The sequence below is a fragment of the Oncorhynchus clarkii genome, chromosome 20 (assembly GCF_045791955.1).
Source record: "Oncorhynchus clarkii lewisi isolate Uvic-CL-2024 chromosome 20, UVic_Ocla_1.0, whole genome shotgun sequence".
NCBI classification, from domain to species: domain Eukaryota; kingdom Metazoa; phylum Chordata; class Actinopteri; order Salmoniformes; family Salmonidae; genus Oncorhynchus; species Oncorhynchus clarkii.
The window spans coordinates 77,609,142-77,677,851 of NC_092166.1; the positions used below are offsets into that span (position 1 = coordinate 77,609,142).

General features: G+C 41.6%; 3 protein-coding genes and 1 pseudogene across 4 annotated transcripts; all 4 read left to right on the plus strand.

Annotated features, from left to right (window-relative positions):
• Positions 1-3,713: 3,713 nt before the first annotated feature.
• LOC139376942 (serglycin-like) lies at positions 3,714-9,741 on the plus strand. The gene is made up of 3 exons (XM_071119962.1): positions 3,714-3,997; positions 6,412-6,550; positions 8,255-9,741. Exons 1-3 carry the CDS (start codon positions 3,928-3,930, stop codon positions 8,466-8,468), a joined length of 423 nt encoding a protein of 140 aa, XP_070976063.1. The 5' UTR covers positions 3,714-3,927; the 3' UTR covers positions 8,469-9,741.
• Positions 9,742-23,202: 13,461 nt separating this feature from the next.
• On the plus strand, positions 23,203-31,687 carry LOC139376943 (vacuolar protein sorting-associated protein 26A-like). The gene is made up of 9 exons (XM_071119963.1): positions 23,203-23,316; positions 26,681-26,830; positions 27,508-27,583; positions 28,091-28,247; positions 28,454-28,618; positions 28,793-28,899; positions 29,109-29,177; positions 29,360-29,502; positions 30,461-31,687. The coding sequence occupies exons 1-9, from the start codon at positions 23,314-23,316 to the stop codon at positions 30,572-30,574; spliced, it is 984 nt and encodes a 327-aa protein (XP_070976064.1). The 5' UTR covers positions 23,203-23,313; the 3' UTR covers positions 30,575-31,687.
• Positions 31,688-33,956: 2,269 nt separating this feature from the next.
• LOC139376944 (ATP-dependent RNA helicase SUPV3L1, mitochondrial-like) lies at positions 33,957-41,529 on the plus strand. Of its 2 annotated transcripts, none has more exons than XM_071119964.1 (15): positions 33,957-34,422; positions 35,753-35,830; positions 35,961-36,068; positions 36,193-36,307; positions 36,641-36,809; positions 36,964-37,075; positions 37,253-37,330; positions 37,461-37,552; positions 37,743-37,923; positions 38,133-38,226; positions 38,672-38,891; positions 39,010-39,090; positions 39,216-39,392; positions 40,592-40,740; positions 40,933-41,529. In XM_071119964.1, exons 1-15 carry the CDS (start codon positions 34,137-34,139, stop codon positions 41,339-41,341), a joined length of 2,349 nt encoding a protein of 782 aa, XP_070976065.1. In that variant the 5' UTR covers positions 33,957-34,136; the 3' UTR covers positions 41,342-41,529. The 2 variants fall into 2 exon arrangements, with proteins under 2 accessions (XP_070976065.1, XP_070976066.1); XM_071119965.1 differs by lacking the exon at positions 33,957-34,422 and adding an exon at positions 35,042-35,551.
• A 2,652-nt stretch (positions 41,530-44,181) lies between these two features.
• Positions 44,182-46,689, plus strand: LOC139377169 (hexokinase HKDC1-like; annotated as a pseudogene).
• The last annotated feature ends 22,021 nt before the right edge of the window (positions 46,690-68,710 follow it).

A 68,710-nucleotide genomic window follows, 5' to 3' on the forward strand; every position in this document is an offset into this window, starting at 1 on the left:
TAAAAACATCTGATAAGCTTAATCTATTACCAAATGATTAGTTCCTCACCGACAAGTTACCAGGAAGAATTTTGTTAATCAGCTTCTATCTATTGATAAACAGTGTTTTGTATCTCAATCATTGCTCTGCTACAGGATACAGCAGAAACTTAAATTCATCTTAGTTCCCCTTTGAAAGGTTCACAAATGTCTGATGATCATGTCCATGAATACTTGTTTTTTTTTTATAAAGGAAACATTTTATTGTAACATTCATACAAACATGTAATAAATGACTTACAATAGAAAAATATATAATAGCTCTGTGACTTAGATGTACATAATTGTACATTTTAGGAGCTGGGAGGATTTAATTACAGACCTATATTGTTTACATTTTAAGAGGCATGAATGTGTCTCTGTGTCAAGATTTATTGCCACTTCAGCTCTGTAAATATACTTTGAATGCAAAACCATCCGGATGGGGCTTTTGTGTTGTTACCATGTGAATTCTCCTGAGCAAGTTGCCAACGAGGCTGTGGGAGGCATTTAGCTCCACTTGGTGTGACTTGGCTGTAGGATGAAACCTCAACCTGACAATGGCAGTGTAGTCGCTCTCTTTAAAAGCCCAATGAAGAGGAATGATCTTTTCTCCATTTGTACTAAAGAGAGATGACAGACAAGACAGCTGATGAGCATGCTTGTTATTTTAAAAACATTCAAAATAGTAGCTAATACTTATTTTTTATTAAAGCAAAAACATGTTTCGTTGGTAAGGTGGAGAATCGTTCTTTTTGTGCTTAAAAAAATGCACATTTGATATAATTTACTCAACAAAAACAGTGTCCGCAAAAATAAAATAAACATTAGTTCAGTTGAAAAATTCTTTGTCCTTGCTCTAGAAAAATGTATGATTTAAGGCATTTCATTTAGTAGGTCATCAAACACTTCAGTTTTTGCTCAGCTAGGGCATTTTACTCTGAATGATATTTGAGAAAGAGACAGCCAGCAAAGAATCTAAATGACCTCATTCACGTCTCATCTTTCTACCCTTCTCTAGAAAATCTTCTGTTTACATGCATGAGTGCTCAACATGGAGTGGTTTTCAGTGGACACAGATTGAACCTAGTCCTAGGCCAAAAATTATTTTCGATGGATTTTGTCCATTGAGTTTGCTTTTTAGTCCAGGACTAGGCTTAATCTGTGTCTGGGAAACTGTCTCAATTAGCTAAAACAACAGCATGAGTACAAGTAACAAAAACAGACACTTCCCTATCAGTCATAACATGTATAGTGGTATTAGTAAAGTTAGTCCAATAGTTTTTCAGTATAATTTGTTTTCATGGGATACATGGCTGAAGGGTAGACTGTAATGGAGCCTAAAAGCAAAAAGAGGAGATTCCTCAGAACATCAGGATGGGTCTCCAGTGCAATCTTTTCTGAAAAGGACAGTTTGGCAGAGCCATATGTTTAGACCTATAAGTATGACTGACAGTTGCTCCAACAGGCGACCTAATACAAACAGGTGACTTGCTGCAATGACAGCAACAGGATCAGGACAACTTTAGTAAATTGTGAATAAACTCAAGTTTTTCTTGTATGAATTTATCACTTACACTTTGAACTAAAAACTTCTAACATGTTTAAGCCTTCATACTTTTGAAGCCAGACATGTTATTCTTGAGATCAACACATTTCCCCCTTAAGACAAACTGCATAGGCTATGTATGTTCCCCAGGCCAGGCAACTCTATTGCTGGCTGGCTTCAAAAGTATGAAGGCTTAAACATGTTAGAAGTGTTGATCTCACGAGTAACATGGCTGGCTTCAAAAGTGCGAAGCCAGTGAAGAAACTGAAGTGTCATTTCCTGAGAAAAGATTAGAGCACCCGATAAACCCACTTCCTGTTCCATCTCACATCTACGACTACGCATTGGCTGAAAATAAACATTCATACACATGCACGTCACCTTTTCAAAACAAGATTTTAAAGAGACCAATTAACAAGACAGAGATCAATCATCAGAATCTAGAGTACACTGTAAAAAAAAAATCTACGTGGCCCAACTCAAGATCTTTAAGTAACTAGTTCCACAGACTTTTTGAGTTTACTCAACATTTTGAAGAAGTGGTGGTCCTCTGTAGCTCAGTTGGTAGCACATGGCACTTGCAATACCAGGATAGTGGGTTCAATTACCAGGACCACCTGTGCAGAAAGAATGCATGCATGATTGTAAGTTGCTTTGGATAACAATGTGTGCTAAAGGGCCTGCTATTAATAAACATCCACATTTCAAGCATGAAGGACACCATGTCGCTTGCTAATATCGAGATTCAAGATTCAAACCCACAACCTCTGCCTCCCAAACACACATGACCACCCTCCTGAAGCGTGTTACCCAGTCGCACCACTGAAAAGGTAGCTATTAGACAAAGCAAGTGGAGACACTGCAGGTCTCTGACAAGTAAATTAACTACAATATAGTATAATACAACTTGCCGAAAGGCACACTGGGAAATGTGTTAATAAGACATGTATTTTAAGCCAACACAGTATCTTTAGTTGCAAAGCTCAGCAAACAACATTTTTCAAATTTAACTGACATTGAGCAATACTCTTTCATTAATGTACTTATAATTTCTATTAAGTGCTTACATTGCTTGTCAGATCCATCTAATTCTAATATTCTCACTCTTGTGTATTTTGAGTATGGTTCGAAATGCACTTTTCTTCCAAGTTGTGTGGTGTTTTCTAGCAGTAATTTATTTGGTCGATACCGACTACATCCAAGACAGTGACTAACCCCACAACATTTCACCTGTTACCAAAGGCAAGTCAGTCAACACATTCTTATTTACAATGACGGCCTACCGAAAGGCCTCCTGCGGGGACAGGGGCCTGGGATTAAAAAAACAACATAATTACAGCATAAATATAGGACAAAACACACACAACAAGAGAGACAACACAACACTACATAAAGAAAGACCTAAGACAACATAGCAAGGCAGCAACACACGACAACACAGCATGGTAGCAACACAACATAGTAGCAGCACAAAGCATGATACAAACATTATTGGGCAGAGACAACAGCACAAAGGGCAAGAAGGTAGAGACAACAATACGTCACACAAAGCAGCCACAACTGTCAGCAAGAGTGTCCATGACTGAGTCTGAATGAAGAGATTGAGATAAAACTGTCCAGTTTGGGTGTTTGGCTGCAGCGAACTGAAAAGAGGAGCGACCCAGGGATGTGTGCTATGGGGACCTTTAACCGAATGTGACTGGCAGAACGGGTGTTGTATGTGGAGGATGAGGGCTAGAATTTTCATAATATCTTCAGAATTCTTGAGAAATTAGTCAAAGGTAATCAAATGTGAAATACTGCTCATTCATTTGCTGAAAATTCTCTTCAGCAAATTCATGGGGGGGGGGGGGGGGGGGGGGACTTTGGAGAGATGTTACATGGTAGCATACCATGTAAGTGTTGTAGCATACCAACTAAGTGTTTTAAGTTTTAGATATTATTTGTTCATCTAGGACTTCATCTATTGGATTTAGGCTAATTATTGGGCCAAAGCTTGATTCAAATTAGGCTATGTGTCATTTTCTATCAATATATGATGGTCTATTGCAGTTCTACAGTGTGACTACCAATTTGTATATCCGTAGAATTTCCAGATTAAGCTACTGTGTTTATCTTTTTTTTGTTGTTACAAACTAAACGCGCTGAACGTAGGCATGCTAGATATGGAAGACAAGAACTTTCCATTGCGGATGTTAAACTTCTTGCTAAAACGTCTGGTTTCAGGAAACAATGACGCATAAATGGGCAGGGTTTAGGGGTATTCAACAGTGCGATTAGGTGTACTTTCAGAATATTCACACACAAAGGTTATTCTTAAAAGCATATATTGTCGTCTCCTCATTACAGCATCGAAAATAATGAAGGGACTGAATTCGAAGATCTGTCTGACACTGGCTGTCATCTTCTTTCTCGCAGATAACGGACATGGTAAGTTTTAAAATAAATAGTAGGTTATATCACCTTTTTGCATTAGCCACATGTAGGATACTTGAATATTTAAATATTGGGGAAAGTAATTAGGGATAGTTAAGGATTTTTAATAATAACATTAAAGTTGAGTAATTCGTATTGATACATTTATCCGCGCGTCTGCTATCAAGTTGACGTCTTCTGGCACGCTTGACAAAATAGTCTATAGGTTACTGACTATTTTGTGTGAATTGGTTTGTATTTTCTGACAGGAGGACACGTTTTACTACCAGAATAGAGTACGAGTTAGAAAAAGGTTGAGGCCCCACAGGATAGAACAATGCACATTTTGCTCATAACTTTAAGCTGCCATTTATAAAATGGGTGGTTGCATAAGTGAAAGTGTAATTTGATCATAGTATTGACATAGTCTATTGTAGGCCGACATCATACTGTGAAGACATTTTAAAGCCTTATAATAATAATATAGGCTAAATGTGTAAAAGCAGAGTAGCCACTGTGAGTTTGTGTGAATAAGGTATATCTTTGTTTTCTGTTAAAAAAGCTAAATAAGTAGGCCTATATCCATTCTGCCCAACAAAAACTAAAGCTGTAGGCTACCTATTTTGTTTTTTTTGTTTTTTCTAAAGTGAAAATATTCTCACAGATTGCAAGAACAAGTTTACTAGCAAGAAATGGGAAAGTGTCTCACAGTTGGAGTGCTGGTCAGCTCCTCTCACAGTTGCAGCGCTGGTCAGCTCCTCTCACAGTTGGAGTGCTGGTCAGCTCCTCTCACAGTTGGAGTGCTGCTCAGATCCTCTCACAGTTGGAGTGCTGCTCAGATCCTCTCACAGTTGGAGTTCTGGTCAGCTCCCCTCAGAGGGGTGGTGCTGATCAGGTCCTCTCTGTCCATTATAATCTTAAAGCCAAAACTGAACCCAAATCAACACTCCTACTCCGAGACGCTTGGTACATACGGACCGAGAATAGTTTAGAGTACATGTTTTTGGAAAGTTGTCAAAATATACCCCCAAAACAAGTTATATAATTTTTGTTGGGCAGGATGAATGGTGGCAAGCACACTTGTTCATATCAAAACTCCCAGACTCCTCTTACAGGCTGACTACACCACTCGCATCGCAAAATCTATTTTATTCAATTATTGCACCCATACTGCTCACGTGCGCCAACGAGCGTCTGTGTTGCCAAGGGCTAAAATATAAATCAGCTCTATTTCTGACGCAGATCGCGCTTCAGAGTTTGTTTTGATATTTTAACCTGCGTGTCGTGATCGCGTTTGGTATGGGGGGACAAAATACATTTATGCACAATGGCGCACGCGCGCAGCCGGTTTGGGTTCCGTGTTAGGGATATGGGCTACCTTGACTTGTTCCTAAACCATTCCAAGGCCCTTTGAAGTCTTTTCAGGCCTATTGATTATTCCCAGGCATTATAAAATCAGCATCCAGATACAGATAACTGCCAAAATAAAGGAAACACCAATATAAAGTGTGTTAATAGGGCGTTGGATCATCACGAGCCAGAACAGATTCAATGTATCTTGGTGTAACAGTATAACTTTAATCCGTCCCCTCGCGTGAACCAGGGACCCTCTGCACACATCAACAACAGTCACCCACGAAGCATTGTTACCCATCGCTGCACAAAAGCCGTGGCCCTTGCAGAGCAAGAGGAACCACTACTTCAAGGTCTCAGAACAAGTGACGTCACCGATTGAAACGCTATTAACGCGCACCACCGCTAACGAGCTAGCCATTTCACATCCGTTACACTCACCCCCCTTTTGATCTCCTCCTTTACCGCAGCAACCAGTGATCTGGGTCACGGCACCAATGTAACAGTATAACTTTAAACCGTCCCCTCGCCGGGCGTGAGCCAGGGACCCTCTGCACACATCAACAACAGTCACAGACAAAGCATCGTTACCCATCGCTGCACAAAAGCCACGGCCCTTGCCGAGCAAGGGGAACCACTACTTCAAGGTCTCAGAACAAGTAACGTCACCGATTGAAACACTATTAGCGCGCCCCACCGCTAACTAGCTAGCCATTTCACATCCGTTACACTGGCATAGATTCTACAATTGTCTGGAACTCTTTTGGTGGGATTTGACAGCATTCTTTTATGAGAAAGTCCATAATTTGATGTTTTGTTAATGGTGGTGGAAAACGCTGTCTCAGGCGCCGTTCCAGAATGTATTAATGTTCTATATTATATCATGTTTAATGTTTTGTGTGGACCCCAGGAAGAGTAGCTGCTGCTTTCGCAACAGCTAACAGGGATCCTAATCAAATTCCAATGTTTAAAAGCATATATTTCATATCTCATATTCAATAGGAATATTGTTGACAAATTATCCTTTGTCACAAATGAGTTATGTTTATATATTGTCATTCCTTTATCAAACACAGGGGCTCCAGCAAAAGGCAGATATATGTGGCTTAAATGCAGTCCAGACGCCAAGAATGCCAACTGTGAGACACAGAGGGGTCCCTGGATGGACTTGCCCGGGCCTCCTGACAGACTCCCTTCAATTGCCGTAAAGGATATGTAAGTATATGTCATCATCACAGATCAATTTGTCAGGAGACCAAGGCTCTATGGGCTAATGAATTTCAGAATTGAACAGACTATGACAGGATTGTTCAAACTTTAACTTCTTTGCACCATTGCTTTTGATGAGTGATGTCCCCATAAAGGATTGCAATAACGGACATTGACAAATTGTGTCACAAGCCCCACTTAAGCATAAACATTTCCAAAATCTTTTTTTTTACTTCACAATTTCCTGTAGGAAATGTTATTAATTACAGAATCGACCTGGTAGGTGCGTGGTGTGACTTGAATGGCCTCCAATATTCGGTCTTATTCCCGAGAGTGATGGAAGCATACAGAAAGAGAGCACTTTGATGACTTCTTATTAGTATAAACTACACACTGTGAGCCTACTCTTTGGTTCTAGATTATCCTGCTGAAAGATGAGTGTTAAAACTACGACCTATTTTAAATGATCTGATTATATATGTGTGATTTCCGCACTCATTATATTACGACAGACAGAAGATAACAATATGCACTCAGCTCTGTTAAACACTCTGTTCAACATTTTCACTGTTGAGGAAGCTAAACATTTGCTATCATATGGTCTAAGACACCACTTCCCCTCTAGTGGTCAAAATCCTAAGCAAGACATTGTATCAGTTAGAAAAACACCAAGACCCAAAAAGGTTGAATCTCACAAAACCCTCTTCCTTATACTGTTGTTTGCAGAAAAAGTTATTATCGTTTTAAATGACCATATTACCATGAAGAAATATAAAAACCTGCCTTATACGACAATAAGGTACAATGGCAAAAAGTCAGGAATACACTGTTTAATTATGGATTTTGTGTATTACACTTGTTAAAGTACCATGCAAACAGAATAAAACCTGTGTAGTAGTGCTGTTATTATGTTAGTAACAACATTGTATTTTATGCAATTACAAAGCATTTCCTAAATAATTACTATGTGACAACATATGAATCCAATATAGTGAGTGACTGGAGTAATAAGTGTTTCTTCACAGGTATCAGGGCAACTTTGTAAAGTTTTACAAATGATTCATCTACATGTGGTTATTTTCGCATTCACTTAAATGTGCACTATGTAGAAATTGCTCTGCCATTTCCTGGTTGCTAAAATTCTAATAGTTCGCCTCATTTCAAGTGGTGACAAAACAAGCAGGTAGAGTGTAGAGAATCATTGTTCACTCTAAACCGCTGTGAAATATATTTTCCATAACCAAAAAGATTGTATTTTCAGCTGGTGTACAAAACTGAATGTAAAAGACACAAAAATGAAACTTAAGAGCGGGAAGCATAGAAATAATGCACATAAAACAAATCTAATGCTTCTTAGGCTTGCTTTCAATGAGAATGACAGCTCTATAACACACATTTCTATGTAAATTTGATTGGGTCGCCCAAAAAGTTACATAATGCTGCTTTAAGTTGATAAAATAAAAGATTGGACACTGTTTCAACAATATATTCTCTGGCAAGAACGGTTATAGAGTTATCATACTCTCAGCCTTTCTTGTTAAACGCTTTGTGACTTCAACTTAATACGATCCAAGGCTCTCAGACAAACAAAGCAGGGAGGATGGGTGTGTAGAGACTCCCAGGCCTGCTCGGTAGTGAAAAAACACAGGAAGAGCTCAGAGGATGTAGACTGTAATGGCTAACGTTACTGTGCTTCTGTTTTTCTTCCAGAGTGCCAGAAGAGGCTGGCTCAGAGCCGGAGGAGCAGTCAGGCGAGGGTTCTGCCACAGGAATCCTTTTAACTGAGCAGGGCTCTGGCGACCAGTTGGGCAGCACAGATGTGGATGGGATTGACTACCCTGGCTTTGTCTTCCCACCGAAAATGACCATGGATCAGGCTCTGCCTCCTGCTCAGGAATTGAAAGAGGATCACCTGATCCTGTAGCCTGCCAGAATGCTAAATATTGAAATTGTGATGTCAATCCGGTTGTGTAAAATGCATTTTGCAACCTCTCATGATTCCATGAGCACCTTAAAACGGAATTTCCATTTGAATTATTGTATTTTCTGGTCAATGCTATCCGCATCTTATGAAAGTAGTAATACCATGCTATTTGACCCAGGTATTGATGCTTGGCTGTGTAAGATTGCATTTAGGTAACTGAAGAGTGGGAAATGTAAGTGGTTATAGCATCATTTACACAGTTTAGTTATTTCCCATGGAACCAAAGAGATCAAATTAATCGCTTTTTTGTGTGTTTTTATTTTTAATACCTGCCAAGAATGTAATTAATTAGATTTAACCAGTAGCCTTTATTTTTGAGCTCAGCAAATTATATTTTTCATACGGTTTTAAAACGTGTGCTTTTATTGTTTTCTTTTGCAATTAAATTTATAAGATACTATATGATAGTCTTTCCCTCTTCAAATATTGTCAAACATAATACTTTATTCAGAATATCCACAATTGTCACAATTTGATATTATATCATTCCACACTCATATTTTTTGGGAAGATTTAAATAAACGTGTTTTGATAATCCAATGGTATTTGAACCATAAACTATTTAAGGATTTGGGATTAGGTTTCTTTAGTGGACATGAGTTGGGCTCATGGTCACGTGATCAGGTCCCACTGGGCACACACTGGTTGAATCAATGTTGTATCAATGTAATTTGTCAACGTATTGTGACATGAAATCAAGGTGGAAAATACAATGGATTTGAAAAAAGTAATCAATCAGTACTGCTTTCATGTCATTTCAACCAGCGTTGTAAATATTGAAATAGGGGTAAGACTTCAACTTAAATACATTGACTTAACCTTACTAACAGGTTGTTACATCAATCTACTTTCAACATAATCATCAGAATTATATATACGTTGAAAATTCCACATAGAAACGTTCGTAGCCTAATGCTAAATGACTCCGGAGTGGCGCAGCGTTAAAAGGCACTGCATCTCAGGGCAAGAGGCATCACTACAGTACCTGGTTTGAATCCAGGCTGTATCACATCCGGCTGTGATTGGGAGTCCCATAGGGTGGTGCACAATTGGCCCAGCATCATCGGGGTTTGGCCAGAGTAGGCCGTCATTGTAAATAAGAATGTTTTCTTAACTGACTTGCCTAGTTAAATAAAAGTTAAATGAAAAAATTACTAAAATGTAAAATTCAGTACAAAGGTAACTGCCAAAATAAAGGAAACACTTGAGCAAATTAGTTGGTGGCTTTGTTATTGTGTGGGGTGCATTTTCCTGGCATGGTTTAGGTTCACTTAACCCCTTAGAGGGTGAGGTAAACTCCAATAAATATACAGCCATTGTTTGAGTGATGACCTTGAACCTATGGTGAATCATTTCTATCCTGATGTCCCTATTAAGACACGTTATGTTGGTGTTTCCATTATTTTGGCAGTTACCTATATATTGGGTGGTTGAAATGATGCAGAACTTCCTGTTATTTGACCTTGTTTCAATGTTGATAGCAAAATAGTAAGTTTGAACTGTTTTAGCTATAAACTATTATAACCCCATTCCTGAAAGCTAAGACTCTCTGGAACATAGATGTGCTTTCAGATCCCCTCTATGATGATCACAGGCTGCGCAGGACCAGTTACATGCTGACCACACTGCCCATGTTGCGTGCAAGATCATTGCAAAATAAATGTACACATACAGTTGAAGTCAGAAGTTTACATACACTTAGGTTGGAGTCATTAAAACTCGTTTTTCAACCACTCCACAAATTTCTTGTTAACAAACTATAGTTTTGGCAAGTCGGTTAGGACATCTACTTTGTGCATGACACAAGTAATTTTCTAACAATTGTTTACAGACAGATTTTTTCACTTATAATTCACTGTATCACAATTCCAGTGGGTCAGAAGTTTACATACACTAAGTTGACTGTGCCTTTAAACAGTTTGGATAATTTCAGAAAATTATGTCATGGCTTTAGAAGCTTCTGATAGGCTAATTGACATCATTTGAGTCAATTGGAGGTGTACCTATGGATGTATTTCAAGGCCTACCTTCAAACTCAGTGCCTCTTTGCTTGACATCATGGGAAACAGGTACAAAAGTATCTATATCCATAGTAAAACGAGTCCTATAGGCCGCTCAGCAAGAAAGAAGCCACTGCTCCAAAACCGCCATAAAAAAAGCCAGACTAAGGTTTGCAACTGCACATGGGGACAACGATCGCCATGTCTTTAACCAAAGACTAAAGGAGAGTGTGTGTCCACAGGTATGGAGGAAGCTAAAGTCATTTCACTGCCTAAAAATAGTAAAGCAACATTTGCTGGCTCTAACTGCCGCCCAATCAGTTTGCTGCCTGTTCTAAGTAAACTGATGGAGAGAATTGTGTTTGACCAAATACAATGCTATTTTGTCAGAGAACAAGTTAACTACTGACTTTCAGCACGCATATAGAGAAAGGCACTCAACTAGTACTGCACTGACTCCGATGACTGATGAATGGTCAAAATAAGTGGATAACAAGATGATAGTTGGAGTTGTATTGTTAGATTTCAGTGCAGCCTTTGATGTTAGTGATCATAAATTGTTATTGAAAAAGCTCACTTGCTATAGCTTTGCATCACCCGCCATCACGTTTGGAGAGATATTTATCCAATAGAACCTAGAGAGTGTTCTTCAATGGAATCTTCTTTAACATCACATATGTACAGTGCAGTGTCCTTCAGGGAAGTTGCCTTGGACCGTTACTCTTCTCTATGTTTTACAAATGATTTGCCACTGGTCTTACACAAAGCTAGAATGACTGTATGCGGATGAGTCCACACTCTCCATGTCTTCACCCAAAGCCAGTGAGCTCACTGAAATTCTAAATAAGAAGTTACAGTCAGTATCAGAATGGGTGATTAGTAATACACTGTTGTATTTGGTTCCAAACATCCTCTAAGATCTAAACCTCAACTGGAGTTGTGCATAAAAGGTGTGACAATTGAGTAAGTTGAGGAAGCTAAACTCCTAGGTATGCCACTGGATGGTCAATTATCTGACAAAGTTGTTGTGAAGATGGGGAGGGGTATGTCTGTTATAAAAAAAAACATGTTCTGCATTGTTTTACACAAATCAACTGTACTAGTTGTTAGGTCTCTGGTCTTGTCCCATCTTGATTACTGTCAGGTAATATGGTCAGGTGCCGCAAAAAAAGACCTAGCTGGTTCAAAACAGTGCAGCACACCTTTCTCTTAACTGCACATACAAAACTAATGTCAACAACATGCATGCCAGTCTACTTGAGGGTTGACAAGAGATTAAGTGCTCGTCTAGTTATGAGAAATATACTGTTATGAAAAATTCATTGTTTGCATAATCAAATAACATAGAACTCAAACACCCATACATGCCCCACAAGACATCCCACCAGGGGTCTCTTCACAGTCCCCATGCCCAAAACTAATTCACGGCAACAGACAATATTGTGCAGAGCCATGATCGCATGGTCATCTCCGATTGCTCAAGCAAACAGCAAATTACTGTCAAAAATATATTAAAACGGCATCTCATGGAACAATAGGGACTGTGAAAGGATAAACACATGCACACAGACACACTATCACACACAATCTACAAACACAATATTCCAATAGTGTTTGAGCTGTGACATCCACTCATATTGATCATATCTTCACTATTGCTAGAGCTTTGCTCCAAAGCAATATCAGTTCATATTGGCTGTAGTGACCATAAGATTGTGGCAATAACAAGGAAAGCCAAAGTGCCAAAGGTTGGGCCTAAAGTAATTTATAAGAGATCATACAAAATGTTTTCTTTGGACTCTTTTGTTGAAGAGGTAGTACACACACATTATTGTTTGTATATGTTGTATTTTAAATGTGTGTGACTGTTCTTGTCTATCAGTATATCAGTGTTTTGGTGTGTTTTTTGTTGTTGTTGTGTTGGCACCAGGAAGAATAGCTGCTGCTTCGGCAAAAGCTAATGGGGATCCGAGTAAACCAGTAAAACCCATTTAATGAAGGTGCAATAGAGGGGGTATGGTGATCCATGCATGTGATGAGAAACCTTGCCTGAGACCTAAAGATGTTTTAGTATGACTGATGGGGTTCTCACCCTGGTCACCTGTGCGCCAGACAATGCAACTTTTCAGGTCTCAGACAAGTTAGTCATCATGCGAGCGTGGTCACCAAACCCACTTTGATCTCCTCCTTGAAGAGACCCATCCAAGTCACAGGACCAATGCCTAGGCTTTAGCTCAGCAGGCAAACACAGTCTTAACCCAGCCAGTCACATGTTACACATCATGACTACCCTTGCTGGAGACTTGAAATTAACACGTCTAACACAAACTCACACATGTCAAACTAACAGTTCTTTAGGTTTCAGGCAAGGTTCTCATCGCATTAGCATGGCCCACCAAACCACGCTCTTTTGACGAGTCATTTTGCTGGATCTTGAAGACTTGTATTGGTGTGGCAGATGGGGTTCTGTGAAACTCAATACTCAGCCTAAAGTGTTGCCCCTTGCAATTGAAGAAAGACCTTTTTAATAGTAAGATGGGTTGGAATGCTTCAGAAAAGGCGTTCATGTGTGTTTGAGGCAGAAGTCCTGAGTTCAAGTCTCCATTTGAGCTGAATCAAGGGGTAAACGGTACTAGCTAAGCACGCAGCTAACATCCTCTACAATTGTGCCACTGGACTCCAACCTGCAGTTTGCTGGTTCAACCACAGTGGTCACTGTGAAGTCAGTTTGCTGGTTCAACCACAGTGGTCACTGTGAAGTCAGTTTGCTGGTTCAACCACAGTGGTCACTGTGAAGTCAGTTTGCTGGTTCAACCACAGTGGTCACTGTGAAGTCAGTTTGGGAGGTGAATGTAGCAGATGGGGTTATGTGAAACTCACTCATCAGTCTGAAGTGTCGTCCTTGTACATTAGAAGAAGGCCTTTTTCAATAGCTTGGTGGGTTGGAATGCTTCAGCAGGGAGGTCATGTGTGTTTTCGAGGCAGAGGTCCTGAGATTGAGTCTCGGTATGAGCCGAATCAGGTGGAAACATTGGTTCGAACCCAGTCAATCTCAAAAGCAAGATTAAATGGGCAGTGGAAAGGCTATCCTTAGAATATAATTCTTATTAGGCCAAATTTAATTTTGTGACACTCCCTTCTAACGTATCCTGCGATCATCGTAAAGGAAAACAGAAGGCATATCCATGTTCCAGAGAGTCTTAGCTTTCCAAATCCATAGGATATTAATTCAACATGTCACATTCCCTTCACAAACCGCTAAAAGCTTCTGTTTACCAGAGATAGAATCAAACTGTAACGGTCTTCTTGTGGTGAAGTAGAGGCGGACCAAAAAGCAGCGTGATTATATTGATTAATGTTTAATAAAAAAAAAGGATAAACACAAACACTACAAAACAACAAACGTGCAAAACACAGAGACAGGAACAATCACCCACAAACACACAGTGAAACCAAGGCTACCTAAATATGGTTCCCAATCAGAGACAATGACTAACACCTGCCTCTGATTGAGAACCATATCAGGCCAGACATAGAAATAGACAAACAAGACATCCAACATAGAATGCCCACTCAGATCACACCCTGACCAACCAAAACATAGAAACATACAAAGCAAACTATGGTCAGGGTGTGACACAAACGCTATCCGTTCTCCTCTACCTTTCTGGCTGGCAAAATACCAGGATGTTGTCTCTGGTTTTGAATCTGAATTTAGAGAACTGAAATTGAAATCTAAATCCGAATGCATCTGAGAAGTTGAATATACGAAACTTTGATGAACTTAAAATTATAGTTGGTAAACTTGATAGTTTGTAAACTTGATACACAGACAATGAATGCAATATCTACCATATTGAAACTCAATATATAAATACTGAATTTGAATATTCAATTAAATTTACATTTAATTTGAAAGCTGAATGCAATATTAATTCAATTCAATTTGAAAACCAGTTTAATTTCTGAATTCAATGATTCAATTTGTGCATTACAAATAAAAAATATATTAAATTCAATATCCTAATACAAATTCTAAATTACGGAATTCAAATACAATTTCTGTTTGCACTGAAATTGCTCCATACCTGCCTGCAACTTCAGTATCAGTGTCACTATGCTGCTGAGGGAATTTCCTCGTGATCTAACAGTTCATATGAGGGTTTAATGGCCAAGACGTTAGTTTCTTCCGTGATAGACCAGGGTTCAGATCCTCCCGTGACACTTCAACCACACTGTGTCATTTCCTGAACTGGCGAAAGTCCATTATCACACCCTCATGCTGAATATTTCCCTGAGCTTCCTCTGTAAAGTACCTGATGACCTACAAAACCACCAGTTTTGTTATGCTGAGACCAAGATATCTTTTTTAAGATGATCCCTGAATTACTGAAATGACAGAAATACACACATTAAAATACAAATACAAAATGCAAGCAGAAAGAAAACAAAAAAAGTGAAATATATTAACCTGTTGGCTTGTGCACTTGCCTCTCTTTTTCATAATTTTCCAGATGAAAATACAGGACACAAATAATAGACTGTATTGTTTCTTATTAAACTGGTGGTTTGGATCCTGGATGCTGGATGCTGATTAGACGAGCAGCGTTCCAAGCCAAGTATGTATTGGCCATCATAGACAGAGAGTGAACCGTGCCCAAACAACTTCAGAGCCAGTCAAAATCGCGCACCAATGTGATTATCATGGACATAACCAAGTAAATGCCAATAGAAAAAAAAGCACAAACAAACGAAGCTAGGATACTGTCATTCCAGGTTCAATGTTTGATGTGACTGAGTTAGCTTAAGTATGCTAGTTCGCTAACAAGTGACATGAACGTTGTCCAGCCTGCATAGCAACCATTTATTTTAGAATGGACGACCAGTCCTTTTGAATAGCAACTATAAATAAATGAATGTGTCGCGTCTATTACGTGATAATGCCCTCGAAGCCGGTGTTTTGTCTCGGGACAGCAATCCGTGCCAATATATCTCCCAAACACCGGCTTCGAGGGTATTATAACTTTTATACAAGGGGTTACCAACATATTAAAATAATGATTTACATATTTTGATTAAATGTAATTTTGAGGAATTTATTCATACTATTCCATTCTTCCACAAGATATAGTCCCGACACAATTCTAGGGTTGCTAAAGATGCAACCCAGTCTTCAGTATTTTTGTTCTTTATCCATGGACGTGAAGGCCTTCATAGACTGTTCAATCAATCAATTACATTTATTTATAAAGCCCTTTTTACATCAGCCAATGTCACAGAAGCCCAGCCTAACACGCCAAACAGCAAGCAATGCAGATGTAGCAGCAATGCAGACTGTTCTCTCTGCTACCGCATGGCAAGCCGTACCAGAGCGCAAAGTCTAGGTCCAAAAGGCTCCTTAACAGCTTCTACCCGCAAGCCATCAGACTCCTGAACAGCTAAACAAATGGCTACCCAGACTATTTGCATTGTCCCCCCTCTTTTACGCTGCTGCTACTCTGTTTATTATCTATGCACAGTCACTTTAACTACCTGCATGTACATATTAATCAGCAGCATACCACCCTGCATACCACTGCTGGCTTGCTTCTGAAGCTAAGCAGGGTTGGTCCTGGATGGTAGACCAGATGCTGCTGGAAGTGGTGTTGGAGGGCCAGTAGGAGGCACTCTTTCCTCTGGTCTAAAAAAAATATCCCAATACCCCAGGACAGGGATTGGGGACACTGCCCTGTGTAGGGTGCTGTCTTTCGGATGGGACGTAAAACGGGTGTCCTGACTCTCTGAGGTCATTAAAGATCCCATGGCACTTATCGTAAGAGTAGGGGTGTTAACCCCGGTGTCCTGGCTAAATTCCCAATCTGGCCCTCAAACCATCACGGTCACCTAATAATCCCCAGTTTACAATTGGCTCATTCATCCCCCTCCTCTCCCCTGTAACTATTCCCCAGGTCGTTGCTGCAAATGAGAACGTGTTCTCAGTCAACTTACCTGGTAAAATAACGGATAAATAAATAAAATAAAAAAATCAAATGTATTTATATAGCCCTTCATACATCAGCTGATATCTCAAAGTGTTGTACAGAAACCCAGCCTAAAACTCCAAACAGCAAGCAATGCAGGTGTAGAAGCACGGTGGCTATGAAAAACTCCCTAGAAATGCCAAAACCTAGGAAGAAACCTAAAGAGGAACCAGGCTATGAGGGGTGGCCAGTCCTCTTCTGGCTGTGCCAGGAGGAGATTATAACAGAACATGGCCAAGATGTTCAAATGTTCATAAATGACCAGCATGGTCAAATAATAATAATCACAGTAGTTGTCGAGGGTGCAACGAGTCAGCACCTCAGGAACAAATGTCAGTTGGCTTTTCATAGCCGATCATTAAGAGTATCTCTACCGCTCCTGCTGTCTCTAGAGAGTTGAAAACAGCAGGTCTGGGACAGGTAGCACCGTCCGGTGAACAGGTCAGGGTTCCATAGCCGCAGGAAAAACAGTTGAAACTGGAGCAGCAGCACGGCCAGGTGGACTGGGGACAGCAAGGAGTCATCATGCCAGGTAGTCCTGAGGCATTGTCCTTGGGCTCAGGTCCTCCGAGAGAGAGAAAGAAAGAGAGAAAGAAAGAGAGAATTAGAGAGAGCATACTTAAATTCACACAGGACACTGGATAAGACAGGATAATTACTCCAGATATAACAGACTGACCATAGCCCCCCGACACATAAACTACTGCAGCATAAATACTGGAGGTTGAGACAGGAGGGGTTAGGTGACACTGTGGCCCCATCCGATGATACCCCCGGACAGGCCAAACAGGCAGAATATAACCCCACCCACTTTGCCAAAGCACAGCGCCTACACCACTAGAGGGATATCTTCAACCACCAACTTACCATCCTGAGACAAGGCTGAGTATAGCCCACAAAGATCTCCGCCACGGCACAACCCAAGGGGTAGGGGGGGGCAACCCAGACAGGAAGATCAAGTCAGTGACTCAACCCACTCAAGTGACGCACCCCTCCTAGGGACGGCATGGAAGAGAACCAGTAAGCCAGTGACTCAGCCCCTATAATAGGGTTAGAGGCATAGAATCCCAGTGGAGAGAGGGGAACTGGCCAGGCAGAGACAGCAAGGGCGGTTCGTTGCTCCAGAGCCTATCCGTTCACCTTCACACTCCTGGGCCAGACTACACTCAATCATGTGACCTACTGAAGAGATGAGTCTTCAGTAAAGACTTAAAAGTTGAGACCGAGTCTGCGTCTCTTACATGGGTATGCAGATCATTCCATAAAAACTGAGCTCTCTAGGAGAAAGCCCTGCCTCCAGCTCTTTGCTTAGAAATTCTAGGGACAATTAGGAGGCCTGCGTCTTGTGACCGTAGCGTGCGTGTAGGTATTTACGGCAGGACCAAATCGGAAACATAGGTAGGAGCAAGCCCATGTAATGCTTTGTAGGTTAGCAGTAAAACCTTGAAATCAGCCCTTTCCTTAACAGGAAGCCAGTGTAGGGAGGCTAGCACTGGAGTAATATGATCAATTTTTGTTGGTTCTAGTCAGGATTCTAGCAGCCGTATTTAGCACTAACTGAAGTTTATTTAGTGCTTTATCCGGGTAGCCGGAAAGTAGAGCATTGCAGTAGTCTAACCTAGAAGTAACAAAGTATGGATTCATTTTTCTGCATCATTTTTGGACAGAAAGTTTCAGATTTTTGCAATTTTACGTAGATGGAAAAAAGCTGTCCTTGAAACAGTCTTGATATGTTCGTCAAAAGAGAGATCAGGGTCCAGAGTAACGCCGAGGTCCTTCACAGTTTTATTTGAGATGACTGTACAACCATCAAGATTTATTGTCAGATTCAACAGAAGATCTCTTTGTTTCTTGGGATCTAGAACAAGCATCTCTGTTTTGTCTGAGTTTAAAAGTAGAAAGTTTGCAGCCATCCACTTCCTTATGTCTGAAACACAGGCTTCTAGCAAGGGCAATTTTGGGGCTTCACCATGTTTCATTGAAATGTACCGCTGTGTGTCATCCGTATAGCAGTGAAAGTTAACATTATGTTTTCAAATGACATCCCCAAGAGGTAAAATATATAGTGAAAACAATAGTGGTCCTAAAACGGAACCTTGAGGAACACCAAAGTTTACAGTTGATTTGTCAGAGGACAAACCATCCACAGAGACAAACTGATATCTTTCCGACAGATAAGATCTAAACCAGGCCAGAAGTTGTCCATGTAGACCAATTTGGGTTTCCAATCTCTCCAAAAGAATGTGGTGATCGATGGTATCAAAAGCAGCACTAAGGTCTAGAAGCACGAGGACAGATGCAGAGCCTCGGTCTGACGCCATTAAAATGTAATTTACCACCTTCACAAGTGCAGTCTCAGTGCTATGATGGGGTCTAAAACCAGACTGAAGCATTTCGTATACATTGTTAGTCTTCAGGAAGGCAGTGAGTTGCTGCGCAACAGCGTTTTCTCAAATTTGAGAGGAATGGACGATTCGATATAGGCCGATAGTTTTTAAAACTTTTCTGGGTCAAGGTTGGGCTTTTTCAAGAGAGGCTTTATTACTGCCACTTTTAGTGAGTTTGGTACACATTTGGTGGATAGAGAGACGTTTATTATGTTCAACATAGGAGGGCCAGGCACAGGAAGCAGCTTTTCAGTAGTTTAGTTGGAATAGGATCCAGTATGAAGGTTTAGAGGCCATGATTATTTTCATCATTGTGTCAAGAGATATAGTACTAAAACACTTGAGTGTCTCCCGAGATCCTAAGTCCTGGCAGAGTTGTGCAGACTCAGGACAACTGAGCTTTGGAGGAATACGCAGATTTAAAGAGGAGTCCGTAATTTGCTTTCTAATGATCATGATCTTTACCTCAATTTCCTCGACTAACCTCGACCCCCCCCCCCCCCCCCCCCCCCCCCCACACTGACTCTGTACCCCTGTATATAGCCTCGCTACTGTTATTTTACTGCTGCTCTTTAATTATTTGTTTTTACATTTTTTACTTAACACTTATTGTTCTGCATTGTTGGTTAAGGGCTTGTAAGTAAGCATTTCACTGTAAGGTTGTATTCGGCGCATGTGACAAATAACATTTTATTTTATTTGTTGAGAGGAGCTAGCCAACAACACAGCTAACACAATCACTTCAAACCGAAGCTGAAAAGACTGCAAACTAGCTGCACTTCGTTTCGTTTTACCTTTTTTCAACTGACATTGAGATCCATAAAAATTATGCCAGCTGATACATGATTTCGACTGGCTGAGAAACGCTGTCTGTCTGTCTTGTCCTGACACGTTCATTCCTATGGGACAGCTGGAGATTGAAACAATGTTGTAAATGTCGGGGAGACAGACAGCAAGGTTTATACAAATTTCCGCTGTTGAAAACCAAATGTTAGTCTAAATAAATGTGAGATAATGTCTAGATGCTTTTTATAATGGCGATCAAGTTTATAAATTGTTTGGCTGGGCTGATGAGACAGTGGATTGCCCAGTCAGATGGAACAGAGTAAATAGGCATTTCAATGGCATAGATTTAGCAGGTGGTAATTTGTGGAATAGACACTGGCTGGAATGCGGTTTTAACCAATCAGAGTTCAGGATTAGGCCCACCCGTTGTATAAAGCAACATGACCAAAATACCTAACGACCAGATTTTTGTCTGGACTAGCTATATCTTCTGGTGGAAGAATTCAGTTGTATGAATTGGCTTGTCAACATAATGTTTTAATGAAAATATGTAAAAACAATTATGAAATAAAGAAATAAGGCTCCTGAGGCAGTGCCATATCATGAATTAAAATAAAAAAAGGATTGCGCAACACTTCTCCACCTATTCATATGACTTTTGGTCACATGATAGATCACGGGATTTTAGAGTGTGATGTTTGCAACAAGATTATTTATATTCCAGATTTTTAGGACAAAATAAAAGTCTACTGAGGGTGTGTTCGTAACTTAACTCTGGAGTGCCAGATTGCACTCTGGGCTTTCGTAAATTCAGAGCGTTTTGCTCTTGGAGCATTCAGAACGCACACGGGATGCTCTGGCCAAGGAGTAGGGTTGATCGGAGCATTCTTACCTCACAACAGCAGTCAAGCACCCAAGCTAACTGGCTAAAGTTGGCTAGCTTGCGAGCTACTTCCAAACACAAATTAGAGAACACATCTTTTTACTCAGCGTGGCAGAGCTGGTTAGGCTGTTTTCATGTTATCTATCATCATGGATAAAATAAATACAATTTGTTGCCTGTTTTGCATGTTATTTTGAGCCTAGCGGTTAGAGCATTGGGCTAGTAACTGAAAGGTTGCTAGATCAAATCCCTAAGCTGACAAGGTAAAAATCTGTCGTTCTGCCCCTGAATAAACCCACTCTTCCTAGGCCATCATTGTAAATAAGAATTTGTTCTTAACTGACTTGCCCACTTTAAATAAAGGTTAAATATAAATATATATATATGTGTATATATATATGTGTGTATATATATATATATATATACATTAATACGTGTAATTTATATTTTTGCAAACAATGTAAAAACAATTATTGAGTTAATAAAGCCTCATACAAACATGGTCTCTTTTGTGCTTTATTGAGTGAGGCAGCTCCAAAATACAGGTGTTTCAGCCTAGATCAGTGCTTTCTGTAGTGGTGAGGCAGCCAGCGGAAAATACAGAGCGTGGGCATTGGTCATCTTCTCTAGTTGCGCTGTGATTGGCTCAGTGTTCTGTCACTCATGGGGACACTTTGTCACTGCAGAATCTATAGGGAGAGCTAGGCAGTTCAAGCCCCCTTGGGTGCTGCCTTAGAGTTTCATTAGAAGTGCCCATCCAAAAAGGCTCAAGGTCATTGGCAACAGATAAAATGACGTCAAATCTACCGTAGCTTTGATTGGACTGCAGCTTTGATTGGATCTTAGTTAGGAAGCTGACAAGCAGTCATTATCATGAATCATGTCGACAATCTACTTGCAAATCCTCTTCAATCCCTGTCGTATGAAGAGAAATTATAGATAAAATGTATCGGTGCTCATCGGCCATTGAACATAAACATACACAAGAAGTTGGAAATCGCAAACACAATGAGTGTTTTGGAAGGAATGAGTGGCTAACTGCAAGCGTTTCAAAGCAATCACTATTTTGCTTCCCCTGCCTGATGTTTGTGGAGAGGGTGTGTGATCTAAGTCAGGGTTTAAGGGTCTCTTTATCCAAGCTTAAAATGATAAACATTCACACGCAACACCATGGGCCAGAAAAGGTTGAATACATTGGCCATGCTGTCAATCCAGCATGACTTCTGCTGAGTTCAAAACAACTGGAAACTCTGAACTGGGAAATCCCAGACTTCAGTGAGTTCAAGACAACTGGGAAAAAACTAGCTCCGACTGGGAAAATACATTTTGAACTGTCATCCAACTCAGAATTCCAAGTTGGGAACCTGGGCCTCTTTCTCGAGATCCGACCTTGAGATCACTGACGTCATGATTCGACCTTGTTTCTTTTACGAGTTCCCAGTTGTCTTGAAAGCACCATAAATCCAGAGAATTCCAGACTTTGATGACAAAGTCTCATGACAATGTTGCTGTATTCTGCTGCATAATTGATGTAATATGCCAGGGAGATATGTATACTGTAGCTAAGAAAGTAATACTAAGTGTATGTTGTGGAGTAAGCTGTTAGTTGCCCACGTGCCTTCCCCTAATAATTTGGTCCCTTTCCCACTCATAACTTAGCCTACTGTTCTGACTTGGTGGTGCACATGTAGCCTATAGCCTGTTTTAGAGATATGTCATGATCTAATATTGTAAGAACTTACAGTGTCTGCTTTTAGGCCCCCTTTATTTATCCTATAGTTCTGACTTGGTGTACAGGGAGAATACTGTAAAAACAGCCCATGTTCTGAATTCTGTCACTTTACATTTCAAAAGTGCTGAACAAATAGTTAGTGACTACATCCTTATCTCGCTCATTAATTTCTTAATTTAAATTATGGATGGCCTCATCCTCTTTTATGCCATATTTGTACATCTCAATTGTCAGTAGAACCCACATTAGTTTAAGCAATTCAGCAATATCAGCTATTTTTTTAAGAAGGCTGAATTAACCGTTTTGCTGCCAGACAAGTCTCTGCTGATAGCCAGGTGTAGCGGGGGTAAGGTTTCACTCCATCATACTGAAAAGAAAGCTCTGCTGTTGGGACAGCTTTATGTTGGTCCTAACATACACTGGCACTGAGATGTACATGCTTAAAATCGCCACTGTTGGTGACTAACTGTGCTGCTGGCAACAATTTAATTGCGTTTTGTTGCCGAAGTTTACTGACACTGGTCATATTAAAAGATTGTTGTGGGTTAGTAAATTCATCAGTTATTCTGCGCTCAGGCACACTCAAACGAGAGTGCTCTGAAATTGGAGTGGATAACCAGTGTGAATTTATAAATGCACCCCAAGTAACGCTGTCTTGATGCACAACGTGCTGCTATATCAAAGTCAAAAGATATTACCGATAAACTGCCTCTTCTAAAGAAAGTTACTGTAGACAATAGAGATTTTGCCAAAACCTTCAGAAAAGTACTCAATCATCTGCAAACAGTGAATGTGAAAATTTGCAGCAGCAGTGGACTAAAAAAATTACATCGCTAGACGTTGGACTTTTATTTTGAAAGGTATGTGTTGCCATTGCTTCTGTATTCACAGATATACTGCTTCTCTGTTTTGTGTATCGACACAGGAATTAGCAACACGGAGGCTAGCTAGCTGTCATAGCAGTTTAAACAGCTGAAATGGTGAGTTCAAATGAAAGAAGTAGCAACACATACATAAAGAGATGTGCTAAAGCTGTCATTCTGACCATTTGTTTCGTTTTTTCCCCTAATTCGTTAGCTAGCTTGGCTAACGGATAGCTAGCCTAGCATAACGACGTTAGGTTCGGTATCAACACAGACAGGGGTCGGAGGCCCACTGTGTTCTTCCAGCTGTAGCTAGATAACTAACACGTTTTAGTTGGCGGCAATTTGCTAATGTAGCAGTTATATAATTGATCACTTTGTGGTGATTATCGATGAAAGCTACACAAAATTGCTGGATGTCACGAGACATTTTATTTGTCGATGAGGTTTAATTGCGGTTGCATTATCGCCACCAACTAGACTGGAGTATAACTCAATTATACTTTGTAATTCTACACAAGTTGAAACCCTATTCCACTATTTAACCCCATATTGTTCTGCACTATGCCAATGGCTTGGGAGGACGGGACGCCACCACTTCGCACACCCTGTAACTCTTCTGAAGTCAAATCTAGTACACTCAGGTACTTCTCTGCAGCTGCCACAACATTATTTTCTGTGACTTACGTCCCATTTCTACCGTACAGTTGAAAACCATTGCTATGAACTCCTAAGAAGCCAACTTCACTGAAGCATATACCACTCGTTGGCCAACCCTCTGTGCTGGCACAGATCTATACTGAACAAAAATATAAATGCAACGTGTTGGTGCCATGTTTCATGAGCTGATAAAAAAGATACTCCCAAAATGAATATTTCTCTCATGTGCACAACCCTGTTATAGAGGATTTCTCCTTTGCCAAGATAATCCATCCACCTGAAAGGTGTGACATATCAAGAAGCTGATTAAACAGCATGATCAGTACATAGGTGTGCCTTGTGCTGGGGACAAAAGGCCACTCTAAAGTTGATTTCTCAGGTTTTGAGAGAGCATGCAATTGGCATGCTGACTGCAAGAATGTCCACCAGAGCTGTTGCCAGATAATTTAATGCTCATCTCTCTACCATAAGCTGCCTCCAATGTTGTTTTAGAGAATTTGGCAGTATGTCCAAGTGGCCTCACCACATGTAACCATGCCAGCCCAGGACCTCCACATCCGGCCTTTTCATCTGCGGGATTGTTAGAAACTGGGTTTGCACAACCAAATAATTTCTGCACAAACTGTCAGAAATCGTCTCAGGGAAGCTCATCTGCATGCTTGTCCTCACCAGGACCTGACTGGAGTTCGGCGTCGTAACCGACTCCAGTAGGCAAATGCTCACATTTGATGGCCACTAGCACGCTGGTGAAGTGTGCTCCTAACGGATGAATACCAGGTTTCAACTGTACCAGGCAGATGGCAGACACACCTTACTGTGTAGGTGTAGGTGCAGACCTTACCGTGAAATGCTTACTTACAAGCAAGCCCGTAACCAACAATGCAGTTTTAAGAAAATAGGACTAAGAAAATATTTACAAAATAAAGTTTAAAAAAGTAACACGAAAACAATGCTATATACAGGTTAGTCGAGATCATTTGTATATGTAGGCAGGTGTAAAATGACTATGCATAGATAATAAACAGCGAGTAGCAGCAGTATAAAAACAAGGGGGAAGGGTGTCAATGCAATTAGTCTGTTTTGCCATTTGATTAATTGTTCAGCAGTTCTTTGGCTTAGGGGTAGAAGCTGTTAAGGAGCCTCTTGGCCCCAGTGATGTACTGGGCTGTACTCACTACCTTCTGTAGCGCCTTACGGTTGGATGTCGAGCAGTTGCCATACCGGGCGGTGATGCAACCAGTGAGGATGCTCTCAATGGTGCAGCTGTATAACTTTTTGAGGACCCATGCCAGATCTTTTGGTGTGACTTTCTTGGTGTGTTTGAACCTCTAAAGTTTGATGGTGATGTGGACACCAAGGAACTTAACTCTCGACCCGCTCCACTACAGCCCTGTCGATGTGAATGGGGACGTGTTCGGCCCTCCTTTTCCTGTAGTCCACGATAATCTCCTTTGTCTTGCTCACGTTGAGGGAGAGGTGGTTGTCCTGGCAGTGCGCTGACCTCCTCCCTATAGGCTGTTTCATCGTTGTCGGTGATCAGGCCTACCACCATTGTGTCTTCAGCAAACTTAATGATGGTGTTGGAGTTGTTTGATCATACAGTCGTTGGTGAACAGGGAGTACAGGAGGGGACTAAGCACACACCCCTGAAGGGCCCCCGTGTTGAGGATCAGCGTGGCAGATGTGTTGTTGCCTACCCTTACCACTTGGGGGTGGCCCGTCAGGAAGTCCAGGATCCTGTTGCAGAGGGAGGTGTTTAGTCCCAGAAACCTTAGCTTAATGATGATCTTTATGGGCACTATGGTGTTGAAAGCTGAGATGTAGTCAATGAACAGCATGTTCACATAGGTGTTACTTTTGTCCAGGTGGGAAAGGGCAGTGTGGAGTGCGATTGCGTCAGCTGTGGATCTGTTTGGGCGGTATGCGAATTGTAGTGGCTCTAGGTTTTCCGGGATGATGGTGTTGATGAGCCATGACCAGCCTTTCAAAGCACTTCATGGCTACCGAAGTGAGTGCCACAGGGTGGTAATCATTAAGGAAGGTTACCTTCACTTTCTTGGGCACAATGACTATGATGGTCTGCTTGAAACATGTTGGTATTACAGACTCGGTCAGGGAGAGGTTGAAAATGTCAGTGAAGACATTTACCAGTGTCTTCACAGCGTACATGTCTTCGAGCTGTTTGCTGATGTCAACTGTGAACAGAGAACCCCACCGCCACCATGGGGCAATGGCATGGGAAGGCATAAGCTACGGACAACTAACACATCCATTTTATCGTCTGCAATTTGAGTACACATAGATCACATGTTTCAGCAGGATAATACACAGCCCCATGTCGCAAGGATCTTTACACAATTCCTGGAAGCTGAAAATGTCCCAGTTCTTCCATGGCCTGAATTCTCACTACCAGACATGCAGTGCAATCGGCAAACGTATTCAGTTCACTCTGTTTGTACTTCCCCCATTCCTCCCTCGAAATCCCACCTTTCCGTATCCCTTTCCCTGCATTCCTCTTCTCCCGGCTTTGCTAAGTGGCCCAGTGGCATCCTGACGTAGCTCCATCTCATAATCAGAGTTGGACATGGCTGGTATACAATCGTCAGCCTGGAAAACCGTCAGTTTGCACGCAATGCATGAACAATCCTCCATCTTTATCGAGGGTACGCGGAGCGCTCAATCCAGTCAAAACTACTAGAAATGTTGACTGTGTTAACGTCAGCTGTCAGGTTAGCCGATTCTGTGCCTGTGTAACGTTATACGATTGATTGTATGTGCCTTTGAGAGGATTGTATACTTATTAAGTCTTCCTGTGTTTCAGAGTTTCCTGGGTGGTTTATTTGGTCCTGTGTGTGAAATTGATGTCCTACTCAATGATGCAGAGACTAGGAAGACTGCAGAACTCAAAACAGAGGATGGAAAAGTGGAAAAGAACTACCTTTTTTATGATGGAGAATCTGTCTCTGGGAAGGTGAGCGTTGCGCACATACACAAACTTGACATGACATTTCTTTATTGCAAAAAATCATTTTGAAGGTACGCGTAACTCTAAAGTGCCATCCGACATTTAATTCTAAATGCCTACTGCTTTCAAATAAAAATGTTCAACTAGAAAAGTAATGTTGTTTTGCAGGACAGTGATTGTCCTGACTTTCAGGAATGACTGAATTGCTTCGCGTTGCTTTTCTGGTTAGTTGGCAAGTTTCACCGTCCAATAATTATTACAGTTGAAGTTTCAACATGGCACGGGCTGTGGTGATATGTTGACACGAGGAATTTATTAGAATATGGCAAATATTTGTAAATGATTTAATTCTATCCATGCTGGTTTTCCCGGGGCTACTTGAGACATAGAACAGATAGGTGGGAGGACATTGGCTACAGGCTGTCGCCAATTTATTAGGTTATTTGCGTAAATGGCTAATGGAAACACATTTTTATTCAACACTGTAGGTTTTCTTTAGGTGTGATGTCATTACGTCCATGTGTTTTTACCGTCGGGATAGTTAAATGGAAACGCACCGTAGCAGGCAATTGTCGCATCTATTTTTTTTTAATGCAAACTTTCTGAATGTTGACAAGCTAATGGAAACATAGCTACTGTGTCCTATGCCAATACCCCATAACTTGTTTGTGTTTTCTTGTAAGGTGAATCTCAATGTGAGGCAGACGGGCAAGAGACTAGAACACCAGGGGATTCGAATTGAGTTTGTTGGGCAGATTGGTGAGTTTGTGTAAATTTGTATTTTGACATTGTAACCTTACAGCAGCGCCCACCTCAAACACCAACCATGCATTGTTCATTGGTTCAGAAACCAAGTGTGCTATCAGTCTCATTTATGCTAAACCGCTTAGCAAAGCATGTGCTTGTCATGTGAAAAACGCAGTTGTCCACACTCCACAGCACACACTCTGGCCTGGTGGCAAAGTGTTTCTGTGAGGATTCCTCAACCATTACTAAGTGTTGTTTCAATGTTGTCAAACTGACTGAGGAAGTTTGGGGAAGCCTACAAATACCATATTAATATCTGAATGTCTGATCATAGGACAAAAGTTAAAATCTAATACAGGACAATCTAGGTTAATAGATTTAGGACTCTATTTATACTTTTGTTAAAATAAATGTTTCCCTTGTTACAACGGATGTGCTTATTGGAAATGTTAGGTTCCTGTTTGTGATGATGTGATGAACCTAACAGAGGTGTTTAAACTTGTGGTCTATTTCTTTCAGAGCTCTTCAGTGATAAAAGCAACACACATGAGTTTGTTAACCTGGTGAAGGAGCTTGCCCTGCCAGGGGAGTTGACCCAGAACCGAAGCTACGACTTTGAGTTCACGCAGGTGGAGAAGCCCTATGAATCTTACGTTGGAACCAATGTCCGACTGAGGTTAGCGCACAAGACTCTGTCATAACCAGATGTCCTCTGCATCGTCCTTTTCTATTGGCACAGCTTGAGATGATCAGTGAAACTGCATCAGATGGCTTCTTGTTGTCATTGCTGCATCCACCTTATGAATATAAGCAGTGTGTCGGTTTAATGTCATTTGCATTGTTGTAAACCATCCATAACTCTCCTTTTGTTATTTCCTGTAGATATTTCCTCAAAGTGACAGTAATGAGGAGACTGTCTGATCTGGTGAAAGAGTATGAGCTCATTGTCCATCAGCTGGCTACTTACCCTGATGTGAATAATTCCATTAAAATGGAAGTTGGCATTGAAGACTGTCTACACATAGAGTTTGAATACAACAAGTCCAAGTAAGATATATATATATATATATAAGACATTCATTCATTCAAACCATAGCACAGTAGCAAATACATGTCAAAATCGGTTTCAGATTCAGAAGTTATAAATTAAATAAATGATTAGAATTTATATTTACATTATTATAAATGTATAACTTGACCTGACCTCAACTGTCTTCTCAGGTACCACTTGAAAGATGTCATTGTGGGTAAAATCTATTTCCTTCTGGTGAGAATCAAAATCCAGCACATGGAACTTCAGTTGATAAAGAAGGAGATGACTGGAATAGGTGAGATGAGGTTTACTTAAAGGGAAAGTTCACTTAAAACGGCATAAGATGTTACTCTTTTAAATAACATTTTTATTTTAAATTATTGAATGTTCCAGATTCTTCAGATTTCAAATTTTGTGAAAACCTAAAACTTCCCTGTAATCTCTGCGTTTGCTTTATAAACAGTGTGAAATGTATGTATTTGGTCATGTGATATTCCTTCGCAGGGCCTAGCACAACTACAGAGACGGACACTGTTGCCAAGTATGACATAATGGATGGCGCCCCTGTGAAAGGTATGCACAATATGGTGTTGATTTGTCCCAATATTATGATTTTTATTTCATTATCTATTTTATTTTGTTATTCCGCCCCACCAAAGCAGTTTAATGTTTTCAGGACTTGTAGTGTACGTCTGTCTCTTCTTGCCATGGAACTTGTTTCACAATCCTCTTCATGCCTGTTCTTTCACTCTTAGGAGAGTCCATTCCCATCCGTCTGTTTTTGGCTGGCTACGACCTGACAGCCACCATGAGGGATGTCAACAAGAAGTTCTCTGTGCGGTACTTCCTCAACCTGGTGCTGGTGGATGAGGAGGACAGGAGATACTTCAAACAGCAGGTACAGAACATCAAAGCCGACCTCTATTTACCAGTCTGTTGTTATTGTTCCAAGACTGCAGATACACTACATAGAGTAGAGTACCAGACAGAAGTTTGGACACACCTACTCATTCAAGGGTTTTTCTTTATTTGGAGTGGTGTAAAGCTCGCCGCCATGAATCACTCTTTGCCATCTGGCAGTCCAACAAACTAATCTGGATTTTGCGGATGCCAGGAGAATGCTACCTGCCCCAATGCATAGTGCCAACTGTAAAGTTTGGTGGAGGAGGAATAATGGTTTGGGCTTGTTTTTCATGATTCGGGCCCTTAGTTCCAGTGAATGGAAATGTTAACGCTACAGCATACGATTCTGTGCTTCCAACTTTGTGGCAACAGTTTGGGGAAGGACCTTTCCTGTTTCAGCATGACAATGTTTAGTGGTTAGTACCGGAGCCACGGTGCACCTAGCGAGGTCCATACAGAAATGGCTTGTCGAGATTGGCGTGGAAGATCTTTACTGGCCTGCACAGAGCCCTGACCTCAACCCCATCAAACACCTTTGGGATGAATTGGAACGCGGACTGTGAGCCAGGCCTAATCGCCTAACATCAGTGCCGACCTCACTAATGTTCTTGTGGCTGAATGTAAGTCCACGCAGCAATCTTTCAACATCTAATGGAAAACCTTCCCAGAAGAGTGGAGGCTGTTGTAGCAGCAAAGGGGTACCAACTCCATATTAATGCATATGATTTTGGAATGAGATGTTCGATGGTGTCCATATACTTTTGGTCATGTAGTGTATATCTGTGGTAGCAAAATATTACAGAAGTTAAATATTACAGTAGTTTGAACTCAAAACGAGGAAGTAGGCCTATAGTATTATTGAAAGCGATCGTCTCATCTCAGTATGCACATTTACAATAACCTATGAGAGGATCACTGTGACTAGTGTTGATGTAATTCTTCTCTATTACTAGGAGGTCGTTCTCTGGAGGAAAGCTCCTGAGAAAATAAGGAAGCGGAACTTCCAACGCTACGAGTCGCCGGAGCCACGGCCGACGCTTACTGCTGAGCAGCAACCCGAAATGTGAAAGCCAATCGGAGTGAAACGGAAAAATGCTGAGAATGCTTCTGATTATAGCTTAAAGCAAATGAGAAGGGAGAGGGAGTGCAACTTGACACGCAAGGAGAAAATAAAGAGTCAGCCATTTAATACATCTACCTTCTGCAATGTGACAGTGACCTACTGGTGCATCTGACTGTGCTGGGTCTACTCTGTTTAGCGTACTGTATGGACTCGTCTCTTTGACACACAATAAATAGCACTGGAATGGGAGCTACCATCACATTTTTGGGGGACCTACCCTCTCTGTAAGAGGCACTTGGTTTGGCTCAACACTGGCATACAATCATTCACTTCTAGATATTTCAAAGGATGTTCCAGTGCATGTAAGCAGGTCAAATTGAATGTGATGGGTTAGTATCATGTCAATGCTGGCAGTCGGGTCAATTTCTAAGGTCAAGCTGTAAGACAATAGGCATTATTTGAGCTCAAATAGTACCTTGTTTATAATTCACCTTAAGATGTAAAAGATTTCTAACTCCTAAGTATTTTAGTGTAGCTATAACCTGTAGTTTGATTCTTTTTTCACTTCACTTTTTCTTGTAATTTGCGCTTTCTTTCTTCAAATATATTATATCAATAAATGCTTTTGCTAGGGGCATTGGATTGAGGTGAGACAAAATGCTGTTTAATGGGTACTTACATTTTTTGGGGGACTAGATTTAGGGAAATATCACTTCACATAATTTCTCTAAGGTTAAATATTTAAACTCAGATGGGGCTGTGCTACATCTGAACACTATACAGGCAATATATTTTTTAAGTGCCTTTAAGGTCATGAAGAAACTGTTATGCCAAATACTGCCCTGACCCACCACTGCATGTTCATTTTTATACTGGGTCCAATGTAACAGACTTGTGTGGACGTTGAACATTTGTATATATCCAACCTGTCTATATCCATCTGTCATCGACTCAAAGGAAATGCGAATTTAGACTTGTATGTATTGGAGTGATGTCTTTAATACGTTTTGATTACTTATGCACTGAATAACAATATAAATGCAACATGTAAAGTGTTGGTCCCATGTTTCATGAGCTGAAATAAAAGATCCCCGAAATTGTCCAATACGCACAAAAAGCTTATTTCTCTCAAATTTTGAGCACAAATTTGTTTACATTCCTGTTAGTGAGCATTTCTCCTTTGACAAGATAATCCATCCACCTGACAAGTGTGGCATATCAAGAAGCTGATTAAATGGCATGATCATTACACAGGTGCACCTTGTGCTGGGGACAAAAAATGCCACTAAAATGTGCAGTTTTGTCACACAACACAATGCCACAGATGTTTCAAGTTTTGAGTGAGTGTGCAATTGGCATGCTGACTGCAGTAATGACCACCAGAGCTGTTGCCGGAAATGGAGTTGTGTTGGCGAGAAGTTTGCTGATGTCAACGTTGTGAACATAGTGCCTCATGGGGACAGTGGGGTTATGGTAGGGGCACCTATAAGCTACGGACAACAAACAGAATTGCATTTTATCGATGGCAATTTGAATGTACAGAGATACCGTGACGAGATCCTGAGGCCCATTGTCGTACCATTCATCTGCCGCCATCACCTCATGTTTCAGCATCATAATGCTCAGCCCCATATCGCAAGGATCTTTACACAGTTCCAGGAAGCTGAAAATATTGGGATGTGACACTTACTCATCAGCCTTAAGTGTCCTGCATGCGTCACCTCATTAGCTAGCTTTTGAGGTTGTGTTCGATTTACCTCTACATTTCAATGGTCAGCATACTCACCAGACATGTCACCCATTGAACATGTATGGGATGCTCTGGATTGACGTGCATGACAGCGCATTCCAGTTCCCGCCAATATCCAGCAATTTCGCACAGCCATTGAAGAGGAGTGGGACAACATTGCACAGGCCACAATCAACAACCTGATCAACTCTAGGTGAAGGAGATGTGCTGTGCTGCAAATGGTCACACCAGAGACAGACTGGTTTTCTAAAACACGCACCTACCTTTTTTAAGTTACCTTTCACAAACAGAACAATATCTATATTTCCAGTAATGTGAAATTCATATATTAAGGCCTAATAAATGTATTTCAATTGACTGGTTTCCTTATATGAACTGAAATTGATGCACGTTGCTTTATATTTATGTTCAGTATATTAGGGTTTTCAAGCCTGGTCCTAGGGACCTACAGGGATTTGCACATTTGGATTTTACCTGGTTATATGCATTCAAATGTTACCTATCACAAGAATATTGTGGTCCATTGATCTCACTCAAATGCTGAGTTATAGTAGGCATTTTAATTTCGTGCATGAAGTTAACGTTTGCATTTGTGTATAACTAGAGCTACTAATTCTCACGCATTCACCATGAGACACATGCAATTGACATCAAGTAGACAATGGACCTGATCGGACAGCTCAGAGCCTCTGCTCTTTTCTGTCCATAAGAAACAATTGGATTGGTGGAAGAGGCCGGGCAGGCCAGGAACAAGGGTGTGGTCAGCAGGCATCCCCCGAGGCTGAATGCCCTAAGGTTTTTTATCAGAACGGTTGTAGATTAGTTTCGCCTTTTTGCTTTTCCCGACATGAGTTCGTGGTGTTTTGTTTTAAAAATAGAGGTAAAAAAGAAAAGAAAAAAAAGGGATAAAAGAACGTCATTAAAATTATAGCCCACAGCTGTGCATGGGGAGAGGGGTCGGGGTGCTAAGGACTGCATTCACATATATCTACACATTTTCACATATCTACACATTTTCATACACACTTTAAAAAAATATATATATATATTTTTTTATTTTTCTTCCTCTCTTCTAGGTCAGCTTCAGCATTATGGACATGGGTGTATCTGTGGTCCATTTGGCCTGTCCCACGGCTTCCTTCAATGATGAGTTGAGTGACTCTGTTGATGTTGAACTTCTGGCCAATGATTGACTGTCTAACATCGATCACGCAAACTCACGCTACACCTCTTATATCACGCTGAATCCCAGAAATGTTTTTTTTTTTGTTGTTGCTTTATTTCCATGAATTATGTTCAGGTATGAATATGAAGGCAGCACCTCCCCAAACGCGATCATCATGTATAACTAACATTTGTTTTCAGGTTTTTAGCGATGCACACTTTAACCTTCGATCCGGCTTTGACCTTTTCAAGGACCTTTTGATTTGTGAAATGTAGGCACCACAGACATGCCAGAGTATTATCAGTAGATGTGTGCTCATATAGTACATATATAATTTGAACGTATAATCACGGTATTTTTATAGACACAATTATATGTTTTCTAATTAAATCAACGCATTTCCTGAATTACTATGATATATATTTTTACATATTGCTACAGGCATATTTTTGGACTCCAATGCAAACAAGGGTCCTCCTGCACGTTGTATCACAGAATGAAGCCCATGTAGACAGTCCTCTGCTACAATACTGTGCAAAAACGTACCAGCAAAAGATTATGGCACATAGCATATAATGGGACATTGAAAAGTGTTAATTGACACACACCAGACAAGGCAACATAATCGCGGACTGTATCTAGCAACCAAGGATGTCAGTAAACCGCTGTATGCTGTTGTTCTCAAGAGTACAGCCCAGAATATGCGCCATATCTGTACGAAACAAAAACGCTCTGGTGGACAGTCGTTGTGGAAACTTTGGATCGACAACGTTATTGAAAGACCCCTGGTCTGGTCCTCTGACCTCCAGACGAGGTGTTTATTCGAACAGTTCGTCACGATCACCAGACACCTCACTATTTGTGCCTCTCAACATCAAGAGTGATGTCGACGATGGTTGGGCTGTGGGAGCTGAGCTCACGCAACCTTTGGACAGAAGTACTGTATTTTTAACATCTATATTGTTGCGCTATGTTAATGTTGAGTGCCAATTAGACAGATGAGCTGTTAGTATAGCTGAAATTGACATATTTTTGTAATTTAGTGCCAAGATGGCTGCGAGGTGGCTTCAATACAGCACCCCCTGTCTGTCTTCCAGGGTTATACACAATATTGGAAGATCATGTATCATTATGCTTGTTTACAATAAGCTGAACTGAGGTCACAAGGCAATCACGTTTACATGAAGACACCATGGAGCTGGCACGAGATATGGGTGGGAAAACGTACCTCAATGCAGAGTTGGAATAGGCCATTGTACCTTTATCCACACTATGATCAAGAAGATCGAAATACTGCCAGTTTCCCAGAAACAACCCTTTTTGCCCTCATGCTAGTTAGCAGTAGCCACCGGGGCATTTTGGAATGGCCGTGTCAGCCAACCAACCCATTTGTTCAATGCAACGTGCCATTCCATAATGGCTGCTGCTAACTAGTATGAGGATGAAAAGGGCAGTTGTCCAGGAAAACTAGCAGTACTTCAATCTTCTTGATGGAGCAGTGTGGATAAAGGTACAATTTGGAGTTCAGTGGCATATCCCATGCCTGCATTGAGGTATGTTTCCCAACCTATAGCTAGCACCGGCTCCACACTCTTAATGAAGATCTGATAAAGGATATTCTTTAAAAAATCTAATAGGGAGGGCCAACTAAAGGTGTTAACCCTCCAAATCGCTCAAGCTAACTGGAGCACTGAACCAGGTGCTCTTAAATATCGTCAGTGCCAGCAAAAGTGAAATGCCTTCTGACTAACGAGGATGACAAGTCAGCACAGGTGTAACACATACTGACTAACAAGGTGGCACCAATCGGTGCACCCAACGTGGTAACGTCCAACCTCGAAATCTAAATGGGAAAACCAAAACCTGTAACAATGTGATATGAAAGTAGAGGGATTTATGTTTCTAGAACCGTGCTGCAATTGAGAATGGTTTCATGTTTGGATGCAATATTTGTGTGGCTTCCAGAGCCAATTCGCCTTTAAGCAGACCATGTAAAGTCCTTTGGCTAAGAGTAACGTTATACTGGGGCAGTCATGGCCCTGTGACATGGGGGCTGTATTCTAACGGTATACTATGGAGTCAGCCATGTCTCAGTAACAGCTCGCTATGAGTCTGAGACTTGTGAACGTTTGGTCACATTCCCTGTCTATATATATTTTTGTAAAAGCTGTTTGCTGGGACTCTCTTCCTATAATGTTTATAGCTTCAAGAGTAGGCCTGCTACATGGCTGTTTTATCAGTCATTACTATGTGGTTTCTCCTAACAGGTGAACTTCTAAAAATACTGAATAAGTTCTACAAGAGGAATGAGATGCAAAAAATTGCTGCGGATCAAGGTCTCGATGGTGAGAACAACAATCATTTTCAACTAGTTGGCCTACTGGTATGGTACCCTCATCAAATATATGTTTAGTGATCATACTCTTCCAACCAAGCCTCATGGGCATACCAAAACATTCATCTCTGTGTTGTTAGCTCGTCTCTTTCACCAAGCCTTCATCAGTTTTCGGAAGTATGTGCTGGAAATCTCTACACTCAGTGCAGACCTTCATATCATCCTCAATGATATATGCTGTGGAGCAGGTGAGTACAACACTCTTCTTATGACGTAATGAATCAGGTGATTGAAAGCAACTGTGAGTTGGAACTGAATTCCAACCCCATCACACCCTCTCAACTGATGAGTGTGTTTGCTTGTGTTCACCAGGCCACATAGATGACCTCTATCCTTACTTCATGAGACATGCAAAGCAGATTTTCCCCATGCTGGACTGCATGGAGGATCTACGAAAAATCAGTGATCTGCGTGTACCAGCTAATTGGTAAGTATCACCTCATCTTCATGTGATCTCAACATTAAACACATTATACAATAGTTTTTGTGGTTTTATTGTCACATACACAGGGATAGGTGCAGTGAAATGTGTTGTTTTTAAAAGGGTCAGCCATAGTAATAAGGTGCCCCATGGGCAAATTAGGGTTAAGTGCCTTGTTCAAGTGCACATCGACAGATTTTTCACCTTGTCGGCTCATGTATTCGAACCAGCGACCTTTCGGTTACTCGCCCAACGCTCAAGATATTTATACATACAGCGCTGTGTTCACACAATACTCCACACAAGTGTCTTTCAGCCGTGCACCTGAATGTTTCCCAGGTACCCAGAGGCTAGAGCCATCCAGAGGAAGGTGATATTCCATGCTGGTCCGACCAACAGTGGAAAGACCCATCATGCAATTCAGAGATACCTGGCTGCCAAGTCTGGTGTCTACTGTGGACCGCTAAAGCTGTTGGCCCACGAGATCTTTGAAAAGAGCAACACTGCTGTTAGTATGACCCCTCGTTCACTAGTAAACCTCCATAGAGAAGACATTAAGAAAGCTTTTTGTGTAGCTAATACCTTGAAACAAAAATGTTTAATTTAATTCTCAGAGCTCTATGTCGAAGGAGGACGTTAAATCAAAGTTTCTTTCTCCCCAGGGCGTGCCATGTGATTTGGTGACAGGAGAAGAGAGAACATTTGTGGATGCGGAGGGGGGACAAGCTGAGCATGTGGCCTGTACTATCGAGATGTGCAGTGTCACAACTCCATGTCAGTGTCTTATCTTACCTCTCAACTTAACCTCATGTACATGAAATATGTTTATTTTATCACTTCCATGTAAGTATTGGGTTTATGTTCTGCTAGAGCTAGATATTTGTTGACATTGGTTATCACCTGCTGTGTTCACTAACATGTGAAACGTGTCGTCCTCTGTGTTCTGTACAGATGAAGTAGCGGTTATTGATGAGATCCAGATGATTAGGGACATATCGAGGGGATGGGCTTGGACCAGGGCTCTTCTCGGTCAGTAACTTCACTGTATTGTTATTGTATAGAAATTACCAGCTATTTACTAGATCAATAACAATATGGTAAAATTATAATTTCACAGTAATAACTAATGGATTATTTGTTTTTCTCTGTCTGGGAAAAGGTTTGTGTGCTGAGGAGATCCATGTGTGCGGAGAGCCTGCTGTGATTAACTTTGTCACAGAGCTCATGTACACAACTGGTGAAGAGGTGGAGGTGAGTCTGGCCAGTCTACTGAACATTAGTGTGTTCGGCTTCTAATGAGACTATCAGTCATTTGGGGTAGAGGCCTGCTTGTCATTTACATGATTCTGCTGAATATCAATTAAAAACTCAGACTTCTAGTGTTTAAAAAAAAAAAAAAAAAAAAGCCAAGTGTCTTACAGTTGACATATTCTACTGGCAGGTTCGTAACTACAAGAGGCTCAGTCCGTGCTCAATTCTGGACCGTGCTGTGGAGTCTCTGGATAACCTGAGACCAGGCGACTGTGTTGTCTGCTTCAGCAAAAACGATATTTACTCCATCAGTAGGCAGATCGAGAGCCGAGGCCTGGAGTGTGCCGTCATCTACGGAAGCCTTCCACCCGGTAAGGCTTTCCTCTGTTCTTATATGTCCACAGTGATTGAGGTGATGGAAATTTAGAATGGAGTGAAAAATGTAAAATATGGACATTCAACTTGTTCGGGTGCTGGACAGAAAAACAAAATGGCTGATGTACTCCCGCCGTGACATCACTCAATCCTTGAGGTGTAATAGTGTGTATCATTAAAGCACTGTCAATCATCCGCTAAACAGGGACCAAGCTATCTCAAGCAAAGAAGTTCAATGACCCAGAGGACCCATGTAAGATCCTGGTTGCAACAGATGCCATCGGGATGGGACTTAACCTGTGAGTTGAGCGTTGAAGCTGATCTTGTTAGCTTATTGTTTTAATTGACCTCTGACAATCCATATTATGTTTGAAGTACATTGTTCTACACATTGTCATAAAACTACTAAACAGAAAAAAAACAAATTTCTTGCATGATTAGTTGATTTCAGTTTAGTTTGATTTCAGTCAACGCTGCAGCGTTGTAGTTGTTGCAATGCACGAAATGTACAACTTGTAATTGAAATGTACGACATTTGTCATTTTTACTTTGAATTTTCATTTATTTTTCCTTTACCAAAAAAATCTATCAACCCCTACAAAAATGTCCATTAATTATAGTCCACGTAATAATTCACATTTCCTCTTGCTGCAGGATTATTTTGCTGCTGTAGCACACTGGCTCAAATTTAAGATCCTACAGCTAGCTGTATAAGCTCTGTCTACCATGCCCCTCCCACATTAGGAGTATCAAGAGAATCATCTTCAACTCCTTGGTGAAACCCAACATCAATGAGAAGGGTGAGAAGGAGCTAAACACCATCTCCACGTCTCAGGCTCTCCAGATCGCCGGGCGGGCCGGACGCTTCAGCTCCATCTTTAAAGAGGGCGAGGTCACCACCATGCACCGCGACGACCTGCCTATCCTCAAGGAGATACTCAGCAGGACCGTCCACGCCATCGAGGTGAGGAATATGGACCGTTTCTGACCTTTGATCTCCTGTGTGTGGCATATCTGACTATTTAATATCCTTTATTTAATGACAATGAAGGATGACATTATGTTAATTTTCTGAATCCTAGATAGCTGGGCTGCACCCTACAGCAGAGCAGATTGAAATGTTTGCCTACCACTTACCTGATGCCACCTTGTCCAATCTGATAGTAAGTAACTTTACTTCACCACAAATTACTCTGTAATGAAAATTAAGATTTACTGTTAAATGCACAGATTAGTATAGAATTATTTGTGTTAATTTAAAAGTAACCCTTTTTCTTTCTATCCCCAGGATATATTTGTGAGCCTCTCGCAAGTTGATGGTATGTACTTTGTGTGCAACATTGATGACTTCAAGTTCCTGGCAGACATGATCCAGCACATTCCCCTCAACCTGCGCTCTCGATATGTGTTCTGCACTGCGCCCATCAACAAGAAGCAGCCCTTTGTGTGCACCTCCTTCCTGAAGGTAGGAGCAGAGACATCTTTACAGCAGAATGGTTAAAACGTCTGGGCCCGCATTCACAATGTAGGAGTGGTCATATACGGTATCACCTTTTAGGCCATCATCAACCCTTTACACTCGTACCCGTATACAGGTTGAACATGGCAAATGATAAGTGCCCTAAATTGGAATGCATTGGCTGTACAGTAACATGCTATTTATAATGGACTTTTTTTGGATTGCTTAAACAACAACAGTAATTGTGTAAAGGGGGGGATGCAGGGCTGTGTTCCAAACAAACTACAAATGTGTTTGCTTCAGTTCCTCAATGGCAAAGCTAGGAGAGATCAAAAAAGCACCTTCTAGCTGAAGGCTCCTTCCTTGAGCCATTAAAGTAGATTTAAATTCCGTATGAACTGTGCCCAGTCTGGAGAGGTGTGTCCACTTGGAGACACCAGTTAGACCTCACACTCAAACTCTTGTCATTATTTTGTCTTATGTTGCACCTACCCCAAAATTGTCATGGATATTGTTATTATGTAACTCCATGTCCAGCATATTTTCAGATTTCATTATAAGATGTGGCAAAATCAACGTTATAATGTTTGGATTCAATCTTGTCAGGTGAACTGTTGTCCTCAACTTTTAAAATAATTTCCCCATGATCTCTGAACTGTTAATTTTTTATTTCTGCCGTGTATATGCATATTCTTTTCCATATTTATTCTGTAAGAAACATTTCAAATGTAGCCCTACAGGCCAATTCCCAAGAGTGTAAAGAGTTAACAAGATTGTATGGACAGGGGGAACCTGACTCTAGATCAGCACTCCTCCTCTGAGACGCTTTGTGAATACGGGCTCTAACCTCTGAATGTTCCTGTCATTCAGTGATGGGTCTACCGTTTGGAATATGGAATTTGTCATGGGAAGCACACGTCCTTGCATGAGTCACTCCATATTCTGGCATGATCAGTATGTTGCCAGTTTGCCTCTGATATGAGCTGTCTTCCGGTCGTACAGTAACTATAGCACCATTGATAAGCTTTTGTTAGTTGTGCTTTAAGGAACATGACATCAGTGTTGTTACGGCAGCAGTGTTGATAAGATCTATTGTGGGTTGGGTGAAACATTATGGTGACTACGGTCTAAAGGTAATCCTATGGTAATTGGGTCTGGATGATGAGGCACTTGAGTGTCTGAGGTGACGCTCTCTCCGTCTCCAGTTTGCCAGACAGTTCAGCAGAGATGAGCCTCTGACCTTTGACTGGGTGTGTCGGCTCGTCAGCTGGCCCTTGGTCCCACCCAAGAACATCAAGGACCTGATGCACCTGGAGGCTGTCCATGATGTGCTAGACCTCTACCTCTGGCTCAGGTGATCCCGTCTCTCACCACTCTACCTTACCAAAACCATTCACCAATCAAAATGACCACATGTTCTTGTTGTGCTAAAGGTCATCACCGAATTTAGTAACACAATGTGCCTAATGAGGTCATTGATTGTCTTTATTGCAATTATTCTCAATCAGATGTTAATAACACTCTCTTTTGGACTTTTTGTCTCCAGCTACCGCTTCATGGACATGTTCCCGGATGCCAATCATGTCCGGGAGATCCAGCAGGAGCTGGACAGCATCATTCAGTTGGGCGTGCGCAACATCACACGACTTATCCGAGCAACGGAGACCAGCGCCACCCCTGGGATAGACCCCCTCTCCAGCCAGAGGAGGTCGGGGCCCAGCCCAGTATCCCCAAGGAGGGTTCGAGGAGCTCCCAAGGCCCAGGACAGTGGAGTAGAGGCTGGGCAGCTGGACAAGTCCCTAGGCTTCCGCCTAGTGCAGGAGGGCTTACTGACTCCCGACCTCCTAAAGCAATTGCAGAAGGAGTGGTCCAAGGAGCACCGTCAAGAGGAAGTAGGAGTCAAACTGGTTGCGGAAACTTTGAATAATAAAATTAAAGGGAGGAAGAAAAAGTGACCGCTCCAGTCTCTGACTTAGTTGTTGTGAAAAACAGGACCTGTTTCCTGTTATTTTGACGGGACTTCATTCCAGGCGGTATTATGCAGCTGTTGACCAATTGGACTGTGTGTGTCCCAGCTCCTGTCTATCACTGCTCAAAAACAGTCTTGTGAGCCAAAGGGTAAATAAATATGTTATTACAAAGTCATTTTGTAGTCTTATTTTATTTTTATCACTTGAAAAGTAAAATGGTTGACTGCATCACGTAGATGTCTCATGCAGCAAGCAATGACTAATTTTTACACTGAGGCAACATTCCTTGAGCAATTTGTGCCCATCCTATGCTTGGGCTAGACTACGGTAACAAACTTAAATGTTATATGAGACATCGTCTCTTGCACTTTACACCACTAATTATATGCTCCTATCTATGTATGATTTGCGAAACTGACAGTATAAGTGATGTGATTAATAAAATAAAAGTACAATTTATTTTGACAAGGTCTTTGTATTTATTTTATGTGAGACGTGAGGTGACAAATCTCTAATGATTTATTTTACTCGTAACGACAATGTAAACATGTCCTCAAGCTTTATCACAAATGGTTATAAGATGTCATGTCAGTGATTTTCTTGCCTTATGACACTGATTATAACGTCTTTATAATGAACACTTCATACCACATGATAAAGGTTATGTGACACTTAGACCATGCTAAGACCTTGTGCTGCGTTCTAAGTGTTCTCTCTGAACTGGGATTAGCTTTAGCCAGTTTCAAAACACAACAGCCACAGAGTGGGAATGGAGACAGAATTTCATTATTTCCTAATTTGTTACAAAACAATCACATTTGTGAACTGATTGAAGCTGTTATTTGAGAGAGGGGATATGATGTTTCAACCTTCTGAATTGTTAGAAATTAAAGCAGTGATCACTCTTATACTGTGACGGAGATGACCCTGGATCCTCCAACCAAGGTCCTCCTAGGAAAACCTGGGCTTGATACCGTATATAGATCTAGGCTTCCAGTTCTGTTGTTGAACCCATCCTTTGCTTTTGAATTGGACACAGTAAAAGGTCCCATGGTTCCAAAGGAAAGTGCTCTTTGGAACCCGAGCCAAGACATTGCTAGGAGTAGTGAGAGAGAAAGACTAGAGCTAGGCTACTCATTACTGAGCCAATGGAGGGGCCATGGATTAGGAAAACAACTAGTTGAGGAAGAAAAACACTCATACAACACTCACATTGTAGCTGAGGGGACACAGAGCCACAAGCTCAAGGACTGAAACAGTTTCCTCTCGAAGTTTATGAGATTGTTCTGATTAAGGTTGTATTGCTTTGAGTAGACACATTTGTAGTTGCAGGATATCATTTACAGGTACCAGAAGTGAACATGTTTGCTGTGCACTTGCTCTCTTTCCATTCTTCCAAGCCTCAGGAGGACCAAATCAAGAATGTGACACATTTCTGATGTGTGAAGGATTGTATTTGATAAGAAACTTTTTTGGGGGGGTTATGTGTACATACTGTAACTAGCCTAGTTGCTATAGAAATACAGATGTTGGCTAATTGATCATTAGAAAATCCTTATGCTATTGTTAGCACAGCTGAAAACTGTTGTTCTAATTAAAGAAACAATAAAACTAGCCTTCTTTAGACTAGTTGAGTATCTGGAGCATCAGCATTTGTATGTTCAATTACAGGCTCAAAATGGTCAGAAACAAAGAACTTTCTTCTGAAACTGTCAGTCTATTCTTGTTCTGAGAAATTAAGGCTATTCCATGTGAGAAACTGAAGATCTCGTACAACGCTCTGTACTACTCCCTTCACAGAACAGCGCAAACTGGCTCTAACCAGAATAGAAAGAGTGGGAGGCCCCGGTGCACAACTGAGCAAGGGGTCAAGTACATTAGAGTGTCTAGTATGAGAAACAGATGCCTTTCAAGTCCTCAACTGGCAGCTTCATTAAATAGTACCCGCAAAACACCAGTCTCAATGTCAACAGTGAAGGGGCGACTCCGGGATGCTGGCCGCCTTCTGGCCATTTTGAGCCTGTAATCGAACCCACAAATGCAGATGCTCCAGATACTCAACTAGTCTAAAGAAGAACAGTTATATTGCTTCTTTAATCATCAACAGTTTTCAGCTGTGCTAACATAATTGCAAAAGGGGTTTCTAATGATCAATTAGCCTTTTAAAATTATAAACTTGGATTAGCTAACACAACGTGCCATTGGAACACAGGAGTGATGGTTGCTGATAATGGGCCTCTGTACGCCTATGTAGATATTCCATTTAAAAAAATCAGCCATTTCCAGCTACAATAGTAATTTAAACATTAACAATGTCTACACTATTTCGGATCAATTTGATGTTAATTTAATGGACAAAAATTTGCTTTTCTTTCAAAAACAAGGACATTTCTAAGTGACCCCAAACTTTTGAACGGTAGTGTATATAAACTACAGTATGTTGTCATTTCAAATAGTCAGCTGTGTGGTTGTCATCAGGGGTTGAATTATTATTTGGTTCTGAAACTATCCCCATAATTGATGACTTTTACATAATTTTCAACATAAATACTGTAGTCAAGAGGACAGTTTTGGGCTTCACCTTCTCTTTCACTTGTGGACAGTCCGAAGTAGCTGAGGTATTTAGTCTGAAGTATTTAGCAATGGAGCCTAGGTTCATGATTCAATCCATGTTTACTCTAGACACCTTAAATGGGAGTCTTTTCTTAATGAGTATTATCATTCCAAAAACATCAGACAGTCTCCAATGAATTATCAATAGAACTAGCTACCTGCAAAGCCACTTACATGTGACTTAACAATAGGTGTGAACTGCACTGACAAACATGGTCATCGTGTGACTATATATTCAGAGTGTAAGGTTTCTGCTCAGAGTGGCAGTTTTCCTCTTTGCCTGTGAACAATGATAGTTAAATCTCCCTAGTTCTTTCTCTCTTTCTCCCCCCCTCTCTCTCACTCACTCACTCTCTCCGCCATCCTCCCAGGTACCCTTAGAAAGAGGCCTTAGGATTCCCACAGCACGGCCTACGTTAAAATGCTGCTCTCCTTCGTGTACAGGACAACTGATGGGACAGGTGAGAGGACTGGCTACAGATTGAAGGTTTACCTTGTTATTCATAATGTGGAACATGATCATGTTATTACCATGCTAATATCCTTTATCACACTTTATTCTGAACCGTCACTGAAACAGTTTATGAGACGTTGCGGTTTAAAATCATATAATTAGATTCAAGTTGTTTCATTCAAATTCGAGTGATTACACATTTATTATTGCAGAGCAAGGAAAGTACTTGGCTTTGGACCTGGGAGGAACTAACTTCCGGGTACTGGTGGTGAAGATCCGGAGTGGAATAAGCAAGTCTGTCCGCATGTACAACAAGATCTACGCCATCCCTCTGGAGATCATGCAGGGCACAGGAGAGGAGGTGAGGCTGCCACCGCCCCACTGAGGGGTGTACTGGAGGATCAATGAGTTATCCAGAGCGAACTTTGATAAACAACCAGAAATAACTATTGATTTTCTGCATCATTAAGAAATCAAAACGTAGATATGTGTTTTGATTGAGTCGATCAGCCCATGCCCATTTCGAGCTTATCTTTCTAAAAAGTAATGTTATTTCAGAATATTTAGGCAAGTTAGCTGGCTAACTCATTTATCCGGCTTTGCAGGATACCCCTGTGGTGCCTAACCTTAACCTGACCTGATTCTCTGTTTCCAGGTGTTCAACCACAATTTCCAGTGCATCTCGGATTTTCTGGACAACATGGGGGTGAAGAATACTCGCCTCCCGCTTGGTTTCACCTTCTCCTTCCCCTGCAGACAGACAGGAATCGATAAGGTAAAAGTAGAATCGTCATGATAAAGATCAGCAACCTTAATGCCAAAGAATGGCAGTTATTTCAATGTCCTGTCTGCTTAATCAGGGTAAGACATTCCATTATTTTTCGAGTACGTAACCGCTCTCCATTGTAATACTTCCTTCCTTAGGGAAGTTTGGTTAGCTGGACCAAAGTGTTCAAAGCCACAGACTGTGAAGGAAGTGATGTGGTGGAAATGCTGCGAGAAGCTTATAAGAACAAGGAATGTGAGTGAAATGGAACAAGCCCTACTGTGCTCTGTAATAGCTAGTCTGGATGGAAATAACTATACTATCGCCAATTATAAAAGTATCCATAGGCCAAATGTAATATTTTGTTTCCTGTAGCAATTTGATCTCGATATTCTTGCTGTGGTGAATGACACAGCGTGCACAATGATGTGTTCATATGAAGACCCCAAGTGTGAGATAGGACTCATTGCTGGTATGTAGGTTCTAGCTATTCTCAGCCCTGGTGATTTTATACTGCACTACACTAACAAAACAGTGAGATGTGTATGATCTCAGAGTGAAATGCTGCCCCCTAGCGACGAGGAGTAACGTGTGTTACATGGAGGAAATGAGAAACATGGAGATGGTGGAGTGGGACAAGGGACGGACGTGTGTAAACACAGAGTGGGTCGGTTTAGGGGAGAATGACTCCCTAGAGGACATCTGGACCAAGTTTGACAGAGAAGTAGATGAGGGGTCATTGAACAACGGCAAACAAAGGCAAGTTGTTAATATCCAGATCAGACTGACCAGGGTTTCTAAAACTATTGGTTCAGGACCCAAAGTAGGCCCTGGGCATGTGAGAGGTGGGTCGCGAGTTACTCTTCATTTGGGTTTTGGAGGACAATTTAGGTCACGGGACGAAGGTCAATTTCTCATTTGGGTCTCGCGCTGAAAATGTTTAAGAACCGCTGATGTAGAGGACACCCTGGTACCAGATCTGACCGAACACTTCATGCACAAAAATAATTTTATAATAATAATTTTATAACAACAATAATAATAATAATATATCATAACTTACTGTGCTACTAGAGGACACCCTGCTGCCAGGGATTGTCATTCAATTAGTTTCTTATCCATAGGTCAGTCTAAATCTAATACAAATGAATTATTTTAACCATGTTAAAGAGAGATACATTATGCTTCATTATGCTTATGGGAATTTTCCCTGACCCATAATCATTTAAAAAGGCTTGATTCAAATTCTGCATGACAATGTCCCCATATTAGTAAATAAAAAGGTCTAGACTATTGCCCTGGCTATACAGTGAAAGCTTTTTTTTGCATGTTGTCTAATTCATGTCATATCCTGTTCCCCCAGGTTTGAGAAGATAACCAGCGGTATGTACTTCAGGGAGATAGTGAGACAGATTCTCATCGACCAACCAGGAGAGGTCTTCTGTTCCGGGGCCACATCACAGCGCCTCTGAAGAGAGACCAAGTAGTACAGCTACTAAGGTCTGTAGTAATAGTAGACAGATCCAACGTAAATCCACATGGGAAATATAAGATTACTAAAATGAACATGTGCTTTTAATGCTGGTTAGGGTTACTTACAGTAAGTGTTTACACTTGCATAAGTGAGGTAGGCTTTCATACCAGGGTTCTCTCCATTGTGATATCATCACTTCCAACTAGAGTTTCTATTGGACAAATTCAGGTAGGCCCCTTCCCGCAGTGTTGCCAACTTAGCGACTTTGTCGCTATATTTAGTGAGTATTCAGACCCCTCTAGCGACTTTTTCTGGTGTTATTGGAGACTCTGACGTGAAAGCACATATCTTTCTTACATGCTGACCAGACCGGACACGTCGCATGCGCGAGTGTCGCAAAATACATTTAGAAATCCATGTTATTCAATTATTGCACCCACACTTCTCACAAGCATCTGCGATGCCAAGGGCCGAAATAGAAATCCTTCACGATCCTTCACGCAGATTGTGCTGCAAGTCCTGCCTCTCCCATCTCCTCATTGGTTTATAGAAGCAGGTGCCAACGTGCCATCTCCTCATTGGTTATACCCATGTGGGTGATTGAAAGACGAAATGTTTTGCCGGTTGTCGTGGTAATACTATGAAAGTGTAGATACCGATCACCATATAAGTTCAAAGATGAAAAAGCCTGGGAGGAGAGATGACTAGAAACGATTCGGTTGTCCTTTTTATGTGTGGATTAATTGTCGGAGTAGAGGACCTTGTGCATTTCAGATAAAATAACAACTCAATGTTTATTTCCCAGGACAAATTAGCTAGTAACATCAAGCTAGCTAAATAGGACAAATTAGCTAGCAAGTGCAAGCTAACTAGCTAAATTTCCATACATGTTTAATGCTTTTCGACCTGTCCCCAAATTAATGTCATTGGTTCAGAGTTTGTTTTGATATTTTAACCTGCGTGTCGTGATCGCGTTTGGTGAGGGGGGAAGCCGCCGCTGGCTGATCCCGCCCTGGCTTACATTCAGGGTGGGATGTAAATGTAAAAAACTAAACTAAAAAACAAAAAAAATTAGATAAAATAAAAAACAAAGTAACTCCGCCAGAGTGTCTCTTTTGGGTCACTTTTGCCGGTCCCAAGCACGGATAAAGGAGGAGGGTTGGAATTGTGACATAAAAAAAAAACAAGAATCGACAGAAGAAAGTTAATTTGTAGTTCCAAACATATTTAGGGTGTTTTTTACTCTTTGTCTCTCCCACGACATTATTCCTCTCTCCTACAGCATCCATTACAATTACATGCACATGGCCAATTATGCAAATCAGGTGGTGACGTCATTTCGCTACTTCTAGTGACTTTTAGGACAGCCAATATCTACTTTCCTGCTTCTGTTTGGTTACTTTGGTTCTGAGTCTTCCAAAAATGTCTAAAAAAACCTACCTATTCACAAAGTATCTTGATGAATCCCACAGCACACCCTCACCCCTACCCCCTGCGTTTCTTTCATTAACATATTTACTAATGACCTGCCACTGGCTCTGAATAAAGCCTGTGGATGACTCAACACTATGCATGTCTGCTACTACAGCAAGTGAAATTAATGCAACACTTAAAAAAGAGTCCGTTTCAGAATAGGTTGCAAGAAATAAGTTAGTCCTAAATATATCCAAAACTAAAAGCATTGTATTTGAGACAAATCATTCACTTAACAATAAACTTGTAATTAATAATGTGGAAATTTAGCAAGTTGAGGTGACTAAACTATTTTCTTACTAGTATAGACTTTGCTGCTTTGTTGAGGAAAGATGACTAACTATGACTGTGATTTGTGGTTGTCCCACCTAGCTACCTTAAAAGGAATGCACTAACTGTAAGTCGCTTCGGATAAAAGCATCTGCTGAAGGACTAAAATGTAAAATGTAGTGAATACACCCCAGGCGTACAAGAAAATCAAGTTTGAGAATCCTCTATATTTCCCCCCAGTGACCGTTTGGCGCTACTGCAGGTGCGGTCCATTCTGCTGCAGCTGCGTCTGGACAGCATACGTGATGACAGCGTCATCGTCAAGGTGGTGTGGTCCATTTTTTAAATATATTTTTTTTAAATTAACAACAAATCAATACAGGAAGAACATTTGGGAACACAAGTAGAAATAAATAATATACAAAGGACAATTGGGCTAGGGGGGATAGGGGGCGGGGCTAGAGGCGGGGCTAGGGTGTACAATATCACATTAAACAAGGACCTTAAGGGACATACATAACACTTATAATTCTAACAGCTTTTTTTGTTAGTAGAGTATTTAATTGTCTTAAAATATAGTTCCATTTATTTTTGTAAGGTAAAAAATGTGGTGTTTTGTTTGTAAATTTACATTCATGAATATGACATTTGGCCAAAATAATTACATAAAATTGTTTCATCTTATTTCTATTGTAGGTAAATAATCCAAGCAGTACATCTCTCCACAATAGTGTAAAATCTTCATAAATGTGTTCAATTATAAATCTACTGATGTCTTGCCACAGTTTCCTTACATGAATACAATGCCAAAAATGATGCAACACTGTTTCTGGGTGGTCATTACAAAAGGTACAATTTGAGTTGATGTATTCCTTAAACTTCTTTATATAGTGGTTGGCAGGATAATATTTATGAACCATTTTAAAGGAAACTTCCTTAATTTTGTTAACAAGTAGGCATGTGTGCGGCAACATCCAAACTTTTTTCCAAAAGATATTATCAATAGATCTGTTCCAATAAGGCATGACATAAGGTACAACATCCTGCTGAAACAAGATTCATATTGCTCTTCTTGAATGGACCAAAAGAGAAACAAATCTTTCCGACTGATGAGTCAACAGGGTCAATAGAAGGTAGGCTCTGAGGGTCAGGTCTTTCCTCCTGATGAGTCAACAGGGTCAATAGAAGGTAGGCTCTGAGGGTCAGGTCTTTCCTCCTGATGAGTCAACAGGGTCAATAGAAGGTAGGCTCTGAGGGTCAGGTCTTTCCTACTGATGAGTCAACAGGGTCAATGGAAGGTAGGCTCTGAGGGTCAGGTCTTTCCTACTGATGAGTCAACAGGGTCAATGGAAGGTAGGCTCTGAGGGTCAGGTCTTTCCTACTGATGAGTCAACAGGGTCAATAGAAGGTAGGCTCTGATGGTCAGGTCTTTCCTACTGATGAGTCAACAGGGTCAATGGAAGGTAGGCTCTGAGGGTCAGGTCTTTCCTACTGATGAGTCAACAGGGTCAATGGAAGGTAGGCTCTGAGGGTCAGGTCTTTCCTCCTGATGAGTCAACAGGGTCAACAGAAGGTAGGCTCTGAGGGTCAGGTCTTGACATGTTCCTGAATAACATAGCAACACCTGAGGGAATGGCATCTAAAACAATTGCAAAATCTTTAGGTGTTACAGGGACCTTGTAAAGTGATAAGAATTCCTTATAACTGAGTAAAAGACCCTCTGCATTTACCAGTTGGCTCACCAATAGGATATTATTTCAGAACCAATGTTCTAAAAACAAATACGTATTTTTATACAATATATCACGATTATTCCATATATAATATCTGTGTGGAGAAAAATTATGCTTATAAATTAAGGACCATGACAAGAAAACCTGCCGATGAAAAGCAGAAAGTTTCACTGGAACTTTGTCAATATTAGAATTGCAAACCAACATGAAGTTAAGGCCACCAAAAGTAGACAAGACATGATGAGGAATATAATTCCACATAGAAGTGGGTCTTCTTATGAATTGTTTTATCCAATTGATCTTAAAAGTAGTAAAGGTAGTAATGTCCAGGAAATTCAACCCACCATACTCATAAGTATTCATTACAACAGTTTTCCTAATGTAATGTGTACGGTTTCTCCACAGATAGTTGAAAAGCATCTGGTCTATCTCCTCGCTTATTTTACAGTCAAGATATAAAGACAGAGTGCCATATGTTAGTCTAGAGATACCTTTTCAGCCTTGGTTATTAGGACTCTTCCTTTTAAAGAGTAAATCCCTCTGTAGCCATTGATTTAGTTTATTCTGTTTTTTTTTAATAAGAGGGTTAAAATTGAGTAAGCCTCTCGACTTCTGCTCCTTAATAATGGTTATGCCTAAATATGTACAGTTGAATTCAAAAGTTTACATACACCTTAGCCAAATACATTTAAACAGTTAACAATTCATGACATTTAATCCTCGTAAAAATTCCCTGTCTTAGGTCAGTTAGGATCACCGTTTATTTAAAGGATGTGAAATGTCAGAATAATAGTAGAGAGGGTGATTTATTTCAGCTTTTATTTCTTTCATCACATTCCCAGTGGGTCAGAAGTTAACATACACTCAATTAGTATTTGGTCGCATTGCTTTTAAATTGTTTAACTTGTGTCAAAAATGTCAGGTTGCCTTCCACTAGCTTCCCACAATAAGTTGGGTGAATTTTGGCCCATTTCTCCTGACAGAGCTGGTGTAACTGAGTCAGGTTTGTAGGCCTCCTTGCTCGAACACACTTTTTCAGTTCTGCCCAAACATTTTCTATAGGATTGAGGTCAGGGCTTTGTGATGGTCATTCCAATACCTTGACTTTGTTGTCCTTAAGCCATTTTGCCACAACTTTGGAAGTATGCTTGGGGTCATTGTCCATTTTGAAGACCCATTTGCGACCAAGCTTTAACTGATGTCTTGAGATTTTGCTTCAATATATCCACAAAATGTTCCCCTCCTCATGATGCCATCTATTTTTTGAAGGGCACCAGTCCCTCCAGCATCTTCACAAGGTCATTTGCTGTTGTTCTGGGATTGATTTGCACTTTTTGCACCAAAGTACGTTCATCTCGAGGAGACAAAATGTGTCGCCTTCCTGAGCGGTATGACGGCTGCGTGGTCCCATGGTGTTTATACTTGCGTACTATTGTTTGTACAGATGAACGTGGTACCTTCAGGCGTTTTAAAAATTGCTGCCAAGGATGAACCAGACTTGTGGAGGTCTACCATTTTTTTTCTGAGGTCTTGACTGATTTCTTTTGATTTTCCATTGTCGTCAAGCAAAGAGGCACTGAGTTTGAAGGTAGGCCTTGAAATGCATCCACAGGTACACCTCCAATTGACTCAAATGATGTCAATTAGCCTATCAGAAGCTTCTAAAGCCATGACATAATTTTCTGGAATTTCCCAAGCTGTTTAAAGGCACAGTCAACTTAGTGTATGTAAACTTCTGACCCACTGGAATTGTGATTACAGTGAATTATAAGTTAAATAATCTGTCTGTAAACAATTGTTGGTAAAATGACTTGTGTCATGCACATAGTATATGTCCTAACCGACTTGCCAAAACTATAGTTTGTTAACAAGAAATTTGTGGAGTGGTTGAAAAACGAGTTTTAATGACTCCAACCTAAGTGTATGTAAACTTCCGACTTCAACTGTAAGTTCTTCTTTCACTGGAATACCATAATATGAAGGTTTCACACAATCTTTGACAGCTATGAGTTCACATTTATTAATGTTAAGATATAGACCAGACACTTTGGAAAAGGATTGTGTCACATTGGTCAATATGGGAATTTGGTTAGCATCTTTCAGAAAAAATGTAGTTTCGTCAGCCAGCTGGCTTATAATTTCTTTACCAGCTATGGAAATACCTTGTACAGGACTATTATTTAAATAATTTGTGAGAAGTTGGGTGATGAATAAAAACAGATACAGAGAGATAGGACAACGAAGCCCAATTCCTCTCTTTAACTCAAATCTAGATGAGGTGCCATATTTCAAGTTGATAGAGCTGTTACCATTTGTATAGAGTATTAATATCCTTACAGAAAAAAATCCCCAAAGCTACATTTCTTAAGGGAGTGGAAGAGGAACTGATGCTCTACTGTGTCAAATGCTTTATAAAAAAAAATGCATATAATATGAAGCTATCCTCAGTTATTAGGTCTGAGTAGTCAAGTAGGTCTAATAGTAGTCTGATATTGTTAGAAATATGTCTGTTCCTCATAAAGCCAGACTGTGTTTCGTCAATGATTGCATCCAGGACTTCTTTAATTATATTTGCAAGTAGTAAGGTTAATATCTTATAGTCATTATTAAGAAGACAAATTGGACACCAGTTATCGATGAACAGCACTTATTTTTTAGGCTTAGGTATCAGTGTTATTAACCCCTGACTCATTATAGAAGGGAGAACATTGTTTTTAATACACTCTAAAAAAGACTTCAAATAGGAAGGGAACTACTTGTTCAGAATTTTTTTTGTAAAATTCTGAAGTAATTCCATCAACATCTGGTGATTTATTGTTCTTTAGATGTTTGATAGACTCTATAATCTCTTCAACGTTGATGGGTTCATCACACTGTTTAGATTCTTTATCACTGATAGAGAGAACATTATTTAGTGAATCAAAAAAACATATCTGTGGATTTCTGATAATAAGTAGAGCTATACAATTTCCTGTAAAAATTGCTACAATATTTAGCGATTCATTTTTGGTCATGTGTAATAACACCATCAATGTTTAACTTGTGGATAGTGTTACTTGTAGAGTGAAATTGCTCAAGTCTAAAGAAATAGGATGAATTCTGTTCTCCCTCCTCAATCCATTTTTTCCTAGATCTAATAATGTCTCCTTCTGCTTTTAATCTCTATATATTATCCAGTTTCTCTATATATTATCAATTTTATTTCATCTCTATATATTATCCAGTTTATTTAATCTATATATATTATCCAGTTTATTTTGCAACTCAATCAGTTTCATCTTCTCCTCCCAGAGAGGTCGGCTGGGGACCTCTGAGAAAGGGAAGTGTGTGTGGTACATTGTCTCCGCCTGGTGGCCACCGTTGTCGACACAATCCGATAGAACCGTGGGCCGAACCACATGGACATCACTGTGGGGGTGAACGGAACGCGCTACAAGCTGTATCCACAGTGTGTAGTCTCCAGGGGCAAGGGAATTTTCGATTTCACAGGATTATAAATTATACTTGTGTCGTTTAATTGGTATAAAGAAAGAAGAGGATATAATATTTCTGGAAGACTAATCAAACCTCTAGGGGCAGCATGTGGTCAGGAGTCAAACTAACACGAAGGTTGCAGTAAAACACTTAAAAAGACACACCCTATCCCCTCAGCCCTCAAATTAAGTGGAGACTTCTGATGACGTGTCATGACGTCTGACAAGTATACACTTGCAAGGCAAGGGGCGAGGAAGAATTGATTCGGTCATTATTTTACATTCACCATTGTTACATTGCTAACGTGGCTAGAAGAGCTTAGTGAGATAACCAACAACTCACATAGAAAAAAAAATGGTGTTGCAATTCCCGAACAATCATCAACATGCCTAAAAGAAAGAGTGCTACCAAGGGAGATGAGCCTGCAAGACGTTCAGCACGTTTGTCATCTAGACCGTCGCCCAAACCCCCAAAAAAGAGCCGCACCCAAAAAGCCAGTCAAAGGAAAGAAGGCAGCTGAGAACGGTGATGCCAAGGCTAAGGCGAAGGTTGAAGCCGCTGGAGACGCCAAATGAAGAACTGTTTGAAGTTGTGATCATTCTGTGTACTTGGTGACTGTACAGTTTAAAAATAAGTCTTTTTTACCAAGTTTTTTTTGTAATATTAAAATATAATTTATAGTTCATTGTGGGCTTACATTTGACGTAAATGAAGCTATTCCAAGGGGTTGCCACGTTCATATCCATTTTATGCCTTGTTTAAATGAATACCGTCCATATCCAGTCAGTTTTAAAAACCAACAACAAAAAACTTCTAAACCTGTTTTGTTTTTTGTTTTTTTTACTGCTGAATGTGTTATTTTCCTACATAAATCCAAACATTAAAGGCAGCTAAAGTGTGTTTCTAAAATGTTTAAGAGGAATAGGGTTTTTGCCACTCCTTTAAGTTTTTTTTATTGTACAAGTAATATGAATTAATTACATACCAAATGTTTTGAATCAACATCAGATCTTCTCATTCAGGAGACAAAAGACACCGTTTGAAAGTAGTCACTAACTTGTATTAGGTCAACACACAAAATTAAAAATGTGAACTTAATCATTTGTTCTATTGTTTATTTTATTAAATTGTTCTATAAGAACAGTGGAAAGAGCTATTGTGACGCCTATGAAATTTGAAATGTTCTTGAATAAAATGATAAAAAGGAGAGAGAAAAAAAAGGGGCGAGGAAGGAAATAATGATTTTTAAAAGGTCCACCATTGGCCGGAATTTCGTCACTCGTTCATCCCGCGATGATTGTTTTCAGCCACAGGTAGCGTGTGGATGCTTTATATGCACTACAGTCAATTATGAGTCTACTTATATTACATATATAATTATTAATATACGCCTACTGTATGATAGCTAGCAAATTAATTAACTGACGTTAGCCTGCCTTGCTGGAACTTCTGAAGAAGGAATATGTTGTATTTCTACAATTTCCGAAAGATAACCAAAACATATTTACTTTTTACGAGACGTGTTTGTGCCGTTATGTACACTATTAGCACAATGTCTAATGTATTTGCATTCGTTTTTACTTACACTTGTATATCGACTTCTCCATTGATTGGTTGTTTTTAAGTATTCGCAGACTTTTCTTAGCGGATGTACAATCGTCGCGAATTGAATTATGGGGAGTTTCAGGCCCCGGAGTGAAGATGATTGTAAACTCCACTGTAAACGAGGGCTGAGGGGCTTACGTTTCAAACTTCCCTTGCTTGGCTAATCATTTGGACCGCCCTCCAAGATGACGTGGATCCCACCTAGGGCACAAGGTGAGGGTGTGTCTTTTATGCTTTCATGCTAGTGATGGTGTCATCGCTCTCACACTCCCACATACTGACTGGTCACTGGAAGTTCAACATGGCACCTCATGGCAAATCAAATCAAATGTATTTATATAGCCCTTCATACATCAGCTGATATCTCAAAGTGCTGTACAGAAACCCAGCCTAAAACCCCAAACAGCAAGCAATGCAGGTGTAGAAGCACGGTGGCTAGGAAAAACTCCCTAGAAAGGCCAAAACCTAGGAAGAAACCTAGAGAGGAACCAGGCTATGTGGGGTGGCCAGTCCTCTTCTGGCTGTGCCGGGTGGAGATTATAACAGAACATGGCCAAGGTGTTCAAATGTTCATAAATGACCAGCATGGTCAAATAATAATAATCACAGGCAGAACAGTTGAAACTGGAGCAGCAGCACGGCCAGGTGGACTGGGACAGCAAGGAGTCATCATGTCAGGTAGTCCTGAGGCATGATCCTAGGGCTCAGGTCCTCCGAGAGAAAGAAAGAGAGAATTAGAGAGAGCATATGTAACGGATGGGAAACGGCTAGCTTAGTTAGCGGTGGTGCGCACTAAATAGCTTTTCAATCGGTGACGTCACTTGCTCTGAGACCTTGAAGTAGTGGTTCCCCTTGCTCTGCAAGGGCTGCGGCTTTTGTGGAGCGATGGGTAACGATGCTTCGAGGGGTGACTGTTGTTGATGTGTGCAGAGGGTCCCTGGTTCGCGCCCGGGTATGGGCGAGGGGACGGTCTAAAGTTATACTGTTACACATACTTAAATTCACACAGGACACCGGATAGGACAGGAGAAGTACTCCACATATAACAAACTGACCCTAGCCCCCCGACACATAAACTACTGCAGCATAAATACTGGAGGCTGAGACAGGGGTCAGGAGACACTGTGGCCCCATCCAATGACACCCCCGGACAGGGCCAAACAGGAAGGATATAACCCCACCCACTTTGCCAAAGCACAGCCCCCACACCACTAGAGGGATATCTTCAACCACCAACTTACCATCCCGAGACAAGGCCGAGTATAGCCCACAAAGATCTCCGCCACGGCACAACCCAAGGGGGGGTGCCAACCCAGACAGGAAGGTCACATCAGTGACTCAACCCACTCAAGTGACGCAAAGAACTCTCTGAGGATCTGAAAAAAAGAATTGTTGCTTTACATAAAGATGGCCTGGGCTATAAGAAGATTGCCAAGACCCTGAAACTGAGCTGCAGCACGGTGGCCAAGACCATACAGCGGTTTAACTGGACAGGTTCCACTCAGAACAGGCCTCGCCATGGTCGACCAAAGAAGTTGAGTGCACGTGCTCAGCGTCATATCCAGAGGTTGTCTTTGGGAAATAGACGTATGAGTGCTGCCAGCATTGCTGCAGAGGTTGAAGGGGTGGGGGGTCAGCCTGTCAGTGCTCAGACCATACGCCGTACACTGCATCAAATTGGTCTGCATGGCTGTTGTCCCAGAAGGAAGCCTCTTCTAAAGATGATGCACAAGAAAGGCCGCAAACAGTTTGCTGAAGACAAGCAGACTAAGGACATGGATTACTGGAACCATGTCCTGTGGTCTGATGAGACCAAGCTAAACTTATTTGGTTCAGATGGTGTCAAGCATGTGTGGCGGCAACCAGGTGAGGAGTACAAAGACAAGTGTGTCTTGCCTACAGTCAAGCATGGTGGTGGGAGTGTCATGGTCTGGGGCTGCATGACTGCTGCCGGCACTGGGGAGCTACAGTTCATTGAGGGAACCGTGAATGCCAACATGTACTGTGACATACTGAAGCAGAGCCTGATCCCCCTCCCTTCGGAAACTGGGCCGCAGGGCAGTATTCCAACATGATAACGACCCCAAACACACCTCCAAGACGACCACTGCCTTGCTAAAGAAGCTGAGGGTAAAGGTGATGGATTGGCCAAACATGTCTCCAGACCTAAACCCTATTGAGCATCTGTGGGGCATCCTCAAATGGAAGGTGGAGGAGTGCAAGGTCTCTAACGTCCACCAGCTCCGTGATGTCGTCATGGAGGAGTGGAAGAGGACTCCAGTGGCAACCTGTGAAGTTCTGGTGAACTCCATGCCCAAGAGGGTTAAGGTAGTTCTGGAAAATTATGGTGGCCACACAAAATATTGACACTTTGGGCCCAATTTGGACATTTTCACTTAGGGGTGTACTCACTTTTGTTGCACTCACTACTTTACATTGTAGCAAAGTGTCATTTCTTCAGTGTTGTCACATGAAAAGATATACTCAAATATTTACAAAAACGTGAGGGGTGTCTTAACAGCGCGATTTGCCAAGTCAGGATACTCTGAGCGCAGACAAATCCAGAAATCTGGCAGTGGCTTCTAATTTAAATTACATTTTCACAGAACCGCTTGTTGCAATTTCGATGAGGCTCTCTTGTTCAGATATCGGTAAGTGGACTGGAGGCAGGGCATGAAAGGGATAACGAAACCAGTTGTTTGTGTCATCCGTTTCAGGACAGTACCTGGGTAATTGCACAACCAACTCACTCAGGTGCTTCGCTATATCACATTTGACATTGTCCGTAAGATTGAGTTCATTTGCACACAAAAAATGATACCATGATGAAAAGACCTCTGTGTGTTGCCCTTGTTAATGCAGACAGAGAAGAGCTCCAACTTCTTAATCATAGCCTCAATTTTGTCCCGCACATTGAATATAGTTGCAGAGAGTCCCTGTAATCCTAGATTCAAATCATTCAGGTAGGCCAGTCGTGTGAGAAACTCATCATGCAAGCGGTCAGACAAGTGAAAATTATGGTCTGTAAAGAAAACTTTAAGCTCATTTATCAATTCAAAAAAACATGTCAGTACTTTGCCCCTTGATAACCAGCGCACTAAAAGTATTACGTGGTCGCTGCCCTTTCACTGCATAGTGCAGAAAATACACGAGAGATCAGGGGCCTTGCTTCAACAAAGTTAACCATTTTCACTGTAGTGTGCAAAATGTCTTTCAAGCTGTCAGGCATTTCTTTGGCAGCAAGAGCCTCTTGGTGGATGCTGCAGTGTACCCAAGTGGCGTCGGGAGCAACTGCTTGCACGCGCGTTACCACTCCACTATGTCTCCCTGTCATGGCTTTTGCGCCATCAGTACAGATACCAACACATCTTGACCACCGAAGTCCATTTGATGTCACAAAGCTTTCCAGTACTTTACAAATATCTTCTCCTGTTGTACTGGTTTCCAGAAGAGGATATCTTCCTTAATTGGCCCTCACAAAAATGTAATTGACATATAGCTCACCATATAAAAACGCTTCTAGCCCCTTCTTATTTATGGTATTATACATCTTACTACTCGAAAGTAGTAAAACTTTATTTTTCAAATTGGCATGTTTTGTTTCTAAATGTCTGTGCAAGAGTGAAGGTTTCATCGAGTTGTGAGATAGTACTTTTGCACATATAACACACTGTGGCTGAGGAAAGGCACTACTCCCAATGTAAGTGAACCCGAAATCAATGTAGTTGTCATCATATTTGCGCCTCTTCGATGGCCCAATGTCCCTGTCTGTTGTTCGGTGCTTTCCCAGGTAAGGGGGCAGTAGCTCTTTGGCTGCATCAGGTTCACAACTGTCAGTGTCCATGCTAGCTGTGCTAACAACAAATTAAGAATTACTGATAGTATTGGATGTGCTCGTGGAAGCAGAACTTGTGTTGTTGACAGGTGCAGGTGTAGTACTGCCGGTAGTAGCAGTACTACCAGTAGAGCTGGTATGTGTCTCTATGGATGTGCTCGTGGAAGCAGAACTTGTGTTGTTGACAGGTGCAGGTGTAGTACTGCTGGTAGTAGCAGTACTACCAGTAGAGCTGGTATGTGTCTCTATGGATGTGCTCGTGGAAGCAGAACTTGTGTTGTTGACAGGTGCAGGTGTAGTACTGCCGGTAGTAGCAGTACTACCAGTAGAGCTGGCATGTGTCTCTATGGATGTGCTCGTGGAAGCAGAACAACTTGTGTTGTTGACAGGTGCAGGTGTAGTACTGCCGGTAGTAGCAGTACTACCAGTAGAGCTGGTATGTGTCTCTATGGATGTGCTCGTGGAAGCAGAACTTGTGTTGTTGACAGGTGCAGGTGTAGTACTGCCGGTAGTAGCAGTACTACCAGTAGAGCTGGTATGTGTCTCTATGGATGTGCTCGTGGAAGCAGAACAACTTGTGTTGTTGACAGGTGCAGGTGTAGTACTGCCGGTAGTAGCAGTACTACCAGTAGAGCTGGTATGTGTCTCTATGGATGTGCTCGTGGAAGCAGAACTTGTGTTGTTGACAGGTGCAGGTGTAGTACTGCCGGTAGTAGCAGTACTACCAGTAGAGCTGGCATGTGTCTCTATGGATGTGCTCGTGGAAGCAGAACTTGTGTTGTTGACAGGTGCAGGTGTAGTACTGCCGGTAGTAGCAGTACTACCAGTAGAGCTGGTATGTGTCTCTATGGATGTGCTCGTGGAAGCAGAACTTGTGTTGTTGACAGGTGCAGGTGTAGTACTGCCGGTAGTAGCAGTACTACCAGTAGAGCTGGCATGTGTCTCTATGGATGTGCTCGTGGAAGCAGAACTTGTGTTGTTGACAGGTGCAGGTGTAGTACTGCCGGTAGTAGCAGTACTACCAGTAGAGCTGGTATGTGTCTCTATGGATGTGCTCGTGGAAGCAGAACTTGTGTTGTTGACAGGTGCAGGTGTAGTACTGCCGGTAGTAGCAGTACTACCAGTAGAGCTGGCATGTGTCTCTATGGATGTGCTCGTGGAAGCAGAACTTGTGTTGTTGACAGGTGCAGGTGTAGTACTGCCGGTAGTAGCAGTACTACCAGTAGAGCTGGCATGTGTCTCTATGGATGTGCTCGTGGAAGCAGAACTTGTGTTGTTGACAGGTGCAGGTGTAGTACTGCCGGTAGTAGCAGTACTACCAGTAGAGCTGGTATGTGTCTCTATGGATGTGCTCGTGGAAGCAGAACTTGTGTTGTTGACAGGTGCAGGTGTAGTACTGCCGGTAGTAGCAGTACTACCAGTAGAGCTGGTATGTGTCTCTATGGATGTGCTCGTGGAAGCAGAACTTGTGTTGTTGACAGGTGCAGGTGTAGTACTGCCGGTAGTAGCAGTACTACCAGTAGAGCTGGTATGTGTCTCTATGGATGTGCTCGTGGAAGCAGAACTTGTGTTGTTGACAGGTGCAGGTGTAGTACTGCCGGTAGTAGCAGTACTACCAGTAGAGCTGGTATGTGTCTCTATGGATGTGCTCGTGGAAGCAGAACTTGTGTTGTTGACAGGTGCAGGTGTAGTACTGCTGGTAGTAGCAGTACTACCAGTAGAGCTGGTATGTGTCTCTATGGATGTGCTCGTGGAAGCAGAACTTGTGTTGTTGACAGGTGCAGGTGTAGTACTGCCGGTAGTAGCAGTACTACCAGTAGAGCTGGTATGTGTCTCTATGGATGTGCTCGTGGAAGCAGAACTTGTGTTGTTGACAGGTGCAGGTGTAGTACTGCTGGTAGTAGCAGTACTACCAGTAGAGCTGGTATGTGTCTCTATGGATGTGCTCGTGGAAGCAGAACTTGTGTTGTTGACAGGTGCAGGTGTAGTACTGCCGGTAGTAGCAGTACTACCAGTAGAGCTGGTATGTGTCTCTATGGATGTGCTCGTGGAAGCAGAACTTGTGTCGTTGACAGGTGCAGGTGTAGTACTGCCGGTAGTAGCAGTACTACCAGTAGAGCTGGTATGTGTCTCTATGGATGTGCTCGTGGAAGCAGAACTTGTGTCGTTGACAGGTGCAGGTGTAGTACTGCCGGTAGTAGCAGTACCACCAGTAGAGCTGGTATGTGTCTCTATGGATGTGCTCGTGGAAGCAGAACTTGTGTCGTTGACAGGTGCAGGTGTAGTACTGCCGGTAGTAGCAGTACTACCAGTAGAGCTGGTATGTGTCTCTATGGATGTGCTCGTGGAAGCAGAACTTGTGTCGTTGACAGGTGCAGGTGTAGTACTGCCGGTAGTAGCAGTACCACCAGTAGAGCTGGTATGTGTCTCTATGGATGTGCTCGTGGAAGCAGAACTTGTGTCGTTGACAGGTGCAGGTGTAGTACTGCCGGTAGTAGCAGTACTACCAGTAGAGCTGGTATGTGTCTCTATGGATGTGCTCGTGGAAGCAGAACTTGTGTTGTTGACAGGTGCAGGTGTAGTACTGCTGGTAGTAGCAGTACTACCAGTAGAGCTGGTATGTGTCTCTATGGATGTGCTCGTGGAAGCAGAACTTGTGTTGTTGACAGGTGCAGGTGTAGTACTGCCGGTAGTAGCAGTACCACCAGTAGAGCTGGTATGTGTCTCTATGGATGTGCTCGTGGAAGCAGAACTTGTGTTGTTGACAGGTGCAGGTGTAGTACTGCCGGTAGTAGCAGTACTACCAGTAGAGCTGGTATGTGTCTCTATGGATGTGCTCGTGGAAGCAGAACTTGTGTTGTTGACAGGTGCAGGTGTAGTACTGCCGGTAGTAGCAGTACTACCAGTAGAGCTGGTATGTGTCTCTATGGATGTGCTCGTGGAAGCAGAACTTGTGTTGTTGACAGGTGCAGGTGTAGTACTGACGGTAGTAGCAGTACTACCAGTAGAGCTGGTATGTGTCTCTATGGATGTGCTCGTGGAAGCAGAACTTGTGTTGTTGACAGGTGCAGGTGTAGTACTGCCGGTAGTAGCAGTACCACCAGTAGAGCTGGTATGTGTCTCTATGGATGTGCTCGTGGAAGCAGAACTTGTGTTGTTGACAGGTGCAGGTGTAGTACTGCCGGTAGTAGCAGTACTACCAGTAGAGCTGGTATGTGTCTCTATGGATGTGCTCGTGGAAGCAGAACTTGTGTTGTTGACAGGTGCAGGTGTAGTACTGCCGGTAGTAGCAGTACTACCAGTAGAGCTGGTATGTGTCTCTATGGATGTGCTCGTGGAAGCAGAACTTGTGTTGTTGACAGGTGCAGGTGTAGTACTGCCGGTAGTAGCAGTACTACCAGTAGAGCTGGTATGTGTCTCTATGGATGTGCTCGTGGAAGCAGAACTTGTGTTGTTGACAGGTGCAGGTGTAGTACTGCCGGTAGTAGCAGTACCACCAGTAGAGCTGGCATGTGTCTCTATGGATGTGCTCGTGGAAGCAGAACTTGTGTTGTTGACAGGTGCAGGTGTAGTACTGCCGGTAGTAGCAGTACCACCAGTAGAGCTGGTATGTGTCTCTATGGATGTGCTCGTGGAAGCAGAACTTGTGTTGTTGACAGGTGCAGGTGTAGTACTGCCGGTAGTAGCAGTACCACCAGTAGAGCTGGTATGTGTCTCTATGGATGTGCTCGTGGAAGCAGAACTTGTGTTGTTGACAGGTGCAGGTGTAGTACTGCCGGTAGTAGCAGTACCACCAGTAGAGCTGGTATGTGTCTCTATGGATGTGCTCGTGGAAGCAGAACTTGTGTTGTTGACAGGTGCAGGTGTAGTACTGCCGGTAGTAGCAGTACTACCAGTAGAGCTGGTATGTGTCTCTATGGATGTGCTCGTGGAAGCAGAACTTGTGTTGTTGACAGGTGCAGGTGTAGTACTGCCGGTAGTAGCAGTACTACCAGTAGAGCTGGTATGTGTCTCTATGGATGTGCTCGTGGAAGCAGAACTTGTGTTGTTGACAGGTGCAGGTGTAGTACTGCCGGTAGTAGCAGTACTACCAGTAGAGCTGGTATGTGTCTCTATGGATGTGCTCGTGGAAGCAGAACTTGTGTTGTTGACAGGTGCAGGTGTAGTACTGCCGGTAGTAGCAGTACCACCAGTAGAGCTGGCATGTGTCTCTATGGATGTGCTCGTGGAAGCAGAACTTGTGTTGTTGACAGGTGCAGGTGTAGTACTGCCGGTAGTAGCAGTACTACCAGTAGAGCTGGCATGTGTCTCTATGGATGTGCTCGTGGAAGCAGAACTTGTGTTGTTGACAGGTGCAGGTGTAGTACTGCCGGTAGTAGCAGTACCACCAGTAGAGCTGGTATGTGTCTCTATGGATGTGCTCGTGGAAGCAGAACTTGTGTTGTTGACAGGTGCAGGTGTAGTACTGCCGGTAGTAGCAGTACTACCAGTAGAGCTGGTATGTGTCTCTATGGATGTGCTCGTGGAAGCAGAACTTGTGTTGTTGACAGGTGCAGGTGTAGTACTGCCGGTAGTAGCAGTACCACCAGTAGAGCTGGTATGTGTCTCTATGGATGTGCTCGTGGAAGCAGAACTTGTGTTGTTGACAGGTGCAGGTGTAGTACTGCCGGTAGTAGCAGTACTACCAGTAGAGCTGGTATGTGTCTCTATGGATGTGCTCGTGGAAGCAGAACTTGTGTTGTTGACAGGTGCAGGTGTAGTACTGCCGGTAGTAGCAGTACCACCAGTAGAGCTGGTATGTGTCTCTATGGATGCGGGCCTTACTTTTTTTGAACCATTTATCCATTTTCGAGCAAACGTTAGTGGAATTCCCACGAGAGAGTAACGGTTAATGTGATTAGATGTTAATTATTTGACTACGCTAGCTGTATTTGACATTGTGTTGTTATTTCGATGAACACTAGATGGTTTAATTTTATTTTTGGCAGTGAAACAAGGCTACTCGGGCAAGAAAAAAACCTCACCCAAATGTATAGCCCAGTTGGAAAATATAAATGGACTATATTTTTTTATTTGACTTACCCCCGACGGCATTGCGCGCACCCCAGTTTGGGAATAACTGTACTAGTTGCATCAGTTACCTGATGTGGAATAGAGTTCCACATAGCCATGGCTTTATGTAGTACTGTGCGCCTACCATAGTCTTCATTTGGGGATTGTGAAGAGACATTTGGTGGCATGTCTTGTGGGGTATGCATGGGTGTCTGAGCTGTGTGCTGGTAGTTTAAACAGACACCTCGGTGCATTCAGCATGTCTACACTTTTTTACAAAAACAAGTAGTGATGAAGTCAATCTCTCAATCTCTCCGTTCTGTCTCATATTGCTCAAATAAACAGCAGACCTGGTTTATGCTGCCTCTGACTCTGGTCCTCTGACTCTGGTCCCCTGAGTCAGAGGCAGCATTCTGGGAACTGAAGCACCGCTTTACTTCTACTCCAATCCTTACCCAGCCAGACCCAGAACTCCAGTTTGACCTCGAGGTGGATGCTTCCGATACCGGGGTAGGTGCAGTCCTGTCTCAACGTTCTCCCGTGGATCAGAAGCTTCATCCTTGTGCCTTGTCCCGCAAGCTCTCACCTGCAGAGAGAAATGTTGACGTTGGCAACCTGGAACTTGACTGTTAAGCTGGCTCTTGAGGAGTGGCGTCACTGGTTAGAGCGTTCAGTTCTTCCCTTCATTGTGTGTACAGATCATAAAAATCTAGCCTCCATCCAGACTGCCAAACGTCCCAACTCTCGGCAGGCCAGATGGGCATAGTTTTTTGGAAGATTAAACTTCACACTCACTTATCGCCCCGGATCTAAGAATACCAAGCCTGATGCCGTCTCTCGTCAGTTCACCGCAAACAACAAAAGTTCAGAGCCTGAGACCATGATGCTTTCCTCCTGCATCGTTGCTGCCGTCTCCTGGGAGATTGAGTCCCGTGTTCGTCAGGCTCAGCTAAACCAGCCTGATCCTAGAAACAGCCCTTGTAAGGATGTGTTTGGGCCAGATTCAGTTCGTTCTGAGGTTCTTCAGTGGGCTCATTCTACTCACCTAATTTCTGCAGCATTAGTAAAGATGTGATGTTGATGATTTCATTCATGTGCTCTTTGTAACTAACCTGGTAGGTTGACTGATAACCTGAACCAGGTTGCAGGCACTAGTTATAGTTTGAAGCTTTTTCTTTAGTGGGCAGCTTGATGAAAGCCAGTCAATATTTAAATCACCCAGAAAATATACCTCACTGTTGATGTCACATACATTATCAAGTATTTCACACATGTTATCCAGATACTGACTGTTAGCACTTGGTGGTCTATAGCAGCTTCCCACCAGAATGGGCTTTAGGTGAGACAGATGAACCTGTAGCCATATTACTTCAACCGTATTTAACATGAGATCCTCTCTAAGCTTTACAGGAATGTGGTTCTGAATATAAACGGCAACACCTCTACCTTTGGAGTTACTGTCTTTTCTGTAGATGTTATAACCATGTATTGCCACCACTGTATCATCAAATTATTATCTAAGTTAGTTTCAGAGATTGTCAGAATATGAATGTCATCTGTTACTAGTAAAGTATTGATTTCATGAGCCTTGTTTCTTAAGCTATTCTTGTTTCTTAAGCTTTTCTGGGATGCTTGATTGTTTTCATTGCTTTACTGGGAAGCTTAGCAGAAGTAGACATGCTGATGCTATTTATGTTAGTGCAGGGTGAGCTGCACACACTGGACTTCCTACTAGGGCACACTGCCTCAGTGCTAACAGTATAACTCTGGGTCATAAGCACATGATTACTGCATACAATAGTTGTAGGATTAGCAGAGTCATTCAGTGCAGTTAGGGGGACAAATTAGGTTCCTTACATTGTGTCTTCCAACGTACCTGGGATAATGTACATTTGCTGAAGGATTATAACAACTCAGTGACACAATGGCAGGGATTAATTGAGCTGGGCTTAGGTCATTGATAAGTCATTGTCTCAACACAGCTTTATAATGCTGTGAAAGGATCCAGGAACTCAAATGATTTGGGTGGATCCCATCCTCCTTATTAAACAAGGTTTGTTTCCAGCAGCTATCTAAATTGTCAATAAATGTTACATGCACAGAGCTGCAATAGTCTCGTAGCCAGTTACAACATGTAGTCAGGAGTCAAACTAACACCTAGTCCATACTTTGACAACATGTAGTTTGGAGTCAAACTAACACATAGTCCAGACTTTGGCACAGTTTTAAAGCACAACAGAACACATCTTACACAGTACCTCTTGAACTGTTCAGCTTCTCCAGAATCCTCAAGGGCACAGTCAAGGCTCTGGCGCCGCAGTGTCTCGTGGAGTTTGTCCTATCAAAGGATCTATATGGAACCTTTTTTTAAGGTTCTGTAAAGAACCATGCTCATAAGGTTCTAAATGGAACCTGTATTGCGCTATAAATAACCCTTACCTAAGGTTCTATAAAGAACCATCAAGGTTCTATATCGCACCAAAAAAGGGTTCCGCTATGGTTACAACCCTTTTTGGTGCTATATAGAACCCTTTTTATAGCTCTTTATAGAATCTTTATGGAAAATGGTTCTATAAATAACCTTTCTCAATCTAAAAAGTTAAGAACAATACAAGCTTTTTTATTCTTGATTACATTGTTAAAATTCCATAGGTTTTATTATTGTGTTTATTATCAAGTTGAATCAGTTGTGCTAGCTCCGGAACAGAGATACTTGATAACTATTGAATTAGATTGACACAAGGCCATTTGTGAGTCTTTCACAAGACACCATTACTGTCCATTGTCTTTTATCTAACATGTAATAATTGCATAACGCAACAGAATTGATAAACTGGAATGACACGCTCACTCATGGTTGCACAAAACGAGCAGTGCTCAAACCATACCCCAAAATATTCCAATGAGCCGCCACCCCTACATTTGAAATGCCACTAAAAGAGGAAAGAACATTTTTTTTGAACTGCAAGGAACCATTCAAGTACTCAAAGGGTTCTTTGTGGAACCACACTGACCCATCACCCTTCCCAAAGAACCTCTGAGGAAACCTAATTTCTTAGTATTTAGCATGTGTTGAGTAAGACATATTGACACTTACCAATGTTTTACAAATCTATATTACATTTTCACCTCCTGTAGGATTAAATTACACAGTCAGGTAAAAGTGATTCATTTTTATTCATATCCTGTGTTACAACATTGGAATGTCCCCTATTACAGTTGAAGTCGGAAGTTTAGATACACTTAGGTTGGAGTCATTAAAACTAGTTTTTCAACCACTCATTTCTTGTTAACAAACTATAGTTTTGGCAAGTTGGTTAGGACATCTACTTTGTGCATGACACAAGTAATTTTACCAGCAATTGTTTACAGTCAGATTATTTCACTTATAATTCACTGTATCACAATTCCAGTGGGGCGGAAGTTTACATACACTAAGTTGACTGTGCCTTTAAACAGCTTGGAAAATTCCAAAAAATTATGTCATGACTTTAGAAGCTTCTGATAGGCTAATTGACATCATTTGAGTCAATTGGAGGTGTACCTGTGGATGTATTTCAAGGCGTACCTTCAAACCCAGTGCCTCTTTGCTTGACATCATGGGAAAATCAAAATAAATTAACCAAGACCTCAGGAAAAAAATGGTATACCTCCACAAGTCTGGTTCATCCTTGGGAGCAATTTCCAAACGCCTGAAGGTACCATGTTCATCTGTACAAACAACAGTACGCAAGTATAAACACCATGGCACCACACAGCCGTCATAACGCTCTAGTCTTCTAGAGATGAACTTATTTTGGTGTGAAAAGTGCAAATCAATCCCAGAACAACAGCAAAGAGCCTTGTGCAGGTGCTGTGAGGAAACAGGTACAAAAATATCTATATCCACAGTAAAATGAGTCCTATATTGACAACCTGAAAGTCCGCTCAGCAAGGAAGAAGCCACTGCTCCAAAACCGCCATAAACCAGACTACGGTTTGCAACTGCACATGGGGACAAAGATTGTACTTTTTGGAGAAATGTCCTCTGGTCTGATGAAACAAAAATCGAACTGTTTGGCCATAATGACCATCGTTATGTTTGGAGGAAAAAGGGGGAGGCTTCCAAGCCGAAGAACACCATCCCAACAGTGAAGCATGGGGGTGGCAGCATCATGTTGTGGGAATGCTTTGCTGCAGGAGGACCTGGTGCACTTCACAAAATAGATGGCATCATGAGGTAGGAAAATGATGTGCATATATTGAAGCTACATCTCAAGACATCCATCAGGAAGTTAAAGCTTGGTCGCAAATGGGTCTTCCAAATGGACAATGACCCCTAGTATACTTCCAACGTTGTGGCAAAATGACTTAAGGACAACAAAGTCACGGTATTGGAGTGGCCGTCACAAAGCCCTGACCTCAATCCTATAGAAAATGTTTGGGCACAACTGAAAAAGCGTGTGTGAGCAAGGAGGCCTACAAACCTAGCTCAGTTACATCAGCTCTCTCAGGAGGAATGGTCCAAAATTCAGCCAACTTATTGTGGGAAGCTTGTGAAAGGCTCACTGCATGTTAAACAATTTAAAGGCAATGCTACCAAATACTAATAGTGTGTATGTAAAC

Bases quoted from the DNA above. Each gene is read 5' to 3' on its own strand.
- LOC139376943 (XM_071119963.1), top strand. The intron at 28,900-29,108 runs GTGAGATGAGGT...ATTCCTTCGCAG, and splicing joins GAAGGAGATGACTGGAATAG to GGCCTAGCACAACTACAGAG. The intron at 29,503-30,460 runs GTACAGAACATC...CTCTATTACTAG, and splicing joins GGAGATACTTCAAACAGCAG to GAGGTCGTTCTCTGGAGGAA.
- LOC139376944 (XM_071119964.1), top strand. From the start codon at position 34,137: ATGTCAGTAAACCGCTGTATGCTGTTGTTCTCAAGAGTACAGCCCAGA. The intron at 35,831-35,960 runs GTGAGAACAACA...CTGTGTTGTTAG, and splicing joins TGCGGATCAAGGTCTCGATG to CTCGTCTCTTTCACCAAGCC. The intron at 37,331-37,460 runs GTCAGTAACTTC...GTCTGGGAAAAG, and splicing joins TTGGACCAGGGCTCTTCTCG to GTTTGTGTGCTGAGGAGATC.
- LOC139376942 (XM_071119962.1), top strand. From the start codon at position 3,928: ATGAAGGGACTGAATTCGAAGATCTGTCTGACACTGGCTGTCATCTTC. The intron at 3,998-6,411 runs GTAAGTTTTAAA...TATCAAACACAG, and splicing joins TCTCGCAGATAACGGACATG to GGGCTCCAGCAAAAGGCAGA. The intron at 6,551-8,254 runs GTAAGTATATGT...TTTTTCTTCCAG, and splicing joins TCAATTGCCGTAAAGGATAT to AGTGCCAGAAGAGGCTGGCT.